This window comes from Achroia grisella, unplaced genomic scaffold, assembly GCF_030625045.1.
Source record: "Achroia grisella isolate CSIRO2021 unplaced genomic scaffold, CSIRO_AGI_Agris_v1 utg204, whole genome shotgun sequence".
NCBI lineage: Eukaryota > Metazoa > Arthropoda > Insecta > Lepidoptera > Pyralidae > Achroia > Achroia grisella.
Genome location: NW_026712703.1, coordinates 70658 through 141700, shown reverse-complemented (window position 1 = coordinate 141700; position 71043 = coordinate 70658). Strand labels below are relative to the sequence as shown.

General features: G+C 30.4%; 1 protein-coding gene across 1 annotated transcript; it reads left to right on the top strand.

Annotated features, from left to right (window-relative positions):
• Positions 1-11824: 11824 nt before the first annotated feature.
• Positions 11825-60508, top strand: LOC131842048 (uncharacterized). The gene is made up of 5 exons (XM_059190482.1): positions 11825-11862; positions 12004-12135; positions 35874-36018; positions 51667-51768; positions 60440-60508. Exons 2-5 carry the CDS (start codon positions 12115-12117, stop codon positions 60487-60489), a joined length of 318 nt encoding a protein of 105 aa, XP_059046465.1. The 5' UTR covers positions 11825-11862; positions 12004-12114; the 3' UTR covers positions 60490-60508.
• The last annotated feature ends 10535 nt before the right edge of the window (positions 60509-71043 follow it).

Below are 71043 nucleotides of genomic sequence, written 5' to 3'. Positions count from 1 at the left end.
TTTCATTATTGGACATTAGAAGGTCGGAAATTGATCCAGCTGTTTCCGATTAAAGCTCGGAAGTGGCAAGGTCTGTCTGTCTGTACCGTCATCCTTCCTTCCGCAATGATTATTATTCTAATAATATGCAGTTTCAATTAAATCGTTTAATCGTATGTATCGATCGTTTCCATACTGGCACGTATAGTATGCTACATCTATGCCAGACAATCATCATCATTAACATTACAGCAAAGCTACTTATTCATCTTTACTAGTGAAAATATGCTCTACCTAAATACTTCATGCATTGAACGAATGAAATTGACTTGATTGGAATGTTAGTAACTAACTTTAAACAGTTACATCGACCTCCACGCGTTCCTACCTGACAACTATTCATTCTTGTGAATACCCCACGACGTGACACCGAGTTACCTTATTTCATTTTAGTCATTCTATTTTTCTTTTTTTTTCTTCTGTTTCACAGACAAGAATACTATTCTCTTGTTACAAAGGTAATGCTATTCTGATATTCGATTAAACAACTATTAATCTTTTCTCTCCCAAACATCGATTTACGCAGGTACAGTGTAATGTACATTTATAGTTAGCATGTACAGAGTGTCATGATCAATGTCAATATATTTGTTTCACTTTCTATTTAAAAGTTACTCATGAGGATAAAAAATTGAAAATGTATCCTCCTAACAGGTCGATCCAAATTTGCAAGCATCCGGGCCGAGTGCGTTCTTTATTACACCACAGAATGAAGTTTCCTTCCTTAGTGTATGAGGTTAATCTTATACTATTGGAACAAATTTCGTAACGATTTCATTATCCCGGATAGCTCAGAGATCACGGACAATTTCACAGGTACCATCTTAGAAACCCACAGCGTTCATAAGGATTTTAAAAATGTACTTTAATGAATATCTTGAGCATTAGGTACTAGGTAAATCTGTAAGGATAAATTCAGTGTTATTGACTTTTGTTATTAGGTAATTGACCTGATGACACCACAAGGTGAACATTTGTATGTTTTGTAACATTAAAATATGGTTAAAACTTAAGTTTTTCCTACCTAAAATAAAATACACAAGTTGCATTTAGTAGTGTGAGGAGGCGTTGTTCCGTCTCTCATTTCTATTGTTTTGATTAACTGTGAATAATTAAAAATAGGTAATAGTCGTCTATTATCTATATACAATATCGAGCAGCGTATCGTGGCCACTGAACTTGGCCCAAATAATTGGGGTTATTAAGTAATAAGTTTTTACGTAAATTCACGGTTGATTAGCAATCAAATTGGCGTTTGCAAGGCGAAGGTTATATAGTTATTACGGTTGATGATGAGTTCTTTTAAGCTAGTTTCCATCCACAATATGAGTTTCAGGCCTACTATGCTGGGTACATGGCATTACAAATTACAGTATGTATATTAAGTACTATATTTTGTGATTGAATTAAACAGATATGTGTATAGTTACATATTGAACAGATAGTGATTAAATCGGAATTTTCAAAATAAATTTATTAGGTACCTACACGTATTTATATGAGCGATTACACAATACACGATAGGTATCCCGATATCTTCTGCAAAACTGAATAGATTTAAATGATCTTATTGCAGTCGACAATATTTAATTTCTATTCTATATACTTACAGCCTTATTACAATTTTGTCATGAAAAATAAGTACCTACATAATTTTTATAACCCATACCTGATCCTATTTGCAGTGGTCACAGCTTGCAACAATGGTAATATCGGAAGTTACTTGTCTTATCTTTGGAAGTAATCAAAAGCGTTACGAAATTATTAGTATTCTGTCTGAGTCATTGCACTGTACCTACATAACCTGCACTATATGTATACATAACCTTCCGTTCTCATGGTTTTCAGCGACATTGTTTCTCCGAAACTAATGAGGTTTATTCAATACGACATAATATAAATTATTAGCAAACTTGGCGACTTAAGAACGTGAAAAAACGTGTTGGAATATACTCGTATATCTGAGTGTGTGTCTACCTGTTCATTAAGAGGCAGCATGAAGTAATTCATTATGATTGCGGATTTCTATCTATACGTGTTTATTAATGAAAAAATAAGGAAGTTGAACTCTGATTTATTACATAATTATTAATCTATGTAGGTACATTGTGAACTCGGCCTGAAGTAGGTACATACCTTAAAAATCGCAAATCAATGACACATTGGCGATTTATATTTTTTACAACATGATAATGTAACGTTAACATTAAAATTTCATCGTAAAAGTTATAAATAAATAATTTCTGTTTACAGATACGATATAAAAAACTATGGGACTCGGCTTGATCTAAAAGGCGGTCTATGACTCTAATTAATTTTCATGGAAACGGGGTCAGTCTTATTCATTATTGTACACGGCTTTGTTAGGATTCAGCAGCTAAAAATATAATAAGGAACCTTCTGTGTGGGTTTGTATTTCAGTGTATATACCTATATGTAGTAAAGAAACTATTCTCGTTAATACTGTTAGAATATTTTAATGTTGGTGTACAGTCTTATGTAATAGTGATGCACGAATGCCATGGCTTAGCCTGTGACGTCATATTATTGTTTATGTCCATAGTCGATTTGCTTTACTACACAATAGTATTTTATACGACATTTAAATGTTTTTTCAGGCAGATTCTGAATCGTCTCTGGCAGTTTCTTGTAAAACATTATGGTAATTACCATAACAAGATTTACTAACGTTATTTAGGTAATATAAAGGTAGAAGTGTTTTAACTTCATAAAGACTCTGTGATTTTTTATAGATAAGGGATTTATTTTCAATAGATATTACTATAATCCATAGCCCATTTTTTTCTAAGGATATTTAAACATAATGTTAATTATTTTTCAAATAGGCATGACAAACCGCCGTAGTTATGGTAGAATGCTCTCAGCGAATCTTATCTTAGAATGCAATGGTGCCTGAAGGTACTCCTAGATTTTTAGTGAGTAAATTGAGAGGGTCTTGGCTTATTGGTTCCCTATCTGGGCTAAAACCAAAAAATGGAGAGTTCCAATATGAGAGAAACCTAAAAACTTTTTGTCAAATTACATTTCTGACTGACTCTTCGGTGACGGAAATATTGTTAACAGACCAAAAATTTATTCAATAGATGATGGTTGACTGGTTTTATTCAAATTAATGCAAATTCGTAACACAGTGAAATATGGTTGGGTTCACTATGTTTGACAACGTGTCTGACTTTTCCATATGCGATAGTAGGCGTTACAGTATATTTATTATTTTATATATTGTTAAAACTTCCTCACTTCACATTCTCTTTGCAGGTGTCAGTAGTAGTATACTACTACTGACACCTTGAATACTTATCCACGTGTAAAAAAAGGTATTACAAGAAATTTGAAAAAGTATTACATTAGTATTAATAATAGTGTTTATGAAATTGAGGATTGGTATTTGTAAAGGTTTCTTGGTTCATTGAACCATGGATCACAATTAGGTCATTACCAACTCAAGTTCATTGTTCCGCGTTCGTGCGCTAGGTTTTTCATAGACAGAAATACATGTCTATAGTAAATGTTACATTTAAATTTACACACGAATATTGAATTGAAAGTAGCGATTATGGATTCAATCCTAGCAGTATAACTATCCCCGGCATCGCACGGGTGTACATGTCTTATAAAAAAAACATCCTCTTGAATCACTCTATCTATTTCTAAAAAGTGCACTAAAATTCGTTGCGTAGTTCAAAAGACCTAAAAGATCAGACAGCCGAAGTGTTTTCATTTTATACTACGAGTATGTAAGGATCTAATCAACAGTTACAGGTTTTTAACACTATATTGATATCTGTTTATCGTTTCATAATTTTAAATATTTATTTTTGTAGACGTGCCATTTAGTTTTGTTTTTAAAATATCGGCAGAATTTATGTGTTTTTCTAAACCACATCTATCCTACCATAAAACTAAACGCTAAATTTCATCATTTCATTTCTGTAATATGCATAATAAGTAATAAGATTTGATCTTATTGAAATCCTATTAAGGCAGTATTAACATATAAAAACTTGCAAAGAAGGATTTTACGTCCCATTCACTGACATTGTCCAATATCCAGCCTCCGGGCGTTTACCTTCGATGCTGGACCATACGGAAGTATCAGCCGGTACGATTTTTTTTAATTTCATCTGGAGCAAGGGCAGTTAATAAATAATGTAGGTGTAGGATTTTATTCGCAGTATTTGTTATACACACGATAAAACTAGAAAGTAATAAAAACCTAAATGTACTATTAAAGAAAAGTCAATACGCAAATTGCACTTTAAATGTTTTAGTTAAGGCGTAATATTGTAGTTTGAAATTTCTACCGTGAACTTGGTATAAATTTGTTCATGGTAGAAGTGTTTTAACTTTATAAAGATTATTCGTAATTTTTTTTATATTGTTATTGTGACAATGAAGCATGTGTTCCATCTGATAGTAAATGTCACAATGTTGGTTACCATACTCCTCCGAAACGGCTTGAGCGATTTTTATGAAATATTATATGCATATTCAGTAGGTCTGAGAATCGGCTACAATATATTTTATAACCCAAGTGATAAGGTTGTCCACCCCTAAGATTTTTTATATTTTCAGGATATTATTTTTCTATAATGTGGCATAATATATAGATCAAAATATAATATATATAATAATAGATCACTACATATTCACCCTTCTGTTGTCAACCCCTATTTTTTAATAACGATTATAATTATTATTAATATGGCGAACAACGTTTACGGAGCCAGCTAGTGTATGTCAAGATAAATGTAACTGACATAATTTTCCAATATGTCGTCAGAGTATTAGCTATCAGAACGAGCCTATGGCGGATGTAATATGATCCGTGAGCATACTTTATGCAAGCAATGTACAATCAAGGTCGATTAATATATACAGATTATAATTAAAAAAATATATAAATATATTATTAAAAAAATAGGATGCCACTTGTGTATACAAAGTTACACCTTGTTAAGTGGCGGTTTTTGTTTACTGGATGATAATGCAATGGTGCGTCCGTCTACGCTAACGGTATACACAGATGGGATATTAGTGGGGAATGCTAGAATGAGCATGAAGTCAGGCCCATGGTGGTGAATTCAGAATTAACCACTGAATATTTTTGTTATAATAACATATGTTATAATAATATAACATATGTTATAAAAATATAAATCCTCTCTGTGGTCACGGCACCTACGACGGCACCACGGCCGGTAGTCCTCCTTCATGAATGTGAGCATAATATACAAGGGGTACCACAGGGAGGTCTGCCTGATGTGGTACCAGTCCCAATTGCTAACAATAGCCTCCCCTACTTGTTGGGTTTTTACTAATAGAGTTCTATTATTACAATGGGCGTGGTTAATGTTTGGTAAATACGGTACAACGGTTTCTCATCTTCTTAGTGCCTTATAAATATATATATATACTTTATTAATATATTCTTTAAAGAGCTAAGTAACAAAATAATTATACAGTAATAAAATATATTTGGAGACTAAGGGACTCTAGAGTTATGTCTATCTTTGTTTACATACAAAGGTTGACTTGAAATAAAAGAGATCTCGTCCAGTCAACTCAAAACAGTAGCGTAGGTGGTATAATATAGAGTACATCCTTATCATCATTTAAAAATATCGCTTCATCAATAAACGGATTTGAACTTGTGCCCTATGTGTCATCGTACGACCAAACATATCACACATATTTCAAACAACGACTTTCAATATATATTGCGCGAGAATTCTTTCAAATTATTCATATTTAAACAATAAAGTATATTTAATTTTACTTACAATAATACTTACGTAAAAAAGTTATACAGAACCAAACAAATGCAATAGATATATCAATAAACTTTTATATTTATTAAACAATAATTATGTCAGATGTTAATGCGGTTACTATTTATAGCGTGTTTTTATTAGAAAGTGCTCCGTCATGTACCCATAAAGCTGGGTACTCACTGACATGTACGTACAGGCTGTATCGAATGACAGCATTATAATGACAAGAAAAAAACTTGTTAGTCGCTGCGTTTACAAAATGATTATAACAAATCCTAGTTATGTAATAATAATTGAAGAGAAAATATAAAAAACAGTAATTTTATTTTCTAATGACTGTGTTACCCGTGATTTTGTTTGGTTTTTTATAAATAAAAGATAGTCTATATCCGTAATATATCCAATTGTCATACCAAGTTTTATCCATCCAGCGTCTTAGTCGTAAACAGATACCAATTATCAGACACACCTACTTTTGAATTTATAATGTTAGTGTAGATTTTTGTTTCTATCAAATATGTAGGCGATGAGTCTGTATTTAGATATGTCGTCGATGTATGTAGATATGTCGTTAATGAAATTTTATAATTACCAATCTAGTTGCCAATTTATACAAGAAATTAAAGAATGTGAAGAATAGAACTGTGTCTTCAAGACTATATGTATATTGTTAGATGAGTGTTATGTAAGTTTGAAATGTTCCGTTGTGGATGTCATTGAATTAAATTTATGTACTGTGTCGTATGTGCAAGTGTTTTGTTTTTATAATTTGATATTAATATAATTTAATATTTATTTTTATAAAATAATATGTACGATGTGTGTGCATTATTATTTCATAGTAGGTAAATATAATGTAATTTTGAGGTGTTTTTTAGATATCGATAAAATAAAAAAAAATCATAGCAAGTGTGTACGAGGTTTTATTTCATATGGACTCGCATGTCATACACCTCAATTTGCAGGTTATATCAGCATGTATAGGGTGTTTATATGCGACTGGTGTATGAACGCTATCACGTCGTATATATGGTGCTTGAATTTCCTTACCGGATGATCAAGTAGGTATATTATGCATAGAAGATTGCCGATGCATTGAAAGGTACGCAATCCAATTAAAATAAACCAAACTATTTAGATGGTTCTGATCTTCCATCATTATTTTTACAGATTATTTTGAATTTTCTTTCATATGAAATAGAATATAAATTTGTACTTCAATATAGCTGTTTGTACTTCCAGGTGCAGGCCGCATGATCAGTATGGAAACATTAGACTACATCCTCGTGTTATATGGAGAAACCAGCAGTGGTACGACACTATGTAATTATGAAACTATGAAATCGTATCTATTTATATGTAACATCACAGACATATTCTTTATATATCAATAAGTAAAGCAATATCGATTAAAAGCTAGATTAATGCGAGCAGCTATGAAAACAACGACAGAGATAGACTTTAAAAAAAAGCAGATTCAGTTCTACATATCTACATATACATCTATTTTTTTTATGAATGATAATGGAATCCTCCAGCCCCCAGTTATGGTTTACGCTGGCCGGGCACCAGTGAGGGATGATAAAGTATCTATGAAGTCAGGTCAGTTATCTAGTTGCCGATCTTGACAAATGGCAATTACTATGGTTTCCAGGGAAATCGCAGGAGTTCAACCTGATATGGTACATTGCTAGCAATGGGGTTATTAGACCACATTACTAACAATCCCCTTCCCATTCTATACATCTATTACAGACCCAAGACAACTTGTGAGATGTGTTTCTGTAAGGAGAGATTTGACAGTGAAATGACTGGATCAAAATGTGTCTGTAAAGACTGACATCTTAGTCTTCCGGAAAACGCGTCGTATGCGTATCAAGTATCGTATGCGTTCGATATAAAAGGATTACGATGCATGGATATGTTCATGTATATAGGTCACGATTACCACTTACCATCAAGTGGGCCGTCAGCATGTTTATTTATTTAGTTATTAAAACATTTTAACAGCAGTCCTTCCACTAAGCTTAAGACTTGTATCGTAGGAATCGGAAACTTTTAGTAATTAGTTTACTATACAGAAATGTAAAGTAATTTATAAAAGACAATAAAAAGAAAGGGAAAGTATGTGTGTAGTCTCGGTATGTGATTGTGTGTGTGTATATGTGTGTTAGTATTTTGCCAATCTATTTTTTTTAGTATTTAACTGAAATATTGGGTATTAATTTACGTACATATCAAAGAAATCTGCTAGATTTCTTCATCTGTATATTGTATTCACAAGTTCCGCATGTTATATGATTATACAACTTTACTATTTGTTGATATGACCAACTCGAGTGTGTTATGTGATGAGGCAGCCATCTTTGCCTACGTGCAGTGTTCTCTACTTTAACATTAAATGTAGTACACACCTATTAGAAAACTTATTGACTGATTTCATAAGGCACGAAGACAAAACTTTATAAATAGCAATCATGAAACATAAATTCGTCCATTACTTTTTAGAAGAGTAACCAATCGATATGGACATAGATATATTTGTATCAAGAGCATGAGAAATGATGTATAGATAATTTCAAAGCGACGGTCACCTGAAGATCAATACTAGGCACTGACTTGTGATTAGATTGTAGGGTGGAGTTGAATAGATTATGCATAGGCTTTATAATGATAAAGAATATGCTTTATATATGTATTTAACATATATAAAGCATATTCCTTATCATTATATATATTCTTCTGTCCGTATGTTTATCATCTAATTTATCCTAATTCGTTGGACTGATATATTTCAATGGTTCCTGGATGACGTGAAAAACCATTGACAAAGGTAGACTGACAGTAGAAAAAAAAGTGACACTAGTAAAACCACTGACCACCACCCGGTAGGTGGCACTGCTTTTCTAGTGTCAGTTGCAGACTTTTAATTACGACGTCTGCCGCGTCCCCTATTTTATATAATTATTTAATATAAAGCAAGTGTTTTCCAGACTTACATTATAATACTCAATATATCGATAGTACCTACCTACTGTTCAAAATTTCCCCAATAAGTTCGATGACCGCAATACAAGAAAATATCCTTCCTGTCTGCAAACCGCAGTTCAAGAATTATTTCGAACTAATAAAACAATTTTTGTTCGAAATAATGCCAGCTCGACTTCCACGCGGTCATCCTGAAAACATGGTGAATTCACCAAGCGGTGACATGACTTCATTCTCGCCCTACCAATTGTGTACTTATATTATGTAATACTACTATGAAATCTTCAAAATTATATTTAATTCTAATGGTAAGTACATTTGTACTTAGTAGCTAGTGTACACAAAAATGAATAAATATCTAGCTAATTAAAACAGCAGTTTTTAGTAGTTTTTTTTAAATGGCAAAAAAGTTGGTTTACGTGATCAGTACCACGGACCTCATCTTGTGACGTCCGTGATACCAATAATGCGTTGATATATCGGAGGACTAAAATAACATGCATGGTAGGTATCCTGCGAATTCCATGGTAACCTGCGTTATCTCGACTCTTAAATTAAAATATTACAAAGTAATCTGCTTGGAGACTGAAATATGTCAGATTGAGGTTTCTACATGGATGACTTTTACAAAGTTTACCTAATTCAAAATTAAGCATATTTTTTACTACTTTAAACCTGTTGGCCCTTTACAGCTTCACCGAATAATAGGGTGCACTCCAAACTAAAGGAAGGACTTATGGAGCGACAGAAAGCCAACTCCCGTCTGACGGATACGACTATAGACTGAGGGCACCGTTAGGGTTTAGAAGCTCGTTTCGGCTCAGGTTGTCGGTCATAATAAAAATTAAGCATAAGTCATCCTGGTGATGTGCGGATGACGAACAGTGCTGACATAATTATTAGTATAAATATTTCGTCACCACATAAAATTACACAACGTAACATATTATAATGGTGTACATTAAAGTTATACCTATTTATTTAATAGAATTTTCCCTAAAGTTGCTCTTTGTGTAAATAAATAAATAAATAATATGTTTCCCACATCGTCTGAATCTTCTCAACATTTCTGACTAATGGGTTTTTGGATCGTAATTGGGTTTTGAATATTTTATTCAGACTTACGTGTCTCGGGATACCGTCACTTCAAATAATAGTGACGCATAACAAAGTTAAGGGAGCAATCGAGTGTAACAGTCAGTATGGTAAAACCTTTATGCTTACTTGATCTACATTACCCTAGCTTTTCAGAAGACTACGACGGATATTTTAATATGATATGCTTGCAACGGACTTCAATATATAGGATAATTTTGATAGTGTCTAGTCCACACTAAACTTAAGTTTTAACAGTGAAATCCATATACCTAAGTATAAGTGTTGTCGCCGTCCATAAGGTACAATGAACTTTCTAATGTTCTTTCATATGTATTTGTTTAAGTTTAATGCAGTTATACATTTAAAAAGATATACAATACAATACAAAAGATAGCCGTTAGTATATTTGGAGTAAATTTGTATCGAAAATACTGCATGGTCATAGAACTAAAAAAAAAAATAAGACTATGGTTAACTGGTAAGTCAAACATTATGTGACTATTGTCACGTTTCACTGACGGCCTCGCTGATTTAGCGGTTTAAAACACCGCCTTACTTCCGATGCTCGCAGGTTCGATTACTCGCACAGTACAAACATTTCTATTCATGAGTGTGTTTGTATTGGTCTGGGTGTTTTACAAAAAGTATTTAGGTATTTATATGAGTTTGTTTTGGAGTTATTATTGTTATTACTTTTTATTAGGCAGGGAAAATAGCCTTTTTACCCTTCTTGTTACATACATGGAATAAGATGAGTTTATTTGTATAGTAAAAGTAGAATAAATAGTATACATAATGATGGCATTTCGTGAATAAAACCTTTTTTAGACCATTTATCGTGGGTTATCTATCGTTTTCTGTGACCGGGGACCTATTTAGGGTAGCTGAGTACAGAAAGCGTTGTTTTTTTCTTTTATAATGGAGAATTTATGCACACAGATAAATAGGTCATTTAAAGTTTATAATTTAACACACGATTATACTTTTATAAATATGGACAATACTTAATTCGACTTAAGACTAAATTGACAACTTTGTGTCTTTATAATTTGTCTTTGTAATTCGTGGTAATACAAAAAGGTCGTAAGCTTAGTGTGGGAGATTTTAGAACAAAACAGTGATTTTCAGCTTCATCCTATTTCAGGGGTACATGAAAATAATAATAGAAAGATCAAATGCTGTGTTCTGTGTAATGTGGGAACTGTTTTATAACTATTATAAATCAAAACTTTAAATATAAGTCCCAGAATAATTTAATGTAATTTATAATGAATATGTTAGGATGATTAATCGAGTGAAAATAAAAGAAATAATGTGTATTATTAATGAATAAATATATCCATAGATTGCAATCGCTAATATTATTTATTTGTACTTGCCTGAAATGTTTTTTCATAAAACAATATTTATCTAATAATTATATTAATATTTTAATAAAATTATGAATGTTGTAAGTTGTAATAAAGGTAACTATTTTTTTATTAAATAAGTTATATTCTTAAAATAGAAGTTAGTCTAAGTTACTTCCTATAACATTAGTTGCTTGCAAGCGAAATTCCCATCAAAATCTGTCCATCCTTTGAGATTAGCGAAGATAAATTTTTTTTTTTTTTAAAAAGTACTCTATATATTCTTTTAGACAAATTTAGTGAAAAACGGATACTTTAAAATTACAAACACATAGCACAACTTTATTTATTTGAAAAATAAAAAAGCTAAATGTGTAGGATTTAAGAAAATGAAGAAAAATATAAATATTTGATTTTAAAAGGGTTGGACATCAAACCGAAACCACCACATGTCCCGCAAGGAATCCGTGTCGGCAGCACTTCCCGCGCTGCGCCGGAGGTCGCGGCCTGTCCTATATAACGACAACACACCGCCGACCAGCTTACAACCCGACTCACGCGCACACCGCCAACATCCACCAACTCCCCAACCAGTACGTACAAAATTATAATCGAACGGTCAAGGTCAAGAATGCGCAGTTACCACATTTTTTTCTAAATAATTATTACGTGCAGTGTTCGTATGCCGCGCGACATTGGTTGCAATTGTACCACCACCATTCATTTGGTTGCAGCTGGTGCGGCCAAGACTTCCGAGCGCGTCAGTCTGCGCGTACGCACCGATCGGGCTCAGCAGCGCCCCCTAGTGTTCAGTGACAGTGCCTGTAACGTTCGACATAAGCAACATGAATAACTACGTCAAAATCGTAAGTCCATCTGACAATATATGTATAAGTATTAATTATATAACGTCATTATCTAAGATAGTTGAAATTAAATTAAATTGACTATAGAAGATAATATTAATTAATAGAAGATATAAATATCTATAATCTAAAATTGGTATAATAAAAACTAACTATTTTCATTTGGAGAAACACTAATGACTTCCTAGAAAATAATTCTTTTTGATACGATTTTCACTATCATATCTGATTTTCTTCCCGAATATTTTTGCGTATAATAGGTACATGTTATGCAGTTGACCTTGTTGGTATATTACCAAATTTTATATATACTTTTTTATAGGTATAACACACTATAAATAATAAGTATAAACTATTTTAATTATATTATTTCATATAAAATAACAATTAAAAAGTTATGTCACAGGTACCTTCGTTAAATACGATGTAAATTATTTTTTATAAAGAAAAAGTATAAAAACTTTTATTATCTTTACATAGTATAAAATGAAGTCGCTTTCGCTATCTGATTGACGCAACGGATTTTAATGCAGTTTTTAGCACTAGATAGCGATTCAAGAGGAAGGTTTATAGTTTATATGTATAATACATGTACTCCCGTGCGAAGTCCGGGCTGATAACTAGTTTATTATGTGTATTTAAAGTTTTTAGGTATTGGGAGAGATACATAAATTCTGATCTCATAAAATTTCTTTCAAATTATGCTCACTATTTTATTACACCTTCAGTTTAATTTATACAGATAATATTTATACATGCAACCTCTAAAATGTGAGAATGTGCCAAATTATATATTACATAAACTAATACACAATTGTTTCATATATTTGTCCTCGGACATGGATCACGACACAATGTAATGTGCAATAAAATACCGTAAATGGCATTTCCCACAGAGGCCATTGATAGATTGACAAGACTTGATAACAGAGAAATAAAACATTACTATATTAAAGGTACCTAAGTATACATAATGGTATTGTCAACAGTTAATTTTTCTCATGATTTATGATAATTTTGCAGTTAATTTTCCATAATATTTATTTCAAAGCATGATTATTACCGGAGTAATAGATATAATAATACTAATACGTATTCATATATGACTATGTTGTCTTCGGACAATAGCAATACAATTTTTTTAAGAAAGAAGAAGAATTTGTAATGTAATATTACAGTAAAGTATTAAAATGATCTTTACCGGTTTATAATATTTTCTCCTATTTGTAAATTACTGTTTTTCATGCGATTCCAATTAAAAGTGATAAAGAAATTATATCGCAAATTGATAATTATCATTACTATACAGAATCCAGTAGGATTTAAAGTAACCAATATGAATAAGAAACTACACTTTACGTGGATAAAAAATAATTCGTTCATTTAAATACGTTTAAAGTAAGCGAAGCGATGTGACGGTAATACATTCACTTAGAACATAAACTTATCCATTCGATTTTGTATAACACTATAAATAAACTAAGCAGTAATTGAGAATTCCTTCAAGACATTTACACAGTTTAGCTAAAACTGTAGCAATCATATCATATCGAGGATTTGTCTACGTGAAATAATTAGTTCATCTTTAGACGTAATCGTAGCCTATTTTTACAAACACTTTATATCTCTATTTATGATATTGCTTAGTTTGAAATCCAGTTAAATTATACACTTTTATAAGTACATTTTTATATGTGTACTTTTAATGACCTAGAGTCATCGTGATGTTATAGGTTTTATTAACACTTGTCAGCCAAATGAACATGGAATCTAATGTATCCAAATAGGGTGGGTTACGACATATAATTCCATGATTTTAGTAGAATTCGTATGTTGTGATTGTTATATAACAGTTTGATAATGGAATAGCACTGTACATAAATATGGTATTAAAAAAAATTTAATTCGACAAAATTTAATTGAGAATTACGTCACGAAGAAATAGTAAGGAGTATTACGTTACAGTATAATTATCAGATTAATTCCTTGTGGCATCAGTAAAAAATATATTTTAAATAAAATTTAATTTCTATTGAACTGATGTTCAAAGTAGGTAAAAAAAAACAAAATGTACAAAGTATACAAATAAACGATTTTATAGAAATACAGGCTCTTGTAAAAAAAAAAAACGTAATAACGAATGACAAATACGTCAATAGTTCTATTACGGATTTCCTACTCCCCATTTAACTTTGTTAGTATGACACTTGCTGACAATCAAAAGCTTAGATTATTATATATTATAAATTCAAATGAGCGAACCTTGCCTATTATAAGTTAAGGAAATGTGGGGCTCACTTTACTTGCAGAATATTTTAATTAGACATAAAACAGATTTTATTAGTTGCATAGTTCGTATACGAGCAATACGAGAACAATCCAAATCCATACTTATATTATAAATGTAAAAGTATATCTTATTTATTATCCACAAAATGAATTTTAACGTAGTTTCACAATATTTGTCATATCATTGAAGATGGACATATGCTATATCTAATAATTTGACAGGGGATGAAAATTTGTGCTGAAGATATCGCGGGTAACAGCTACTTTAATATAAAATGAATTATCAAATATGATCATGAACTATAACACGAGATGACATACACGAAAAGAGGAGTAAAATTTTGAACTTGCTCGTTTTTGGAGTCGTTTAAATATCTTAAAATATTTACTTTACACAACTGCTTAATGGACTGGCGAATTAGTGGTCGCGATAGTAAATGTAGCGCATCGTGTTACGTAGTATCTAGTTCTATGAAAGTATTTTTTTAACATATTTTGGTATGCGTGCACGGTGAAAGGTTAAATTATATATAGATTAGATGACCGTTTGCATCTAAAAGAATATGGTCTACGTTCTTCCTTGGGATACAATCTACATATCTTCACGATAAATAAATATGGTTGTGTGAAATCAGATTGATCGACAGACACCCTTTTGCTTTATAGAACAGAATAGAAAATGTTTACTATTAGAATGTATTTTAAACAGGAAATATAGAATTATCAATCATAGAAAACAGATTTATAAAATAAATAATTTGTTATTTGTGTAACTTAATAGTTTAATTTATAAATTATCAAATTTGATTTCTGTTTTGTTTAGTAAATAAATAATTGATGGATATAATTATTAATAGATATTCAATTAATTATTCAAACAACTCATTAAGCATAGAGATTGATTGAAATGTCTTAGTCGACCTTGGTTGTTAAAAATGTCTTAGCTATAATTATGACTTTTTTACTTAATGTACATTCTCTATGTAGGTCTATTATTAGATTAACTAACTTATATTTTTAACTAACCGTTACCCGCGACTTGGTGTTTAGAGTAACTTAGGCTAAGATAATAATAAATCAGGTCAGATCACACACCGCTATCTAGTCCCATGCTAACAAGAGCTTGTGTTATGGGTATTAGACGACTGCTATTTTTTTTAAAATATAAACAAGAAATTTACGATATAAATAGAAATAAAAAAACATCTTTTGACAGTTACACGTACGGTATACATATAAACTAAGTAAGTTTATATAAATTATGAATATTTAATTTGCGAACTAAAAATTATAATTCATTCCGCCATTTACGAAGATTTGCATTAATTCGATCCTACTTGAAAAGTAGAACATTAAGATTGACAGGATTATAATAGCCTTAAATTATTTGTGCGTTACAAAGAAAATGCATATATTTGACCAAATTACTTGTAAAGTTGTGAAATATGTTGATTAGTGCAATTATCGTGTTCGTTTCCATTCATCACTGTTCGGCCCGATCGACTACTTGACGGACCGAGAAATATTAGAACCAGTTAGATCATAATTATTGTCTAACGTGTTGCATAGAACGCAACATTCAATACACTTAATAAAGTAGATTTATTACCATGCCAGTTTAAAGTAATTTACATTTTAACTGTTAAAATTTGATTATTTTATAATTAAATGTCATTTATCCTATTAGCTTTGTTACTTTATCTTAGTTTATATACACTCACACCCTGGTTATATAAATAGTAAATTTGGAACACTTTCAGTTATAGTACAATTAATACGCTCGCCTAATTTTAAATTAAACTAACTTTTTATTTAGAATTAAATTTTAACTATCCAGGGAAGGAAAATATAGATAACAATCAAAATAATTGAGAAATTGTTGTAAAGCCTCTCTACCTCGTTGGATTTTACATTTACTGATCAGGATCTAAATCTGACCTCGTCAAGCGATTGGCAAGTAACCCGTCATTGACAATCTTACACTACCATGGTGCCTTGAAACCTTCCCTTCGACACAGACACTGCTGTTAACTATAGGAACTCGAAGTGAATCCATAAGAAAATAAATGGAAAAGCTAAGGACTAAAAATCCGTGTGAACTAAATATATATAGTAGAATTCCATACTCTGAACGGTAATGATCATGATTTAACTTACTTTTGCTTCATAATCGACTGATTGCGGAAAGGAAGGGATTTTATTTCGACGGTATTTTTCAAGTGCAACGTGTCGATTGAAAATGCATGAAATGTAATTTGAATTGACAACATTGATATTAATCATTTACCATTGAACGTCGCAAGGTCACTTTAGAATTCTGTAATTTAAGTAACTTCCATATTTTATCAATAGTTGAGTTAGAGTTAAGGGTACCGGAGTCGTTTTAAAGTATTTTATGATGTCCGTCATAATGTCCATTTGTACAGGCGATGGCTACCAGTTTGTTTGGCATTCCAATTTAAAAAAAATGTGTTTAATGTAATAGTATCAATCTCAATGGTATTAAGAGAGATTTAGTTTCGGAATAGTTTTAATATTAATTTCATATGAACAAAGAAATTTCAACAAAGTATTTAAGTCGCTTGGCCTAAATTAACAAGTAACTTTAATACAAACAGAGACAAATTGAGTATTCCTTTTATTATATTGTGGATAAAAAAAGAAAATTGCTTTGCAACTCACGCGTTTGTTGTAAAGACAAAATTACGTGTGACCGACGATTATTATAATCTGTACGAAATGGCTATAAATAAAAAAAATAAATCTTCGGCTGGCGTCTCATTACATCATTGGCTTCTCGTGTACGCTTCCTCGTTAAGTAATGTCGGCGCATTCAGATAATTAATTGGATTATCCGATGAGAGTTTACATGTAACTTGCTATGTAGGTTATGTGATCGTGTACTTACCGTAAACTGTTAGATATTACGGCCAAGGGTGTTCTCTAATATAACGTAATCATTTAAGCCTAAAAGGAGAGAATACATAGTTTACTTAAGAGTCTGTTTATCATGTGAATAAGCGGATCATAATTTTCAAGAAGTCTGTCTAAACCTTAAAGAACCAAGTTTTAATTATAATAAGTCCAATATTGCAAGAAAAGTTCTTATATTATTATAATAACGGGAAACTGTAATTGGTACTACATTTTTTAAGCCAAATTTTAAACAACACACATTTAGATTTATGGAATAAAATATTTGTGATGTTGTATTTCTACTTTGTAATAAATCCATTGGTAAAAAGAGGTTAAAGTAGATAATTCCATGTGCTAATATCTATATATTCATATGACTGGATAGTTTGTATATTTCGCTACCTATGAGCCAATTATAGTGTTATTTATTTAGTAATTGAAGTATTTATAAAATAATAAATGGAGCAGTGGAAAAATGAAGCAATGTCTATTTAGATCGCTGATTTTACTGTGTTGTTTTAGAAATGGGTCTCTACCTATACAATGGGGTGTATGTAATGATATGTGTATTTTTTATATCTTAGTTTATTATTATAGCTTAGTTTAGATAAGACAAAATATACAAAGAAGTTCATGTTATTACTGTGTGTTGCATTAAGACACACGAAACACACACAAGTAATTAGTGTCATTTACAATTAAAGTAATCCTGCAGTTGGCCATATCACGACAAGATTAATTCCAGTTAACATTACCAGTAATTCCTTCCACCGTAAAGAAAATTATTAGAGCACGAAATCTATAATTATACCTACTCCCTACATTTTGTAGTTATTATACAATAATGTAATATTTAACTTTAATTATTTTAATTTGTATTGTTCAAATATATGTTAAGTGTACATAAATGTATTTCATTACCTTACATTATTAATAAAAAAATACAGAAAAAAAATTTGCAGATACAAAAAAGAGATTCAAAATGAGATTAATTTAATTACATTTATCATTGCAATACAATCAATCGCGAAATAATGAACACGACTGTTAAGTAGAATTGTTTTTTAATATACTTTTATAATGATATAATTTCAAAATGTCTGGCATTGAAAATGGTTCCGTAATGCATAAACGTGGAATTGCAAGTTTTGTGATACTCGAGTATAGTAATTGGTACACGTTTTGATGAACATCTGTGGTCGTGACCGAGATATGTAAAAAGCGGCCTTCGCGACCTCACGTGCGATGGGTGAACGACCTATTTTGTTAACTTCAGAGTCCATTTGTTTTTTTTTCAACACTTACTTTTTACATATATCTGTTTAATTATTTGTGGAATTTTCAAGACATTAACGTCACGTTTTTCATCTTACAATATTGTAAAAACTTTGTACTGACAAAGGTACTCAATTACCCACGTCCTTTTGTATATCCTTGTAATAACTTTACAGTTCTGGCAGATAAGAATAAAAAAAGGTTTATTACAAAAAAAATCTAAAATGTTGGACTATAGATTATATAAAAAGTCGTACTGACTAATGATTTTATTGTCCTTCGTAAGAATAGCACGCGACAATTTGTTCTGATGACGAATGGAAAAAAAACTACGGCCAAAATAATAGGCCTCTAATGATAAGGCGGACTCAAATCTGTGTGGTAATTTCTAAACATTATGTCATACTGAAAGCGAAATTGCTAAATGTTCCATATCATATTTCAAGTACTCAAAATGCATTACCGTCTCATTTATGTTTTAGTGACAGTGCCATTTGAAGACAATAACGATTGTGTAATGGTTTGAATAAGTAATACTTTATCATTGATGATATATCTATTATTTTGTTAATGTTAGTTTATATTTGTAATTAAATTAATATTTAAATATGTTGGATATAAAAAAAAAAATTAGGTGGAACGGTAATCAGTCATTTAATAAAATGTAGAGTATACATTTACTTTGTATCATATAAGATAAGAGATGCAATGAATATTCAAGAAATTTTTATTAATATTAATCTTTTATCATTCTGCAAATTCACTTTCATACACATAACTTTCATACATATTAACAAAAAAAATCTTTTTGTTTACTATTTTACGATATTTATGTTTTTTATTCACGTTACAAGAAGTATTATGTACCTCGAAAAGGCAGAGTTATCAATATATACATGTCTAAGTAATTATAATGTAATGTTTTCAAATACTATTACAAGAGTCCTACCTAATGTCGACCTTCACTTGGTCACTAGTTAATTGTGAATAGCCGAATTTCCCATTGTAAGATGACTACGCTTCCTTTTCGTGATATTCTTATCGACGGCCTCCGTATACGAGTCAAGGCAGGTTTAAATGTGCACTTGTTTTAATGTCTATCGAGGCCTTGTCATTGTGCGTATTTACATAATTGGTGACCTCACTCGGATCCCACATTCTACGTAATCGACAATGCCCGATGTTTTGGAATTGCGAATTGTTATCTACTGATACATTAGATACACCAAGTTAATAGTGCATACTTTAATATTATCTAAACGAATGTGTCTCAATTAGTGCATGGAATTTTTAAGTCGAGATTGTATTTTTGAGACGATTATTATAATGATCATCATAATAATCTTGTACATAAAATTACTTTAAACTTCCGCTTAAAAGTATCTGAGCTTATAGATTCCAAACATAAGCGTATTTTTTTTCTGTATGGATCATAATTAATATCGTTTATAAAGAAAAGAAATTGCACACGTGTAATCAATTGATAAACGTAAATGTCTGTGTGTGTGTTATTTTAGACATTTTACAGTGACATTTTAGAAGTATTTCTTCCTTCTGATGCACTGGTTATGAAGAGAACCACAGCTCAAAGTATATCTAATATATTACAACATGACTATCTTAAAAATAAGTAAGAGGTATTCTTCAGAGTTGTTAACGTAATGCTTTAGCAAGCGTTTATAAATTAGGTTATGATAACATCTTACCATCAGGCGGACCGCAAAACCATAAACAAATATTAAAAACCAAAATTAGTCTCATGTTAGTGTACGCGGATTCAGAGACGCGAATAAATTAAAAAAAACAACAAACCAATGAATGGGCGTCGCACGCGCCACTCAGCGGGAAGTCGGCGGTAACGTAAGTGTGGCGTAAGGTTGCGCGGGCGCATGTCGCACATTCCGCACTCTCATATGACCGGTATGGTTAACGTGACCATTTATTATTTATGACGTTAAGACACTTATTTCTGATGAGACAGTTGTGTACTCGAACAGAAACAAGAGCATAAGAATGTACTTAATGAGCTTTTTGTACGTAATTTGATAGGCATACAAGTTGACAGGGTATCGATAACCGCAACTGTTTCCTGCATATATGAACACCAACAAGGACGTCACCATATGATGCGTGTAGTTGTCCTAATGCGGTGTCATTCTGATGGACTCCTAGTTCCATTGCTATATATCAACCTCCTATCGAATTATAGTATATACTGATACAGTTGAGATAGTGATACACAATCAGACGACAAAGTGTTTCTAGTAAATTTTAAAATAATGAATTTTCTTGAATATGTTCTCAGGTGCTTATTATATTTTTTATACTGACATTTAACAGATACGAAGAAAATAGGTAGGAATAATAAATGATTGCTGGTAAACTACATATAAACGTGTGACATTTTGTTCTGGCTGGGGATGACGGGACTGTCCCGGCCGAATAGGAAATTATGGTTACATTAAATATAGTCGGACGCAGTCTCACCCACACATTGACGCGACCGGTCAGCCCAGACAGCTCGCCAACTTCCGCTTTCCGTCAGACTCACTACCGTCATTAAATTTATGGTTTTTTTTACATATTATGTATATTTCATATTTGCGAATTGCGTGTATGTTGTATATTATGTATATACATGACATGCGAAGCTAATGGATGTAATCCTAATATAACATAATTTTAGTCTAATTATGTATATTATTACAATTTTTCTAAAGACATACTGACTTAGTTTAAAATCCTTGCTATTGCTGTTGTACGATTTGTATATGTAATAGAGATGTTTTATAGTTTAAAGCTAACTGCCAACCATCACTAGTAGGTATATTCCTAGGACTATTGAATTTGTGGGCGAATGATTTGTTGTCGTGGCAGATTTTCAGCATTTCAGATATTATTTCAAAGAATATAAGTTCAATGGCAAATACTGGCAGCGGCTGTCATTGGAAAAAGACCTTGATATACAGACGGACTCACTATAAATCGACAGAAGTTTACTAAGGTTAAATCATTTGGCGGTATTACCTAAAAAATACAAACAAACGTAACTTTATGTTAATAACGCCAAATTAAGTATGTTAATTTGTCTAATCATAATATGTAGTAGTTATTAACCGTTTACTACAAACAAAAACAAAAAATACCATTACTACTTTTGTATAGAAAGGGGTAGTCAGAGAAATTGTCTACAGAAGTATATATACGAGTATACCAAGCGAAAAGTCAAATATTACATTATATTTGACTTTTCGCTGGGTATACTCGTATTTTGAACCTATTGTGATAGGACGCGATCTCACCGTCGTCTCTAGGATTTTTGGTATTGTTAGTCAGAAATATAAATTAAAAAACAAAGTTTTCTCTTACTGTTACTGCCATATTTGACCTCCCGACCTTTTAGATGTAGTATTAGGTCGTGGTAGTAAACCATTGGGCCTCGACACTGTTACCGTTTGCTATCTACATGTTATATAGCCGTTACGTACTTTATACCACCAAATACATAATTAATACTTTCGACTGTAAATTAAATTACTAATGGATTTCGCAAAAATGTATTCAGGTTATAAGTTAGCCAAGAACTACGCGGCACGTGATTCTTACAAATAGTGCGACATTGTTATTCAAATTACTATGTATATTGCACTCGAAACTAGATAATTAAACGTGGTGTATTTAGGTATTGGGATATTTGATATTAGTACTTATTGAATAGAGTAAACAATACAAAATATTAGTAGTTTTAATCTACATAGTACCTCTCTGTCTCATAAGAAAGGGATGGAGATATTTTACATATTACTTTTTATTTATCTTACAATATTTTGTTCAATATAGTAACTTATATGAACTACGATGCTATAACTATTTATGCGTAATGTTTTTTAATACCGCCTAGGATTTTATTATAGAAAAATATTATTATTACTAGTTCATAGACAGACGTATAGACTTAATTGTCGTAGTAAAGATTGTCTAAAATATTGTTCGTCTATGAACTACCTTATTTTAAAACCTGTAAAAACCAGTTTCACTTAACATAATTAAAAAAGGCAGAGTAAGCCGAAAAGTCTGTATTTTAAGACCATTTAATTTAACTGATATTTTATAGTGATATTTTAGGAGTAAAATGATACTGATATTCTTTAGAAATATGAATTTCTTAGGAGTAAAATGACACGGGAATTAGCGTGTACATTTTTTATTATTACAGATATTGTAGTACTGTCCAACTATGTCACACAGAGGCCAGTGTAGCATTGATTAAAATGGAAAATTAAACGTTACAACTAGGTTATGACAGTTAAATATGGCTTGTTGCAAATATCAACATGCATAATATCTCATAATACTACAAATTGAATGTTGAGTAAAAACAAAAACCTCTATTATATCTTGCAGGGGCGTGTATATTAAAAGCTAGGTTAGACTATTTAGTTGCAACTTTTTTTTGTTACGTACTGTTAACAATACATTATTTCAATATTACGAAAAAGCTGTTACGTTCCACTTTTCGGTAATTAATTACAGCAATAGCAATTTATTGTCTATCCGTCAAGTGTAAAATACTTTGCATTGACTACAAAAGAAAAAGAAATTCTAAATTCTGAATTAGATATTCAGAATTTGTAACCAGAAACTACAAAATTTGTGTTTTTATTAATAAACCCATTCGTTTTTCTAAAGAAGAAGAAAGGATAGGAATGTTGTAGCTCTTTTAAATAAATTTTGCACAATATTACATTTTATGTGAATAGCATGAATTAAGAAAATTTAAGAATACTTTTTACACTGTAAAAAGTATTATTTTCTGGGTAAACCCGGATTTTGTCCCGCTTATTCATCGGAAACTACATGCAAGTTTAACTTACAATAAATTTCTATAAAACTTTGTCTTCAGTGCATTAAAATTAAATATATATTTAGTATAAATGTATTGTTAATAGTAATAATTGATAATAGTCAATGAATATTTTTTTTTAATACAGAATAATATTAGTCCTTTTTATATAAGACAGTAAACGTTGACGTAAAAACATAGGTATACTGTGTTTCTTATAAAACTCTACTCTTTAGAGTTATCACACATTGAAAATACAAAGATAATATTACAAACCGACTTTGTAAAATGAACTATAAACATAAAACAAAATCAGGTATATTCGTGTATTAAAATTACTTATACATTGCTTGTAAGTGAGTCATTCAACTGTTAATTGTATACTAACAAAATGAATCATTTACTATGCAAATTGGTAAGTCAAAAAGGATTCCGACAAATCCGGTTACGGACTAAGAGGAAATTGCTGACCAGTACCTAACAAGATCCTTTTAATCAAGAGAAAGTACTTACCGAACTAGAATCTATGATTTTAAAATATGTTTGTTACTATTTTTACCACCTGACATATAGAAACAAATACATATAGACAAATACATATATAGACATATAAAAAAAAAAATATATTGGATGAAGATAGAATATATTGGAAGAAGTAATAAACACTATAAATTGCAAAAATAATTAATGTTCAGTTATATTACAGATAACATAATATTACATATTTAGTTATGTTAAATGAAGATATATTAAAGAAAAAAAATAACACACTTCAATATTATATTCCATAAGAGTGTTAATTTAATTAAATTCGAAATATTGAACATATACGTTATAGTTATTATTATGATCGTTATTTTAGTTGTTTTAGCCATCATCACTCAATACGAGTGATGATGGCTAAAACAACAGTCTGTATAACTAATAGATTAATTCATATGATGTCAAATAGAAAATTGAAATGTACGCTATTGTGCACACTGAGATATTATTACGTATGTATCGCAATAAGGTAACACCATATTGCGACTACACTGAATTTTTGTTACGTACTTGTGTATATGTACATGTGTAACTCTAGTGTCAAATGATTATTTTATCTATGTATCTTATACCTCTTCAATGATAAATGATTTTTGATTTTGAGTACTATTAATTTTATACATTACACTTTTTATTACGCAATTATATATATTGGAAAGCGTGTGAAGTTCTAAGAAAAATTTCAACAGTCAGATATTTCTTCTATCAATCTTTCATATACGATTGATCTGTGTGATATCATTATAATCACATTCTTTTCCTATTTCTAAACTTCTATTCATATAAAGGAGCTTTATATAAATCTGGGTTTCATATGGAGCTTCGTGATCTCATCTCTAAATGTTTATTTATATTTGAAGTTTTTCTACTTTTTATAAGTTGTGCTAGTCCTATTACAAATAGACAGTAAGTTCGTCATTGCCCAGTGCTTTACTACTCTGAATTTTACCCAAAAGATCGTGAGTTGAAATTTGTACATGGAAAAAATACTATCAATTTATATTTCTGGCTGACTCTAAGGTGAACGTCGTCATCAAATCAAAAAATGATCTTAAAGACCGCGGTAGAGTCATTTCCTTACTGGGGTAGTAATCCAGTATAACATTCTTGTTACAAATAGACTGGAGGCAAGTGATAAATTATTAAAAGTAGATATTGTACGCATTTATGCCTTTGAAATCATTAAATTTTGGTAAAAAATCGTAAGAGCACATTTCGCGGTCATTCTGTGACCTTCTAGTTGCAATTTCGATACGTTTCAATTGATATCGATCCTTACAATTGTATGTAAGTAATCGATTATAACAACTAAATTACTATTCAGATCTTGTAACGACTCTAAATATATAGGTGTGGTTGTTAACGTCGACGTCAGTTGCGTGGCTACTACGAGACCAGTAATAATGGGTTTTGACGTAACCTTCGGTATGTAGGTGACAATGCATTTATGCAGCAATAGCTACATTATGTATAATCAAGGTTTTTCTAAACCTCTTCTCTTCATTAATTTTAAGTATATTTAAAACGAACTTACATAATTTTACATTAATTCCATAGTGATTTATAAATACATTATTAAATAGACTTAAGTGGACTTTCATGCGCGTTCTTCATGATTTAAATATTTTTAACTATTTTATGGATTTGTTCTATATAATTATAATGATAAATATGTTCACGGATCACTTGATGGTAGTGTAAATGGTAAGTGGTAACCGCCCCCCATATAATAAAAAGTAAAAAACACATTGTAAAAATTCATCTGGGTTTTACCTATTTTAATCATCAAGCAGCTTGGTATTTAAATTGTGTTTGGGTATATATATATATATATATATAATGAGGATAAGGCCGTGAAATTACAGGATCAGAGGCATTATATTTCAGTCGGAAATACCAACATGATAACGTGACGTCCGTAGTGCTGTTCATGTACAATATATAGGAGATTGCCAGCAGGTGGGTCGTCAGCTTGTTTGCAATTCCTATTGCATAAAAAATACTAATATTTTGTACTTCGCACTACCAGCTAGTATAGGAAGACTAACTAAGATAATGCGGATATTAACAAGTATTTATTATACCATATAAGATCGTGTGAACAGGAATGTTGTTGTGGATTTTAATTAACTTCACATTTCTCAGTAAGTGGTACATTTAAGTTTTCACGAAGTTTAAATTTAGAGCGGCTCATCGAAGTTAGTTCTGACCTGAGAGCTGGTTTGTCTAGAAGGTATGAAGGCTATCTTTACTTAAAAAGGCAATTCTGCTGCTAATGTGCTATGTCGCGTTGGATTACAATGATACATTTAAAAAAAAATATATAGGAATTATGGGAAAAAATATTTAAGATTTCTTATCTGTTTTTGGAACGTAATTTCAATGAAACTTAATTAGTGTTTAACATAAGAAAATAGGATTACGACTGTGGTAATGTAGATATTCCAAAGGCTCATTATATGATGCAAAGAAAAATTTAAATTCCAGATCAAGGAAACGCGGATATATCTGTGTTTTCCTTTATAACTTCCGTTTTTCGGATTCACTACATAATTTTATTGAGTAAACATGTAGGTAATAACCTTGAATTGACGATCTGCACGTAGGATCGCGTGAAGTTATATGCAAACACTTTTGCACCTTGTCAGAATAACAATTTGTTGGTAATATGCAAAAATGTTTGAAGTTGCTAATTACATTATTATGATAAGTACTAAAGTACATAAATACCAATGAATACAGATATACATATTGTATCTATATATATATTATATTGTGTCTGTACAAACCAATATTTATCAGATTGTACATTACACGCACCCAATAATTTAATATGAAAACCGGTCAATTGTGAATCACAGTTGAAATAGTTCCGTATTCAAAATAAACCGTAATTAGTCAATTGTTGTAAATAGCAGTCGGTCCAGAATAGTCAGTTAGGTTTAGATTCGATTTATAATCGTATGATAAGTCAATTTTGCATAATAAACTGATATAATGATTATGAAAATCGGTCTAGTATAAGTTGCGAATATATCATATATGTAACATAGTTATATATGCACTTGAGAACGTCTATATTTGAAGTTAATTGATAAAGTAAAATGATTACATGTTCTCCAGTTTTCATCTTTCAAAAGTGCTTTTTATAAAATATAACACAATATCCTTTTTTTAGTTACCCATAAATAGTTGTATTATTCCACATTAAATTCCCGCAACTGTTTGCGTCGTTTTGCAAAATTACATAGTGATCATGTATCTCACAGTTTCACAATGTTTGAGATATCCATTTATCTATAGATAATGCGTCTATTACGTATTCGTTTGTTACACAGTTGTTGTAATATTAATGTTTTAGCTGTACAAGTAGGGCAATATGGTATTATTAATGATATTACTAGAAATATTTCATCGCTGTTAAAATGTATATTATATTAGGACGGTATTATAGACAACTAGTTATAGTTTATGGTTCTATTATTATTTAAGTATATAATGATACCAAGGACACTTTGTATAAAGTCATCTGCATGGAAGTCTCTATCTCGTCTTTTTATGCCACCTGTTACCTTGTTTTATAAGCTATTTTTCAATTTATATATCAGTGAAATTACATGGTAACTGAGCCATCTTAATCCTCCTTGGCAACAACGACTATCACACGATGACGTGAGTTCAGGAACAGTTCATATTCTTGACAGCTTCGGTGGTCTAGCAGTTTAGCACCCCATTTTACTTCCAATGGTTGCGGGTTCGATTTCTCGCACGGTGCAAACCTTTGTATTCATGAGTATGATTGTTTGTATCGGTGTGGGTGTTTCCTATGTATATTATGGATTAATTTACTAAAAAAATATCTAAGTATTTATATCAGTTATCTAGTATCCATAACACAAACTCTGCCTACCGTGGAACTAGATGGAGCTTTAATTGTCCAGGGTTATTTATTTATTTATTCAACTGTTGCCTATATTGGTATATAGGCAACAGTTGCACTGACCGTCACCTTGTTTTAAAGTTTTTTATAAGATAATGTGCTTGAGGTATTACCGTATATTTTGTAATACATTTTGTAGTACTTGTCCTTAGCTAGACATGGATATTTAACATTAGAGTTAGTTGTGGATACAAGATCTTAGTACAATAGCCTTTGGCCAGCGGTTTCGTCATAGTGTCGCAACCGCAACTGTGGTCATACTCAATTCGGTTTCACAGCACGCATGCGCCTGTTTGCATCCCTTGCATATGCATATTATGATAATGTATAGGGCCTTGCATATAATAAATAGGAATTTCTAAAGCTATTCTTCCTTCTGAAAATAAGGAATACTACAGTCTATATAGTAAAAAGTACACTGGCTGCGCCTGTAATTTCATCGTCGTTTCTTGAATAGTGGGTATTATTTCATGTAATCTAACATATTTATTTGAGAGCTGATTGGAATGAAACGATCACTGAATGTCACGGGAAGTTTACTACAATACATCTCTGAAAATCGCAACCAAATCGGTTAAGATTTAATAGGGTTTTAAAGGTATGCTAATTTCTTAAACGAATGTTTAATATCATAAAACATTGTCAACTTTATTGTTGTAATTAAATTACCTTCTGTTGGTTGTAGGATCGATCCCTAAACAATATAAAAAAATTGTTACCACATATATTTTAACTCCGTAGTAATAAGTACCTGTATGTAGGTATTTAAATAGACTTTACCCGTTTGATTAGATTGGCCTACAGATACATTTTCCAATTTTTAATCTTCTAATAGCTTGATTATTACATACGTACATATTATATGTATTAAATCCACGCATACTTCTGACTGTTATCGTAATTGACCTTCTCAGGACGGACCGGAGACTGAGCAAACATTCAAGTGAAGATCAATTAGGAAAACAGAAACCTTGTTAGAAACACGCATAATGCGTGATTTCATCTTGAATTATTCAATGTACTATGTGAGTTTATACGTACTATAGTGCACTGAATAAGCAATAGAAATGTACAGTTTAGAAACAATTTCAAGATTACTAGGTTGGATTGCTCAATGAGTAGGTAGATACGCAGGAATTGTAATATAGTAGCTAGGTATGAATGCGAGATTATACCAGGGATGCCAACCGTTCATCGTGCAAATACAAAATTCATAGCCTCGTATTTTGTATAAAATTTTTAACTAAGAAAATAGGTCAATATACCATAATCAATGAATTTAAATACCAAGGGTTTTAAGGAGAAATCCTGGTACAAAACCGCCCACCTTTAGGAGTACGGATAGATACTGTGGGATTCTTTATTCCTCTATATTCCTCCTTAAAAAGACAACAACGACAAACTACACTAAAACCAGGAGCAATATCGGAGCAGTTTTGGGGACTGCCGTGGATTGCTCACTAGTTCGCCTTGTGTGATTATTCATATTATTTAATATTATTTTACTCCGAGCACTATTGCTTCAATATTGTCCCTGATTTTAGCAAACAAATTTTACCTACAAATTTTATATTGTTAAGTCAAACAATATAAAATTTGTAGGCAGAATATAATATACATATATGTAGCATATTAAAATAAACTTTTAATATCATGATTCTCTCTATCTCTTATCAGCTTTATTGTGAATGCCTTGCCAAACGTCGATATAAGGTTATATACAGTGCGGAAATCAAGTTTCAACCGTATATTAAACGTTGGGCCATAGTGGAGGGCGGTCCGTGGTTATAAAACCGGTGTGTAAGCCCACAGCATTCATACCTGCCGTTAAAGTTATTTATGAAATTATATATTTTGGAGTTAAATTAAATGATATCCGGGAAGTATTCATGAATGAAATATTCAGACCAAGGGCTAGAATATACAGAAATATTTCTATGACGATGCCAAAAATTATTAGTCAGACCTAATCTCTCCGTGCGCTATAAATGCTAAGATTGCTTCCTTGTACAGCCTCACTACACTAAGAAGTAGTAGCACAATAGTTATTTGTATGTTTTATTGTTATAATTAATTACTATTCAAATTTAATAATTATACATTTCTTTATATTGTATAATACTTATGTTTTTTTATTCATTATTTGTATTATTTTAAAATTTGTGACTATTTGGTCTAAAGATTCGAGCCTAGCCAAGCTATATTATACCACAGATAATGTCACTATGTTAGAATTGACACAAAATATGTTGCGCAAGTAACTGTGTTTTTGGATTTAACTGACTATGGAAATAAACATTGAATATCTGATTCTCTCGTATTTTTTGTTAAAGCATAAAAATAGACACTATTAATTTTAATTTTCTTCCTTCTCAAATATAATCGAAGTATCAGTTTAGTATAGGATCAAATGGTATAAAACATATAATAATTTAAAATTTAATAATCGAAATATTTTGAACCAACTCTATATTTATTGCGCCAATTCGTTTCGACTGTCGTAAATAACAAATATTGTTGTCAAACGATGTGACTTTGTAATTTTATTGTTCTAAGAACAAAATAATAATGTTTTATAGTTTAAATTGGATCTTAACTATCTAGAACTACATTGTTTTATTGCATCACGGTTTTCTTGTATTCCTAAATCATATCCATCTCTTGCTGACATGAATGCCTTTATATTGCTTTACTAGAGCCAATGGCGTTTCATAATACTGGCCACCAATATAAACATATGGCCACTTATATTTAAAAGGAAAATAACTAATTGAAAATTAGAACTGCTATAAGAACAACGATCTATTATTACAATTTGTAAGTAAAAAAAATATTAATAATCCTGGCCAATAAACATATTAGGACGAGTTTGAAATTACTTACACTGTATTTTGCAGTATGTCCTTTGAAGAATGTCCTCCTTTCTTCCTAGTCGAAATTATATTTGTCCTACATCCAATAAAATTTTTCGGTTTTCTGTGAAAGATCTACTTATTTTTTTTTCTTTTCTTTGTACGGATTCGTAATCCAAGTGACTTCCATATTCTTACGTCATGTTTGATTTTACAAGTACCTATTACTTAAAACTGAAGTGCCATTATATTGGAAAGTGTGATTGTTTGATTTTTAAACGATAACTTATTTACAGATTTATTACATTAGGTACCTATTTATATTTTACTGTTGTGTTTACGTCATATGTTTTTAAATTGTTATTTTTAATATATATGACCTAGATATGACTTGTCAAATTGACCTGTGAACATTAAACCAGTGAAGTTAGAAAATTGAAACTTTTAATATAGGTGACAAAATACGTGAGATATTGCTATAAGTACTTGTATAGTAGAGCAATTTGATCTTTTCTAATACCATTTTCTAAAAATATTATTTAGTAGGAACTATATTAATAAAGTCATACATTTACGCACTTAATCACTCAATTTCAAGTTAATTTAATGAGCATTTTAATTGCCTAAATAATTCCATTACATCACAACATTATATTAACAAGTCGGTACGATACTATAATCACGTGTTTCCTAGTTTAATAACCCGATTAATATTGTTTATTAAACATAAGTGTGTCATTCGCAATTCACATATACAGACATATAAATTCTAGGTTGAAAATTGTTAGAATATTCATAGTGCAGTTGCAACGAATCCCAATATGGTAATAGGTGCATTGCGTAGCTCGCCGGCACAGACGGGCGTCTGGACAATTCCGGTGGACCAGTTTCGTAAGACTGCATAGAAAAGTGTAAGCTATTGAAAGTTACAACGATTTATACGTTAGTAAACAATAACGGTTTTCGTTTTTATTATCAATTTTGTAACAATAAAAGTGTTATAATTTATGTCCTTAAATGTTCAAGGTGATATGCACAATAGTTGCTAAATAATTTTTGTGATATTAAAATGTTTGTTTGATTTATGTAGTTTTAGATTTGTAATATTTTTATTTACTTTTGGGTTTCTATAGATAATTATTGTACATAGTTTATTTACTTTGTTTCACACTAGTTTCTGACAACAAATTTTCTTTTAACTCTAGGTGTTTAAAAAAATACATGTCCAGTTTTCTTGAATAGTTACATAGAATAGAATGATCGTTTTATTAAATGATTAATTGTTGTAATAATACAGTAAAATGATTAAAAATAATTGAAAAGCGCTAATATGTTTTCAAAAAATCTAAAAGGAAAACTATATTCTATTCCAAGGATAAAAATATATTCCTGAAATAGAACATAACGAAGAAAACTTTTTAGAATACCTTATAATTTTTAATGTACATAAAATATAAAAACATTACATACAGTCGCTAGTCTGTAATGACATAAATTGTGACATCAGGCATACGTAGAGTTCGCCATATGTACACGCCTTCGGCAGGAGGCCTTACCTGAGGTCACATATCAAGTTCAGGTGCTTATTCGTTCTAAACCAGTTGGACTGGTGAATATGACATGTGCATGTGCTTTACCTTACGTAATGATTAAAGTTGTGTTTCATGCGTTTCCTTTGTCACTTCCTATTGAAGGAATGTCGCTATTCCTATTGTATTTTTTTTTTATTACTTGTCATGGATATAAAGGTTATTTTTTAGGATGTCTGCCTGTATTTGTGGGTACATCTCTTTGTAATACTAAATCTCAATACTATGCAATTATATATTTTTGAGAGAGCTCTTGATGTATTAAAACATTCATTGGAATAAAAAAAAGATTAGAGATATTTGTATTTCGTTGTTCAATTGTATTTTTCATATATTTATGATATGACATACCTTTTCTAACAATGAAATTAATATGGTATTATTTTAATAGATATAACCATAATTTTTGAAATACTGAGCCTCTGTATAGAATCAGTATTGCTAAGTGAACGACAATTATAAAGTTTATTTTATTTTTATTTTAGTAATAACGGAAGAAATATGGCTCATTCTTGGGTATTGAATAAAATAAAATTTTTCACCACTAATTTTTATTATCTCGAATCAAGACTTAGTGTTATAATTTGTGGTTTCTTCCATGCACATGTTATAATTTCGTCAATGCTTAAGTAATATAGAGCATGTGTATTGGGCATAACGATTTGAAAGTACGCAAGGCCGTTGAAGACCAAACGCTGTTGTGGTTTATAATCACAATAGATTGATTGGTTATACGATCAAATAAATGATAGGTTACGTGTTACTTAATTGTATCAGTCAATTTGAAGTCAATAAATTAAGTATTATTAAAATTTCTTCACAACATTTAAAGTATATCGTATTGATAGATATTATAAGTTGGCAATTACATTCTTTTTTGTTTTTCGGTTGCACGATTATATTTACTGAAAGTCTATTGTAATTGTTTCAAATATTTCTAGCAATAATATGATCGATAATGGGCCTATATGTAGGTATGATTAGTATATAATTACATTGTTTTAATTATATATTATTAATACTACGAAACTTAATGGAGTTACCTTCGGCCTTCTCTTCTTAGCTTAATTACAAATCCATATCATAACCACTCGACCAACCAACTTTGCATTATTTTATCGAGGCTAGAATTTGTACAAAATCGTTGTGTGAGCCTTATGGCTATTACTATTTCTGCCTGTAGCTGTTTTGCAAGACATCTTTGTAATAAAGGGGTTAGATAGATAGATCGGTACGAAATTTTATTTTATTTGTATTTTTTATATTAAAATTTGAGCACGTTTGATCGCATAAGCTCAAATAGTGCCTATTCACTCTTGACTTGAAAGACCCAATGTACTAATTTGTTTGTTACTAATTAATAATAATATCACAGAACATGGAGACATAGATTTGTATAATAATCATATATAATATATAATTCATATTGTATATATATAAAAATTGTATTATTTGTATGTAAATAGTTCGAACTGAATAACAAGTTTGTAAGTAATAAAATTAACAGAAAACACATTACAACTTATCTTTATTTTCATTAAAATCTTTATTTAATACGTATTAAACTAAGTAGTCTAAACATTTACTATTGTTTCGTTCAATTATAGAGATTGTCTTTCTTGTCTTTTAACTTACTGGTTAAGAAATCCATTGAAAGGTTAATACTCCTTCAGTTATATTGTTTCCGCTTAGGTCAATGTCAAGTTCATTAACATTAATTTTTGTATGGACAAGTTATAATTGATCAAGGTTAGTAAAGCTACATACAAAGTTTGGGTCATAATTATATATAGAAATAGAAATAGAAATAGAAATAATCTTTATTCAAATAAACTCATTACAAGCACTTTTGAATAGTCATATTTTGATTCTACCACTCATTCGGAATGCAGATTCATCACAAGAAGAATGAGCAAGAAACTTGTGTGTTGCTCTTTTTAATAGATGTTTTTTTTTATATATAAATAATTACAGTATAACAAGTAAGAGGCATGCGATAATCAACATAGAAGTCGCTACGCACTCATTATTAATGTAATCAGATAATATTGTCAGTGCTATGGATTTAAAGTTTTTCTATAAAAACATTATTATCGTTAACGAATTCTTCAATTTTATAGTAAGCTTTTTTGCAAAGGAACTGTTTTATTTGACATTTAAATCTTTTTTCTGGCAGATTTATAACATACTCTGGTATTTTATTGTAAAACCTTACGCAATTGCCATAAAACGAATTACTAACTTTAGCCAAACGACATTTAGGTAAAATCAGTTTGTTATTGTTACGTAAGCTTTTATTAGTGCAATCACTAACTCTTTTGAATCTGTCTATATTCCTTCTGGCATAGATGATATTTTCATAAATGTATTGAGAAGCAACGGTGAGGATATTTGATTCCTTAAAACACTCTCGCAATGACTCCCTGGAACCCATACCATAAATGGAGCGAATGGCCCTCTTTTGTAAAGTAAATATTGTATTTATATCAGCTGCTTTGCCCCATAACAAAATACCATACGACATAATGCTATGGAAATAGCTAAAATAGACAAGTTTAGCCGTTGCCACGTCTGTTAATTGTCTAATTCTTCTTACCGCATAAGCGGCAGAACTAAGTCGACTCGCCAATTTAGTAATATGAGCACCCCATTGCAACTTGGAATCTAATATACCTAGAAATACAGTATCGTCAATAAACTTAATAGATTTATTGTCCAATACGATTTTTGAATCTACCGGCCTTACATTGGGGAGATAATTTGATACATTTAGTTTTATTTGCATTTAGTAGCATATTATTTGCCGTAAACCATTTTAAAACATAAGAGAGAGAACCGTACTATATCATCAATATGTCGATTGACTTTGAATACTAATGAAGTATCATCAGCAAACAGAACTATGTCAGCTATCTTTTCTACCATATAAGGAAGATCGTTTATGTAAACTAAAAATAAGAAAGGACCCAGAATAGAGCCCTGAGGAACACCCATTTTAATACTAGTTCCCTCAGACTTTACACCATTTATTTCAACAACTTGCATTCTATTATTTAGATAGGATTTCATCATGCATAGTGCTTCATATCTAATACCGTAATGTTCTAATTTGAGTAAGAGTGTTTCATGATCAACGCAATATACATATATACATACATGTACATCTTTTCTATTTTCAATTTTGTGTGTAAATGATTGATTATTGAATCCACTTTTCTATTGTTATTTAGTGAGTCTATTTTTTATAATTTGACATGTATTTGTTTTTACCTGACTAGGGAGAAACAAGTGCGGATTATGATCTTGGTATCTTGATTAGGATATTGGTGATGTATGATTGTTATTATGTTCATAAGTTCCCTCGTAACTGCCAAACTACTTATCAGAATTTTGATACGTTGGAAGCGATTTGGTTACCTGCTGCTAAAGTTATTTGATACTTGATATTTATTGTAATTATTATAATTCAGAGTATTTTATGTTTGTTACAGGCGATGGTGTTGTGCGCGTGTTTAGTATTAAGCTCGGCACAGTATGGCTTCGAGGACTACTCAGCCGATTACCTCACTAGTTTCGGGTCTCCAAACTTCAACAGCCTATCAGCCGCAGGAGCGAGAGACCCTAGAGCTAACACGGGTAAATATAAAACCTTATTATATATAACAAAGACTTAATAATTTATTTAAAACAAATATGGACAATCGTGGGAATATGCGGAATAAAATAATTATAATATATGACGATATAGAATCAATTTTTAAGAGCATTGAATACTAGAAATGTCATATATTTCAAAAACATTCGAATAGGAATCTTTAATTTGTATATAGAGTATATTCATTTTTAAATACTATGAAAATATACACGTCGTTTCAATGCTTACTACCAAAATATATGAAATAAATATATAGAAATCACGAGCCAAATATAATATAATAGATAAATAACATATTAGTTTAATTTGGTTATGGTTTCATACATTTTAAACAATAAATTCTCACATAGCAGGTTTTCTTAATATATTGGTCAATTATACAAGAAAATGCAATATGCAATTGAAAATTATGATCTAAACACATATTTTAACGCTCCTCATAAATATACAAAGTGGCAATTATACGTGTAATAAATTCTTATACGAGGTAACAACTCGTCTATTTATATTTCTAAATCTTTTGAAAGTTGACGCGCACATCGTGTAGTGTAAAATCATTTCCGTAAGATTGTACTTACAACAAGTGCAATGGCAAACCATTGTCATTTATTCTATATTTAACGACAACATATCGCCACAACTGTTACACCAGATGGGATGGACAGAGGAATTGTAGATGTCGACGTTAATGCAATACTTAATGCGACCATATTTCGCTGGGTATACGCGTATTTGATTGGAACGTGGCATAGGACGAGCCTATCGCCGAAATCATTTCAAAATTAATTCTGTAATGATTGTACTTATTATTGTAGGGATATTTTAATTTTATTTAGTACGAGCTCTATCCTAAGATAAAAAATATTACAATAAGTTATTACATTGCTTCTTTATATTATTAGTATAGGTTAGTTTTAGACGAGACGGTATAGTTGTACAATATTATAGTTGTACAATAGTAGTACAATATTTACATTTAATATTATATCTTAAGTTTCATTTAACATATAGATGAAAAGGAATGATGAAATTCCTATATACAATTTAGTTACAACTAAGAAAATGGTTGGATAAACAATTACCTAAAAACTTAATTACACGCTATTTAAATTGGCTAGAATTTCCATTTCAATTGCAATCGATGAGTCTAGGTCTATACCTAGATAGCGATTGGTAGAAAACTGGCTAGTTCTGTCGAACTATTAGTAGATAGATATCTTGGAAAAATTTCTAAAGAAAATTATGGTCTTATTAAGTAGTCGTATATAAATTTAAACTTGTACTACTACTATACTTACTTTTTAAATAAATAAACCAACAAGAGAAGAATTCATATGTTTTCATTTAATATTTTCAATATTATTTCATATTAAATACCTACAAAAATACTGTCTACAAGTATAGTATATAAAAAAATGTCGAAATCAGAACCTTCTCATTTAGGCAGTGTGTTGAAAATAAGTGGTCAAAATTGTGGTTAATTTGGGGATTTTACCGGATATAATTCGTTTCCTTACGAGTCAACCTCTAAAAAAGGATACTAATGTACCTATATTCGTTGAAGTTTTTTATCTGAACGAATAATATTATATATAATTTTAATAAAGAAATAAATGAAGCAAAAAAGATAATAATTAATTTACAAATTACTTGAAAACGCCACGATTGCAACAGTAATGTTACTTTTCAATTTTCATGTTGGTTTAAGCCGATGAGCCAGAGAGTAACGAAATTAAACTTGCATTAATTAATTACTTATTTGATTGATTTCTAAATTCACCATCCATTTCTATAAATAAGAAGTAAAATGATTAATTAGAAACTATACAAATGAATTTAGAAATGTTATTTACTCTTTAATTATATGATTATTCAGCTTGTATGTTTTTATACCTATATTTATATATAAGAGGAAAACCCGTTTACTTATTGAGTCCCTCATGAGTCATCAGGAAGCCTCAAAATCAAGTACGTTGACTTATAAAGAAGAAATCACCACTTCCTTGAGAAATAACGGATTTCGCAAGGTTCAAATTTATCTTACTGGCCGCTATATTTTGAGATAGTAGTAGCTCTCCCGAATACGAACTATCTTCATGTCAATTTTCGTTCAAATCCGTTCATCCGTTTGGTCGCAAAAGAGTAACGAACAGGCAAATAGACGTACTTTTGAATGTAATATGTAACTATACTTTCTTAGACAGCATATTTACTCTAATTATTTCAATCTACACAAACTTGACTGAACAAAAATGAGATAACGTGTAACGCGTTGAATGATTTATACTTCGGGAAACAAAATTCTGACGCGACGATATTACCTAATGTCGATTCTTTAGGTATTATGTATTTTGTGGTTTAGGAGTCATTCACATGATCCTTGACTTTGGGTTACCCCGTCATAGCCGCAAACATTCTAAAATACAAAAAAAAATTAGACCAAATATAAATTTGGAATTTTGCTGCTTGGAGATGGTGTTGCGGTTTGAACGACATATCCTTTTTCTTATCCTTCATCTAATTCAATCTTAATAATTAGTTGCATGTCAACGTAGTTATTGGGTATGGAAGTACACTGTATTAGTTTTTAGGAACTTAGCAACGGTTACTGTGGTATATTTAATAATATTAAATAAAAATAGAAAGGAAATAATCTTCGTTCAAATAAATTTATTGTTCAAATAAATTTATTACACTCATTCGGAACGCAGATTCGTCACAAGAAGAATAAGCGAAAACTTGCGCGTTGCTCTTTTAATTAAATGTTGTTTTAAGTAAATATACATTAACAAGGATTCGGCATATGACAATCAAAATAGAAACCGCTACGTACTCAATCTTTATTCAATCAGATAACATTGTCAGTGCTGTGAATTTTATATTACATTTTTTCTAAAAAAATATTATATTTACTATTATTTGTAATAAACTATATATTACCCGCGATTTCGAGTACATAATATTTCATCCCCTATTTCACCCTTTCTAGGTTATATTTTGAAACTAAGAAACAGTCTATCTCCGTCATTGTGATAGAATCTGCCCTCGTGTCAAATTTTACTAAAATACACCAAATCATTTTAACTGTTTACAAACAGACAGAATCTTAGAATAAAAAACGTGTTAATATCGTAATTTTCCTACACAAGATATTTTACTACAATTATTAAACGATTATACAGGTCTTACAAGCTGTAGTTATTTGCTTCCGCGATATTGAATTTTAAATATAGACTAACATAATTGGTGGCTCCATTTGTCAATCAGTGTCATGCAACGTGAGATCATTGGTTATATTAATCCGATATAGATAGGAGAAATTAAAATAGTCTACTCCAGTATAGCGATAAAGCTCTGATTAATAAAAATGTACATATAAAATATTTGTCATATATGGGTTTGCTCTAAAGGTCGAAATAAAATGAATGCATTTCGTTTTAGCCGTCATTTTTAATTGTGGTTATTATATTTTGGATAATCAATACAGCGCCTCTAGTCCCATAGTTAACAGAACTTGTGATATGGACACTAGACAACTGATATAAATACTTAGACATTTTTTGTAAATATATATAAAACACCCAGTCTGATACAAACAACCATACTCAGGAATGTTTGCATAGTGCGAGGAATCGTACCCGCGCCTATCGGAAGGAAAACGGTGCGGTGTGCTAAACCACTAGGCTGTAACCACATACACATTGCTACATTATTTGTTTTTAGCCCTATCAGTCATCGTAGGTGGCTTATCTAAACAAATAAATATTCAATCACATAGCGGTAACTTAAAATATTTCACAATACAGTCGAAAAAGGTTTGGCGGTGACCATGGTTAGTGTTAGACCGTATAGATTCGTATCTTGACGTTTACGCGCACTTTATGGAACTTTACAATTACGTAAACTCTGTCAGTTATGGAGCTCAAATGTCATTGTTACAAACGTAATTTGGTAGTTTCCTAATGCGAGATAATTTCTACTGGGTGCGGTAGTGTTCAGTAGGGATTGACGTGGGAGGGAATCAACGTTAGTACATGTCCGTTTGTACTTAGTGATGCCAGATTGAAGCTTTTCCCCAAATGTGGGAGGATTTTTAGGCAATAGGGGAATGAATGTGTAGAATTGTGTAGAAAAATATTAAGTAGTGAGTTTTGCAGGGTTTACTACGTTTATTGTAATATTATGTTATCTGAGCGTTTATCTATATCTTATATAACAAGAACATAAGCCTGGCTAAAATTAAAAAGAACAATAGAACAACAGACCTAAAAAATATTGTCAAGATTATAAATTCTTAATTTATTTTAATTTTTGGAGGATTTTACACCATAACACACATTTGGGAGGCATTTTGGACAAAATATCAAATAGTCATATGGCAACTCTGTTTGTACATTACGTTAGTTCCATTCGTATAATTAATTCGCAAGATATTTCGTTAAGCAGCTGTCTTAGATGAACAGACAAATTAAGTTTTTGCAACTGTAGTGCGAGAATGATTGATGTAGCACTAATTTGTAGCAATAATTTGCTTTTGTATAGTGCGTAGGGATGTGAATAAAAATCGAAAACGGAAAATTAGTTTAACGTTTAATCCTATTTTTCACTGATAGTTTCACCTACGTATTCCAAAAAGAGAACGACAAAGTCTATAAAAAATAAGACCATCAAAACAAAAAAACCAAAAATTAGTGTTCACTGAAAATTATACATGATAGAAAAATTTGCTATTATTAGAAAATCGATGTCTCTAGGTAATCGATTTATTTATGCTAATAATAATATAATCGATTTTTCTAAAGAACACATCCCTAATGGTCTGATGTGCGGAAAAGTAAATGGATTGTTTATAGTATGACCTTATGATTATGTATTAATGCATTTAATGGCCCAAGGGCTAGGCCCTTTTTCTTGCGACATCAGTATTTAAATGATTTTAATAGGTAAGGTTTATGTTTTATTTTGTTACATTATTGCGCTATAACAACTATGTCGGTGACGTTAATTTACGTTTATGTTGTGTGCAATAATTTTAATCATGACATATGTATACTTTTATTTATGACTCGTGGTGTCCGCGACTAAGTTCGCGTGTTGGTACATTGGGAGACACACGAGATCCATTAACAACAATCAAACGACAAATATAAATAATGTATTCATAATGTCATTATTAAATTAATTAACGATAGTAAATGGAGTAATTAATATGAATAATAATAAATATTAATATATCTCTTTTGGTGGGTATTTTTGAAGAGTTCTTTAGCCTATATTTTGACTTACATTTACCTACACATTCTGTGAAAGTTTTAACGTAATTCGTCCAGCTATTTTTGTCTAAAAAATGAATATATGCACTGTAAAACAAATAAAAATACAGTTTTTGCCCTGTCACGATTTAATTGTGATAGGTTCAACGCAGGGATCTAGACGCTACCGTGATACAGTACAATATGTATCATGCATAGGATACAATATTTTGTATTCTGTCTATTAAATCTCCAATATAAAACAATATCATTACACATATCATAATAATAGAAATTGTACTAAGAACTTGATTAGTAATTCATTAATTAATATTAGGCAACCAAAAGCAAGTAACTTTATGCTAGCTGAGTGATATTAGACAAGTTAACTTGGTTTACTAAGATTTAATATTCTATAAATTAATTAATATGCAACGAAAGTGAACTGATGAGTAAAGGCGGGATCAATTGCTATCATTTATTGTCTAACCACAAGTAAATTTACTTAAGGCTTCGTGTTTAAATATAGATAATGAGATGGGTTTGAGTATTGTTGAAACTCGAATATTTAGGGACAGTTGATTTTTGGTAATGCGGACTCGTTGGGTGGGTTGGTTTCAGTAATGTACCATGTCAGGTCAACCTCCACGTGGTTCTTCTTGGATACTATTATGCTTAATTCCCCTTGATGAGCCGACTGCCTACTTTCATTCTCATATCATTGTCGTTTACTGCGTGGAGCACTGTTAGCAAAGGCGGGTGCACCATATCACGTAACCCCATATCTGAATAAGAGTAATCTTCTTAAAATGAAGTCACGAATGCAGTTGCATTTTGCTGTTTTACTTTTTGGCGTTATAAAGTCGAAATCTCCTGATTATCTGTATGAGAAACTATCGTGGGCTAGTGGTTATAATAGATATCATACAAGGGCTTCGCCATTTCTTCTTGTAACGCCAATTCATAAAACTACTCTTTGCCGGGGATCATTTAAAATAGCGGCCTCAAAAACATGGAATGTTCTCCCACCACCTATGCGTGAAGTGAAAACAAAATATACTTTCCGAAAGCATTTTAAAGAACATTTGCTACAAGTTCAAAAAAATAATTGATAATAACGATAAAGGATTCACTAAAGGCGCGTGGGTGGCGACATTTTCCTTGGCTGAAACTATTTGCTGGTACCAGAGAGCGAGTGTTATGGATATTTTTATTTTAATACTGCGATACCGTTATTAGAATACAAAATGCCATCACTGTGGGTATATATATATATTTTTTAATTTTATTTCTTTGTAATTGTTTATTTTTTCTTTTATCCATTACGTATATAATGTTTTAGGATTATTATTTAAGATTATTAATATATAATTTTACTTTTTATTATTTATATACTTTTCTATTGATATTATTATTTTTATTTTAATTGCATAGTATCTGATTTATTAAGTTAATATACGTATTTTTTAATTGTAATATTTGCGCGTCCGTACTGGGGGCCCAACTTCAGCGCTGGAAAATATTTCCAGCATTATGCTTTGTGGCCCACATTGACTCCGTTTTTTTAATGTGTAAATTATTCTTGTATTTCTTATGTTATTACTGTAAAAACGAGTTAATAAAAAAAATTCTATTCTATTCTATTCTATTCTATATCATTATAATCCATAAACTTATTCATGTAATTATTTTTGGAACGAAAGTGTTTGTCAGAACTATTATATAGTGGTTCAAAAATTTGTTATAATAGTTTGTAATGGATATTGTCAAAATGTATATTATTGATATACATTTTGACAATATCCATTACATACCATTATAACAAATTTTTCACGAATCACGAATCACGAAACTGTGAATTATATGTTTGTAATTATAATTTGTATATATTGACTTTATCGTTGGACCCAAGTTTAAATATCTATTTAAGGTGCTAAAACGAAATTAGAGAAAACTTTGCCCAACATAACAAAGATGAATATTATATTAGTTACTTCATAAAAAATTGTAAGATATTAAGCAATAATTAATTTGCTGTTAATTATTATCCATGTAAAATAAAGACGGTAAATGTTCAAAGGATGCAGAAATTTTGATATTATCTAAATAACATTTACATAGATTCCGATTTACATAATTAAGTACGTACAAAATTAAGTACTTAAATGTAAGTATGCAAATACAAGAGCGAGGTGTTGCAAACGATACAATTATATGAAACTGGACACAGCAAATAAATACTTTAGAAGTATGTATTTATTCCTGTAGATAAGAATAATTAACTTTAATTATTTCTATAACGGTGTCGTGTCGCTCGGTAAATTGATATGCCAATCCATAATATTATTAATAAGTTATCTATAATGAAGTAATTATGTTATTAAAACTATGAGATATATGTATAGTATGTAATCGATTTGTTACTTTGTCTATGTAACTACATATATTATTTTTCTATATTAAGGTTTAGCACAGCGCTTTACTTCCTATGGTCGTGGGTTCGATTCCTCGTACGGTGCAAACATTATCCAGGGTTTTTTATGTATTACACATATTTCGAGATTTTGTTCTTGATATTGTAAAAAAGCTATTTATTCTACCCACAAAGTGCCTTATTACATTTATTTTGTAAAATATAGTACTTCATGTATAAAATATCTGTATTGTCGTTACAATTATTTAAAATAGACAAAGACTTGTATCATGTCAACATTGTTGCCCAATTTTGCTTTTATTTTAATCAATTATGAATTAGAGACTATATGAAATGCGATTCAAAATTTCCATTAACTGATTAAATATCAAATAGCAGGGCACTTTAATATTTATTTTGGAGCCGGTTGATGTTTGTCAGCCATAATTAATTCTGATTGAGGGACATTGCAACTGTGGCGAACACTTGTGCAACCTACTCGTAAGTTTTTGCTCTGCCGAGCATGATTCTGTCATTAAGCGACCCTTCTAACGTTTTGACATTGTTTGTTGGCTGCATCTGATGATTCTCTGTACTTATTTTAGGATGTTCGTCCACTGATTTACCATGATTATACATGTTATCTCTTTTATAGCACTAAATATATATTTTTTCAACATTATATTGACGATAGTAAATAACTATTTACTCTATCTCTAAAGATCATATTCGTAAAGAAAATACATGTTAAAAACATGTATTCGTTCGATTTAGACAAGTCTTATTATATTTTCACTTATTTTTTTTATACATTTTGTTAAAAAAAGATACTGTTATACAGATTAAATTACGTTGAAATTGATATTGTATTGGTTAATGTAAAAAAAAATATTATAAATTAGGTCAATTAAATAACATTTGTCCTAATGCAGTACGATTATGTCCTACGCATATACTCATATAGGTATGTGGAATTTTTTGATGGTATTTTGTATAACGAATGATTAAGGAGACTGATAGTTATTCTTTTACATAAAACATGTATTATTCAGATAAGATTCTTATTTATTATTTCATTTAATGAATCATAAAATACACATACTTTCTTTAATTAGTTGATTGACCTGTATAATTTTAAATATAAGTACTAGATCGTTGATATACATAAAAAAAGCAATATAAACTATTCTCAACCAGGTAATCGAAATGAAGCTTGCAATTACCATTCATGTTCTGGCCTACCATTCATTCATGGCTGTAAAACATAGCTATAAAATGTACACGCGTATGCTATATAATATTATTGTAGTGTACAACAGCTTTATTAACTCGTGTGGTCTTTCACGATTGTGTGGCTGTTAGCAATTCTGAACTATACCACGATAAAAATAACGACATTCATTATAATTGATAATTAATATTAATATAAGATTGATACCGTCGTTTTGAGAATTCACGCCGTACAATCAGGGGTTGTTTCAATATAAGAGACATACATGGTTAGAATTTTATATATGGGTAGGTATCGTTTCCAGTGATTGTGCATTGATATTTAATATATTATATACAGTTACTATCACAATAATAACTAGCTGTGCCTGCGGTTTTACCCGCGTTAAATTTCAATATAAAATATAGCCTATGAGTTATTCTGCTGCATAAGCTATATTACTGTAAAGTTTCATCAAAATCCGTTCAGTAGCTTTTGCGTGAAAGACTGATACACATCAATACTTACAAATTTTCGCGTTTATAATATTATTAAGATTAAGATAGTATATACCGCGATAGACTTTGTGCAAAGTAATGCGCCCACTCATTAATTTGCCTCTATACTATTATTCTCCTATCTATGGTTTCACTTACGAGTACTTCATCTATCAAGCAGCTTATTTTGTATTTCGATTGAATGGTGCGATTAGGACGTAAATTACAGGATTTAGAGGTATAACAACTTAATCCTCAGAAATGACAACGCAGTGTCATATGATAACTTGGTGTCCGTGGCGATTTTTATATTTATAGGCGACAGTTAACTTTATTCACGTGGGCAGCCTGTTTGAATGCTATTTCAGTTACTATACAAAAAGGTAGAATTGTTATTTTCTGCAATAATGGAGTTTGTAATAGTTATATGTGTAAGAGTATAGCTTGACAATTAAGGTTGTATGCTATGTACTAATTATAATTTTATATATTTCATATGCATTACAAAATTAATAAGCTGTAAAGTTATATTCGCTAAAGATTTTTTGCCTCCACGTTTTTTTATATTCTCAATACGGAAATTTAATCACGGTAGTGAAGATATAGTTCTACACCTATTTATAATTAAGTATTATACTGTTGCTATAGGTATATATGTGTTTAATTTATGCAATTGTATCAATCTGCATGTCACTATATTATGTGATAATTAATATCCATAAATTAGATTTCGTCAGTGAAAGGAATGTTTGCAAACACCATACTATTGACAAAGTTGTAAAATAAATCATCGTGACATCAGCAGATAATAAAAAATACTAAACTAACAATGATTGAGTAATAGAGTTATTTATAGAAATACTAGCTGTTATTCGCAACTTCGTCTGCTTTTTTTGAGATAACATATATTCTTAGACGTAATAGGAATAGTTTATATTCACCTCATGCCGTATAATCGATGAGAGGTACCAAACAGATAGACTCACAGTCGAATTTATAATATCACTATGAATAAATTGCAGTCTTGTATGTGTTTGAATTATGAAAGTGAACTAACGACGACAGAGCTTTGTGTAAAGGCAAGAATACTTCAATTTTCTCTGTCCATCACATAAGAAATTTATCGTGAAGTTAGATACACGTTCGGTGCCCGCAGCTGCGCTCTCTTTGACCCATTTCCTTATAATTCCATTTCTGTTGCCCGAAATATATTTCTCAGGACATGTTTACAACCCCTGTAGATACAAAATTGCAGATGTTTAAATCAAGTAGATATTACGATTTTTTGTATGTTACTGGAATTACAAACCAGTTGATAGTTTTAGCCATCTGATGGAAATTGGCAAGCGTTACCTACATTATAAATAAGATAAAATTAGGTACACGTACATGAACAGCACCACATATATTCGAAAACGAATTTATGTTTTATGAACTGGAACACAGATGTGATAGAGATTACTTCTAAGTCTTTTTCGGTTAGATTATATTGTAAATAATGAGTCACACATTTAGTTAGTAATTAGTATACTTAATTACGCTTCCGGACATATAAAAATTGAATTAAAAATAATGAGAACGTACAATTTTGAGTCTACACTAATAAAACAAAGATATATCAAATCAATTTCATAACAGTACTGATAGTATCTGCAAATTTGTATGAACGTATTTAATTGTTTCTTGTGGAAGTAGTATTACTAACGCCTTGTGAATTAAATGGTTGCAGTTGCCGTGTCCGCTCTGGTTCGCAATCTCGATGTCAAAACATTATCACACGATCTCTGTGTCTATAATAGCAGACGAGACTTGCTAAATAATCTTAAACAAAAGTAAAGAAGAATATGCCTACAGAAGAATTGCATTCATTTGCAGTTTTTAGTGATTCAGTTCCATAATACAATTGTAGTTCAGTATTTATTGATTCAGTTGCATAATCCATATGGAATTTCATATGTATTATGAAACTGAATTAATTACTTATCTGGAAATATCTATTTCTATGTAGGTTTATTCTATGATGAACATCATTCATGAAAATAAAAATTACATTTGAACCCACAAAAGTAGATTTTGTACTCATCTATGAAACATCAAAAACTTTAACTGCAAAATTGGAAATATTGCGTTTGAATGAAAAAAATGCACGTGATACGAAATTCCCAAAAACATTGGCACATAACCTAATAGTTAGGGCTTAGAGTAACATAATAGTTAGGGCTCCTATCTCCCTCATGTAACTGACCAATGTAGTTTATTTGTGAAAAAGAACTTTTTTCATTGGGATAAAATAAACTTATATTATTACATATTATTTCAATATAAATACCAATTGTAATACATAGAAATGGCTGACCTTATTTCAAATATAATTATGTAAGTTGAACTCAGTTATAACATAAATAAATTAGTGTTTTAGTAGTAATTTCATTTTATATTATTTATTTATTATCTCGAGAGAACGCTGTCATTTCAGCTGTTTCGTAATTTGTCTTTATTTTATATATATCGCAAATTGGAATCATATAACGCTAATGTACCATTTACCATTTTTCTCAATTGTCAAAGTATTGAACTTGTGTACGCCTTTTCCTATTTGGCAACATGGTGATCATTAAAAGTATATCATAAAACAAAAGAGGTTTCGACAACAAGGTGGTTTTATAAATAACCTTGGATAAATAACTATAAGTAGGTATATAGTGTTTGACGACGACATATTTAAAGTATGAAACAGATATATCTAATATAAATCATGACGGTGGTCTGTTCGCATACAGTATTTACTTACATAATTAATGGACTTTGTAATATTATAATTGTTTTAGTATCATTATTTTTATTAATTACGGCACCTCATAAAACTATTATAGCGTACATATTAAGTTACTATAAAATGTTAATGAGGTTTAAATACGATTTATGTTATTATTTGCCTCTTTATGATTAAAAAATAGTTTGTCATTTATTAGGTCCATATTGACTGATGTTTGCTAATTAATAATGAATAGTATGGTTTTTTAAATATATTAGTAGTAGAATGTGCTAAGAATTTAGTAGGTATACTTATAAACACGAATTTGTTAATGCTACGGAAATATCGCGTTAAGGGATTTTCGGTTCATTTGTCGCTTGGATAGTTGGGTTTTTTTGTTGGTTTGCAGATTACTTTATACAAAGCCAGTTACGATATGATTGAACTTCCAGTAGTATATTGAGAACTGTGTTAATAACTGAATTAAAAGCAATATATCCTTTACCTTGCTGAAATTACACTTAATGCAGGAAAACATACTAATTATTATCAAAATGATTTGAGAACGCTATACCTACATTATAATTAGCCTTTATTTTCAATCACTTTTTTAATAAAATAAGCGAAAGTATAATAAAACAAGCTATTAAATATTACTAAATTACTTTAGTCGTATTTTATTGTATCCTTGACTGTTGAAATTACTACTAAACGTTTATTTCCCGTAATAAAGAGAGAATGCTGCACTGCATAATTCTTCAGAGTTTCTTTGTGTGAATCATTTTGGTTTTAATACTAGTGCTATTTACTATACAACAGATACAGAAATTGATTCTGTCTGTCCATACGGTGGCTGTCCGGAATTTCCCGTATTTCAGAAAACAATTCAACAAATATTAGTGGTACAGATTATGTACAAAGTAAAACAACAACTTATGGATTTTATTTATTATTGTAAGATTGCGTTTAAGAATTAGACGTGAATAGAAGGCTATACAACATAAGCGGTTTATGATAAAGGTCCTGGGATCAGAGAACAGTCGCTAGACTATTAAACAGATGGTCAAATAATGCAGGAACTAGAAGACCAGTTAAAGGATTCTTACAAAAATGAGGTCATTTGCTATGTTTAATTGTACAAAAAAGTCATAATATACTTCTGTGCTCAGCTCGTTCTCCGTGGAAATTTACAGAACAGGCTTATGTTTAGGTCAATGATATTTTTAAACGTTCTAAACATTAACATACCTACAGCTAATTTGTAATTTACTAACAATTATTATCAAGGTGGTTGTGAAAGTATTAAAACGTATTTGTTTTTGGGTATACATTGCAACATACTGCATTATATGAATATTAAAATGCTCGTGGTGTAATTTGCATTGTATTGTGCCTGTCATCAGATTTAATTATATATTAGATATATATGGAGGACATACAGATTTATATAATGCAATCAGACTATTGACATAATTTTATTTTATTATTCCTTCACTTTCAGTTATATATATAATAATACTAGCTGTGTACGCGAATACTTTTCCTTCCGTCCACGTGGATGACGAATGACGTTACATGACAAACTTTCATACCCCATTTTATTTCACCTCGTTTAAATTTTTTTACAAAAAACTTAAATTTCATATTTATTCATATTTAATCAACTCCTTAAAAATAAGTTTCAAGATTTTAGCTTTAAAACTGACGATTCTTCCATACAATCTTTCTTCTCTTTCAACCCGTTATTATATTATATTATTTTCTTCGTATTAAAAAGTAGTTGCCCATATCCTTTTTCAAGGTTTATAGTGTCCTTTTATTGAAACATAGACAAGAGGAAATATATTATTAGTTCATTAAATTAGAATGTTGGTACACCACAAGTTGTTGAACGGCACAATCACAAAAATTCGCTTCAAATATAAATACTGGACTGTGCTTATAGGAAGTTTTAAAGTCTTATAAAATAACGGGATTAACTATTCAGTAGCACATAAAATAGACATTTAACAATAGATATGGATTATTATTGATATCCTATTGTAGTACAGCCATTGAAGCATCTCGCTGAATTATATCACAATTATTAACAAAATTTGATTATGTGGATGTCATGCTTGATCCGGTTTTGATTTCCGATACTTTACGTAATAGGTACATAACATAAATGAGATTACCGTAAGTGAAAACGTAAATAAATTACTGCATGATTAAACAAGATTCGCTTTATTATGTTGTTAAAATAATATTGAGAGCATCGATGTTCGTTTACTTTGTAATAAACCACTTAACAACGGCCTCGACTATTTTATAATTATTGTATTTTTTAATGGATTATAATGGAATTATGCATCTGCCTGAGCTAACGGTATATATTGGTTGATGATAAGATTAGTATGAAGTCTGGTCAATTAGGCCATTGTGGGTAAAGCAGGGAAGAAAGAAAAGCGTGTGTAGTATCAACCTGATATGGTACAGTAATAGCAATGGAGGAACTAGTCCCCATTACTAACAATAATAGCCTAATTAATCTATTATTTAATATTTTAACAGATTAGACGCAATTAGATTTATAAGACTGTAAAGATCTTGAATTTGAGTCTGTTTGGTAGTAAGTACACGGTGTGTCAATTTAAATTGGCGAGTTTAATTCTGATACTATGTTTAGCATCTAACTATCTAGAATACAGTAGGCGGCAGTAAACAAATTTTGTTGGAATAAATATCATTATTAGTCCTTTTTATTATTTTTACTTTGTTACGAGAGCATTAGGAAACATACATTTAGTTTAAAATAATTTAGAAATTAAAAATAATGTTACTTATATTGTAAATACGAAAGTTTGTAAAGACGAGTTGATATTTATTACTCAACCAATATATAAATGGCTAAACTCAATTTACTTATATTTGGTACAGAGATAAATTATATGATATATATAGCGGATAGTTCACGAAATAGATATGACTAGTAATAACTATGTATATAAGATGACATCTAGTTTCAAAGAGAGTAATGTTAGTATGTATACCTACAAAACATATTTAAGTCATAATTAAAAATACCTTGTTCAGTAAGTGATGACATATTAAGTAAATACTTTCAAACATTCTGAAATGTCAAATAGCCGTTAATATATTAATAATCAATCAATTATTATCGTGATACACACCTAAGTACTTGTTTCCATATTAATATTAGAAATGCGAAAGTGTCTGGCCATTTGTTTGTTATCAATTCCCTACTAAACGGCTCGATGGACTTTAATTAAATTTGTAAAAAGTATCGAGAGCACACGAAGAATACGAAATATCTCGTTTATTCGGTATTTACAAAATGATAATCATACACACATACATACCACCCTCTACACATACTATTTTGTTGATTAGTCTAAATTTCTCTAATTCTAGTTTAAGTTCTGAATTGTCTGATTACCCATGAGCCGAGTATGATGGCGGAATACTTATACAATTATACTTTATACAATTTATTTTTCAGGACCTGTAGTGTTCCCGCCCTCGCCGCCCGGAGACCCATCTCAGACAAGTGGCGTTGTTGTAGGTGCTTCAGGATATGGCTTTGTACCACCCGGTTCCCAAGGTAAACCATATGGACGATGAATAACCTAGTCAAGTAACTTAGTACTAATTAACTGTAATATTTCAATTGACCTGCAGTAGGTACAATAGTATGCATCAACCTTGTGTGACTTCAAATTAAAAAGAAATACGCTTTTGTTATTCTGTATAACTTGGTTTCGCTTCGTATCTAATCTTCTTCTAGTTAATTCTACATTAAGAAAGATTTTATTTCTTAATTCTCTCATTTCTTCTATATTAAAACGTTGAATTTTATTGATTCCACACAAGAGTTTGCATAGTTTAAAATAATTTATTTTTTATTTCCAACAATAGCTTTAAGTGCATGGATAGTATTTGCATGATCACCCAATCCTAGTAATACATCCTTATCCCGGATAAGGTTAATATACACATCTACATATCTACGGTATATTAATGTTATATAGATAAGGGTTAGTAAAACTAATTTTGTATTGTATAAATGGTATAAGCTTTTTTTATGGATAAGGCTGTAAATAGATCCATTGTAATTATTTATTTAAATAAAAATGGTGAATTATCATATGTTTTATTGGTCCCTTTAGTTATAATTTGCACAATATTATGCATGTGTGCACATGAACGCCTGATGATGAATTCGTGTATTATTTGTAGGTAATGGATATTGATGTTAATATATGTACAGTGAACTTATATTATATTTAATATACGATGTATATATATTAGAAATAATGTTAATATGTATTATTTTATACATTAACATTATTTCTATTTAATTTATTATTATATTATTAAATAAATATTTGCTTTATTTATAAACTTGCCATATATTTATGAATTTTGTACATAGCTTAAACTAGCTCATAAAATGTGTATGTACATTATTTTATTTTTCTTAAATGGTTATATATTATGTATGTAATTTTTTCTTAAATTCGTCTGATACATCCTTAAAAGATCAATAATAAAATAAGTATAAAATGATGACAACAATTTTTTCTTAACAAGACTACTACAGTTATTGTTGGAACAGCCAAAACTATTTACGCTATAAAATCTGAGTATTAGAAATGTAAACTAAATAATTTCTGGTATGATAAACAAGCTGATGGACCACGTGATTGGTAGTAACCGTCGCCTACTTATATGAATAGCAGTAATAACAACACGATGTTATGTGACGCCCATGATATTTAGGCGATTTAATTCCAGAGGATTAAGATGCCATACCTCTTATTTTGTATTTACACTAACTTATACCCTTCAGTCTAAACACAGGTTATAAAGAAAACTGCTTGGCGACTAAAATAGACCTGCGGGTGTGTGGGTACGCAGACGACTTTTTATAAAGTCTATCTCGATGAAAGAAGACTAATGAAGTTTTTATTACGTTATATTATTTTGATATGACCTGACAAGATTTAAAAGCATTAAAACTTATTCCATCAACCCAGTTAGGTGAAGCTTTTCGATTTTAATTTTTGTAAATAGAATATGACTTTATATGTATTTATAAAAATATGATTCACAAAAAAGAAATAAAAATAAATAATTAATAAATAAATAATAAAAATATTAAAGGAGCCATCTGCTACAACTATATAGATAGGCAGAGAAATCATGTACTAAGGGCTTTTATTCTTAGATATTAGGACATCTACATCTATTGCTTCGAATCGAGTAACTTCTACCTTAGTATCTTTATCGAGTACTCAATATCGGTTAATGTCTGTACATATATATACATGCAGATATGTGTAAAATACTTCTTGCTTGGTGTCAAAGAATGGAGGTAAAAGGCAATAGGTGTAAAGTTTTAAACAAAACTCTTTTTCTATGATGTCTCAGAATAGATAAGAAATAAAGATCAAGGAATATATTTGATATAATTTATCAAACTAAGGTTTTTTATAAAATGAAACTTTCACCTTCAAAAATGAATTGAAGTATTTAAAAAAATATCGTTTTTGTTCCATTTATGGGTAATGGTAGAATAATAGATAATAACGATCAAGAAATAAATATAAAATGACCTTGAAAACCTTGTTTAGATAATGGCAAATAAACCTCATCTCTATATTATAATTATTACAAACCATATCCTAAAACGAATACGGAAGACATCGAACCGCTCCTTAGCAACTGTTAATACGTCATTACATAGCAATATGTTAATTATTCGTTTCATTCTCTATAATTATAAATGCTAAAATCGTGCAGCAACCACTCACAAAATCCACTAGCCCGAATCGTGATTGATATAACAATTGCCTACAAAAGAAAATTATTTATTATCTAAATGAGATAGGGGGAAACGAGAGCTCAATTTGGCGGTATGAAGGTCAAATCATTCACTACTTGTATGTTTTAGATATATATTTAAAGTATTTTAGATAGTACGACAAATAATAATCAGAGGTTGTCAAATGCCGATATAAATAAGCATGAGGGGTACTGTGATCTTATGACACGGCCTTCATGTAAAAGCAAGGAAAGCAACGGTTGGCACTTACTTAGGTGATTGGACATCTTACTTGTCATTTAAGTTACATAAAAAATTAATACCACGTAATTTAAAGGTAATTGGAAATACAATACAAAGGTTTATTACTATTTTTTGTATCATATTTGAAATATTTACTACATTTGAAGTAAATGTTTAAAAAAATTAATTGCAATAAATAAATGAGCTACAACTATCTCATTATCAAGGGATAAAAAATAAAATAAACAATAATTCCAAAAATTTGCTCATAAATGTGGATATTAAGTAACTTTACTAACATGTAAAACTTTAAAAATATAAATGATATAGGTGAAGCATAATATATTAATAGATACAAAATTGCATTTTAGTTATACGTTATATATAAGTATAAAGTTAATATTGGGTATGGACAATACTGAGACGCGGATAATTAAGGACATATAAATATATCGACATCCAAGTATGTTCCTGAAGAAGAAATAATTGATTTATGCTATCTGTTATGATATTAGGGAATGGCCATTAGGGCTAGGATAAATCCTCATAAAACCAATATACAATATAGTAAAAGATTTTGGTTAGGATATTAATAGATTAAAAAGTAATTGATTTTACGCCCGTTGTTCCAATGATTTATTCGAACTTGAAAGTCGATTAATATATTTTTTTTATAATAACAATCCATATGTTTACAATAGATATTTTATTTTACATCTCTAATAGTAATCAATCAGCACCCGTGTAACGGAAATGCTATAAATGATTGTGCGACATGCTTTAATAAATAATTCTAGGTCTAATCTTTAGATTATTATATTTGATCGGCCTTTTGTAACAATGTCTTGGATGTCTTGTAGCTGTCTATATTTTTATCAGATCTGTTTGAGTTTCATTAATATTTTCAAAGTTATCTTTGATTGTAAGTTACAAACTAATTTGACGGAATATTTACTGCGTTATGATTAGGACATCATATCATTTAAAAAACTACATATTAATATGTTAATTTTGTTATTTACAGTTTAATAAAATATATTTAGTATTTTTGATAAAACTGTTATTAATTTATAATGTATATGTGGGAAAACGTGTTTCTCTCTGTCTGTTTATCTTTTTACTAGTAAACGACTGAATGAATCATAATAAAATGTAAGATAGATTTTACTAGGAATCCTCCTAGTAAAATATATATTTTTATAAAATATACTATATATCCGGATGGATATAGAGTATATTATATAATAACTAAAGTTTTTGATTATACAATAGTTATTAGAAATGCGAAAATATGTTTGTTTTTTACCTTAACGCGATTAATCGACTAGAGTCCTAATATGACGTAAAAACAGATAGTATAATATGAGGACAGATACCGGTTACCTACATTTAAGTACCTTTTATTTAAAAAAAATATAATGTGTAACAGCTAGTAATATTTTTTACTAATATTATAAACGACTCTTGCTCACAAAAACTACTAAACGGAATTTGATATAAATTTTCAGTAAAATAGCTTATACATCAGAATAACACATAGGCTATAATTTAAAAAGAAGTTACGTAAATTGAGCGAAATATAATGGTAAACGAGGTTGGGCGGGTCAGCTAGTATATAGTATACAAAAATTTAAATATTTCAATCATTTATCAATGAGCTTTTTAATTACTTTCAGGGAAATTCCTTGATAACTTCATTTAGGCACATTTTTGGGGAACATGTTAACCCGACCTGGAAAATATTCAATTTTCGTTCTCTCTTAATCTCTTGGGCCCTTCGGAACACGGTCAAACGCATTTTAATTATGAAATTGACATATCGCAAGGCCAGCATTACAGGACCGTATTCAGTATGGTATATGGAAAATATATCATATATCATTTTGTAATTTAAAATAAGATTAAATATATTCGGAAGGTACTTCGTTTATCAAGCGATTATTATGTCTTCATTCCGGTGTATCTACAAAACAATTAATTAAATTAAGAAAATAATATGCAGATATAGTTAGCTGAGTTTTAACGCGAATGATAACATAGCTTTATCTAATAAATCAGTTCACTTTTAAGTGAAAATAGATAGATGTATAGATATAACATATATTTTATATTATATTATAACAGCTATAAATATATAAAAACAATGAAAATAATATAAAAAAACCAGACATAAAACAATTCTATAAATATGAATTTAATTTAGGTCAGTCGCTAACAATTTACCTCTCTCGACATATCGAATAGTTTTGCCATAGTGGGGTGGTGGTGACGCGACAAACTATATCAATAATGATTTATACGGATATTGTGCGGGGATTCTGTTAGATAACAGACCCTGGATACGTCCCTATCCTGGGTCTGGACGGGTTCAATGTGCAGCGGTGCGGGCATTTTATGATTTAATAAAAGAGTTTATACTTATGAAATTAATTGCAACTCCACACCCGCCGGTACCATTTCTAGTCCGGCTTTTGTGATGTTTATTCAATGCATATTTATATGTTTGCTCGCTCAAAAACGAAGGGCTCTCTGTCATGTGTATTTGTTAAATTAATTCACATTACAAAACGGGGTCCATTTTCCATCCTTTAAATGTAGGTATAAATGTAAAACATTTTTAGTTTGGTATGATGCTACTTTCAACTATTAAATTTAAATAATAGGTAATATTTCTTGGTATTTAAAATTAGATTGAATACTAGTTGTTCGCCGCGTGTGTGTGTATGTGTTTGTTTTAATAAAAGATAGTGTATATCCATTTTGTGATACAACCTAGCTTCATGTTAAATTTAACAGAGATTCATTAAGCCGTTTAATCCTGAAAAGGCAAATTAACAGATAGACAGATCTAACTAACGAAATATATAACGAGTAGGATGCTTTAGATAGGTTTATCTGTAAAATTATCCTGTTTCTTAACTAGAATATATTTAATTATAAGTCATCTTCCCTCTGCGTGAAAGATTACTCCTTTCATATTTTGTTGCTGCATTATTAGTGAATAAATAGAAATTGTCCGTCAAATCAAACTAGCTAGTCTAGCTAGGTTGGCTAGTTTGATATGATGATGTTGAAGATGGTTGATGGACATATGCTATTGAGCTCAATAGCATATGTACTCTAATACATCATTATGTTAAATTTTATTAAAATCTGTTCAGCCGTCTTACTGTAAAATGATAGCAAACAGATAGATAGACTTTCGCAATTATAATATTATCTTATTTGGATTATTTGGCAGATATCAAAAAATTCTGCAATAAACCTAATTAAGTCTAAAGGCTTCTAATCTAAGGCCTTCTGCTAACAAAGTCAAGTTAAATGAATAGGAAAATTAATTATTAAAAAATTTGCTTTAAACAGATATATTCTCTATAATCAATATATAACTGGAACTTTTAGACCTGATAATATAAATTCACATGCAAATTAAAAAAACACTAACAAGATTAAAACTGGATCTATATAATTTTGTGCAAGCCAAGGAACGAGACGTAGGTAGTTAATGAATAAGACCGTATCTACCGCAGACAGTTGTATATCTATGTACAGACTGACGTGCTTTTATCTAAGGTTCCTACCTCGTGGGGAGAGAGTACTGACATATAATTAAATAGAATATGTGGACTCTGGAACAATTCATTGCTGAACTATGTCCGAGACAGAACAAACAATTCTTTATAAGAGAAAATACATGTCTTGGCTGTCACAGCAAAAAAGCTTATGAAACTGTCTTAAGTTGGAAACTCCGGGGAAACTTTTCGAGACATATCCGTTTTTCCACCCTCTGTTAAAACAATTGTTTCGTTTTGTATAGTACCTATATTGATCTAAAATACAAATAATTTTATAGTTATTTATTTGTTTTTGAGTACTGGATGAACATATATTTAAAAACTCGTGCGGGACACGAGTTCTTAAATATATTTGTTCTCGGCACCGTACTGCTGGACATTATTACCACTGAGTTTGTTGTTCCCTAATTATTTAAATGGATTCAGGGACAATGAATTAATAATGAAAAAAAAATTTAAAGGCGTTGTTTCGAAGAAGTTGTCGTCGGCTGTCGTTTTTGGTTTTATTCGTTACAAATATACAAAAACAAATGTTTTCTCTTTATTATATTAGTATATAGGGGGAATTTGGAGTACTAAACATAGTTCTTTCTGTGTAATTTTTAAAAGAGTAGCGTAGAGTGCGCAAAAGTAGTATGAAATCTCTCAAGACTTTTATGGAGTGTACTAGAGATGTACTCCGTAAAAGATCGCATAAAAGATCAGTAATCAATATAGAATGGTCACCAATATATTATCATCATTGATTACTGGTCATTAAACGTCATAACCAACTCTTCAGTACGCATGTTTGAAACATCGTTGTCTACGCATCTGTATATTATTATAAGACTAAATATACCCTTGATGTTTGTCTATGAGTACGCGATAATCTCACAAACTACTAAACGAATTTTCATACGATTTTTATCTATCAATAGAGTAATTCCTGCGGAAGGTTCACGTGTAATTGGTTAAAGTTTTCAGTAAATTTATATAAATTACGGTTCGCTAGTTTTATATAAAGGAGTCTTCGGTATAAGTTTTGGTTGAAAGTTCATATAATATATCTTGATTGTCGCAATTAATAAGTAGTTTAAATAATAATGAACAAGGCTTTTCGTTTGGTTTGTTGACGTTTTGCACATCTGTAAATTCTGTAATACTTGCTCAGTGATGTTATTTCGTAGTAAAGCAGTGACTATGCTGTTAAGCGAAAGCGTTGGTTTAATGAAACCTAAAATGAGGCTATAAGTGTTCGGAAGATATTCGATAAAAGTAACCAATTTGGTTACTTTTAATCAAGGATTAAACAAACAAGGATTTATTTAAAATATTACTATTTTACCGATAAAATGCATTATTTCATTTGTAATTTGCAATAACAATCAGTCAGGCAATGTCAAGTTGGTTACCGCCGAGATATTGCTTTTTATTTATTATTTTGCATGTGAAATTACTGGAATGTCGTATAATTCGATTATAAAACTGAAGGTCTAATATAATGAAATATGTAGATATATATTTTATAAAGTCTATTTACGAATGATTTCATTGAGTAAAGTATAATTGATTTGTTGTAATTTTTTAACAACTTGCTGTCACGACTGTTATCCCAAAAGATGTTAGGATTGGAGTACTGGGGCTACTTAACCAGTAGGTCACTACGCACTCTTTTTTGAAATAACTCTTTATTATCATATCTTACTGCGCGACGCTTATGAAAACTCCAGGTACTGTGTCCATAGCTTTCGTAGGAAGTGACGCGTCTCGCCACTGCGGCGCCGTGCCATGCCGGAACTCGGCTGAAGGGTTGCGCCGTCACAAATCAAGTTATGAGAAACGCCACAAAAGGAAACTTTGTGCATTTCCGAACCGACGAGCGTGAAATCCGACGCGCATGGTGTACGAACAATTTGTTACTTTAAAATAGTGACAGTAAATCCTATTGTCGCTCAGCTAACTTTGAATGCTCTCTGATACAACTAAACTTGACTGGTTATTATCCTAATTCATATTGAAAATGTTTATAATATTACATTGTTAAAAATCATGCTTTCATTTTCCGCGCAACTTAATATTTGTTTTATTTTGCATCCCCGTAATTAAAATTTATAATTATATTTTATGAGTCATAGCATGATAACCGCATCAAAATTAGTATAATATAATTAATATGATTAAGAGTCTACTATACCGGACATGGTACTGAAAACTATTCTACTGAGCGGAGAAAGAAAAAACAATTTGATGCTTTTCTTGTGAATTATTATGATTTCCCATACATATAGATTAACTCACAAATAGATAATATATATAGATATTATATTTTCCGCTTTATTTCTTATATTTGTATCTACTATATACTCGTATATTTAAATTATAGTTATATTTGTAAACAAATTACAAATATACAGTTTTGAATGCGCTATGTTATTATAAAAAATTAACCTCATGGGAATATTATTCCTTATTTATAAGTTGCTTACTAACATAATATGGATTTCGCGATTCACGTTTAAATGAATAAATAAAAAATATATATTTGATGTTTCATGAATGAAACATCAAGTTGATTTCTGGACGATAATCCACTATTTAAAGTATATCTATTTTCATACTTTTAAATGTATTATGTATTATTTTTTCAGGTCGTGCGCTGCCCAGATATTTGTACCAAGGCTTCTTCCTCAGAAGATAAAAAACAACTAGACAATGCGTTACAATTAAATTATAAAAATGTACAAATAATTTAACGAACATAACCATTGTGAATATTCAGATTCATATCATGTCATTTTAAATAATTTATATTTTTGTATAAAAAATATATATATTTCTACGTGCAATAATGTAAAGTTAGTATATTCACAACACCTACATTGTAAATTTTAAAACTGTGATAAAGTAGGTACAGTCAAGTTGAAAAAATAATGTATAATATATGCCGCTCTGTTTTCGAACTTGTCTGTCAATAGATTGTATGTAATCAAATAATTTATGTATGTTGTGTACAATGATGGAATGGGAATGTATGTAGTAAATATAATATTAAATAAAATACATAATTTAATGATTTATAATTTCCAGATTGCTAAACCTGAGTAAGCTAAGTTTATCGTTCATTCATAGAATTGAAAGAGACGAGATGTTCCAGTTTTAGGCTAAATTACTGCTTGAGATAATAAAAATGTTAAAATCTGGCCTATTTTCTATCGGATTATTGTACCATTATATCTAAAATATTAATAACACTAATATTATAAATAACATAAATGTGAAACTGTGTTTCTATCTATCTGTCAGGCAAAGACGTTGGCAACAGCTAGATTAGCTTGAATGTCTAACGTGCTACAAGAACTTACTATTTTAATATATTACAGATAGTGTATATATGTAGGTACAATTTATCTGCTTCCTTTATTGTAGCATTGTTTCGTAGACATGTATCTATAATATTGTAAAAATATTTGATATTCCATTCTTCTCATTTTGCTCCATCAAAAGGTTATTCGAAAGTAGTAAAGGTAAATGAGATTTGCGTATACAGATGTAGTGCAGCTACTTTCATCATGTTACATGCGCCATTTCGTCGCCTAAACGAAATTCTCTCTGTCCAAGTGGGAATAGTACGATAGAAACATATGGACGTTACATAAAACATCATTATTATTAGTATATAAAAAAAGTATTGTTGGAATATATAAATATACTAGGTGTGCCCGCGGTTTTACCCGCGTTTAATTTATAGCCTATATGTTATTCTGATGTCTAAGCTAAGCTATCATTTTTAAATTTCATAAAAATTAATTCAGTAGTTTTTGCGTGAAAGAGTAACAAACATCCATCAATAATCACAAACTTTCGCATTTATTATATTAATAATAAGATATATATTACTTTATTTGATATAATTATAAATTTCAATAGGACATGTCCAATATTATATTTTTGTATAAGTCCTGTACTTATTACCAACTTTTTACCCTATCTACAGTTTTACTCCATTTTGGAGTTTGTTCTATTGCTTTATTGATATAGCTAAGAATATTTTTTGCAATAATTGGCATGTCACATACACGATGTATATGGTATGTAGTCAGAGGTACAGAGCAACGCAACACTTGACTTGCCCACAATTTGCTGCATATATCTGAACTAAACGTAGCAGCGAGCACACAGCTATCTCTTCTACTTTTGTTGGTTTGTTATCGGTGTTATCATCACAAGTAACAGTAATGTACATGTTTACATAAACAATTTTTTTTATGTCGGTCGACGATACTCGCCATTTAGATGCTGTATTGTAGTTTGGGACCATCGATAAATTACTTCATAGAAGTAATCGAGTAATTACTTCATAGTTTTAATAGTTATATTGGATTTTGGAATGTGACGTTTCAAATATAAAACACTACACAAACACAATGTGTGACAAGGAGGTATGTAGTTTATCTTTCTCCTTGTCACACAATGTCACATTTATCGACTAACTCCTCCCCCCTCACTACCTTACCGTGTGACGCAATTTATGGCCTTATACTATAAAAATATTTTCGTATCCTGTATAAGCTCAGCGGAGGGATATTTATTTTTAAATTTGATTCTGTTTCACATGTAGCCTATATTCGCCTGCTTTATATTCGTAATATAGCCATTATGTTCAATAGTGACTGAGTCCCTGCATCGCCATCCTATAAACACCTCATTTTATTTCAAAGAAAATATTATGTATCTTAACGAAAAATTTCCTTTGATATTCAAACTCGGAATGTGTAAACATAGTTTGAAGAAAAAACTCTTAAAGAATTTCTAGTGTATTTTATTTAAATTTTACAACATCGTATGTATCAGTTTCATAAGCTAAAAAGAACGAATGAGACAAATAAAATAAATTCTTATGTCATACTTAGTTTATGCTGGCTCGTTCATGAGCATTTAATTCCAAAACAAAAATTCATAATAACTTATTTTTCGTAAATATATTTCTTATATTTACTACAATGTAAGCAGTGATTAACAATGTGTAGAAAACTCACATCTTATCGCGTTAAATGAAAGGCTTTTTTTTTCGGACTACTCTAATGCTGTTGGCCGCAGCTGGCCTTTACAGCTTCACCGGACGTTAGGGGGCGAGTGCAGATGGCACTCCAAACCCGCGGAAGGACTTATGGAGCGGCTGAAGGCCAACTCCTGCCTGACGGATTCGACTTTAGTCTGAGGGCATCACTAGGGGTTCGAACCTCGGCTCAGGCCGTCGTAATATCGATCCCCGTTTGAATTGGACGGGGAATCGATCGGAGCGGTAAATGAAAGGCGTGAGGATACATACCGAAGAAGTTTTTTTAAATACAATTTAATTATAGACTTCTTCGCCCTTAAACAATATATTAATAAACCCCATAAAATCCATTGGCTGATTTTTATATACATACAATAATTAAAAATAATCTTTTTGTGGTATGTATTCATATAGTACATAGAGTATAGTCGCCCGATAAAAATGTAAAAAATTGTGTTGTGCCATTTAATGCACAAAGTACCTTGTAAATTCTAGTACAGTAGTATGTATTATCTCATGACAATAAAGTTTATATTGAAGGTGTATACTACTGTATACCTTACTCTAAGTTATATAATTTAACGTTTAATCAACAAAGAGGGACATACGGGAATTAAAACACAAAACTTATAATTAATTACATTAATAATTACATGGTAAATTCAGAATATATAATAAAAAAAAAAAAACATAAAAGTTAAATGCTAAGACTGTCCCGTATCGTATCGTATCTGGCTTAAAGGTTCACATAACGCGCGCAGCATTTCCACGTTGAATTGTTAGGGAAATCCTTTGCGCCAGAATTAAAATACATGATTAAATTTTGTGTTATGCGCAAAAACCAAATAGTATTTTTTCTAAAAATAAAGTTGTAATTCATAAATTAATGAATATTCGTATGTAGATTATATTAGTAGATTTTAATGGATCAAGAAATAAAACAGTTTTTAGTTTAGTTCAGATTCCTCTTTTTTAAAAGTTTGGTTTGCCTATATTGTTTACTACAGACTTTATATTTTTACGTTACAAATTGAAACAGGGTTAGATAAAATGTAAAAATCTTCGGTGCCATAATAATCAGGTAAAGTACTTCGTACTTAGTCTTCGTTTTGTAACCCTATGAAAGTAATGCAAGTATTTATTTAGTTGTTTTACATACTATAGTAACTATATGTACATAAGAAATTTATTTTTAATTAAATTTTTTTATGTATAGATCAAATAAAAAAACAACACTCGAAACAGATAGGCGAACTTGTTTCTAAATCCCAGTAATATCTGTTATCTTTATCTGAATCTCTGTGTCCGAAACTGTATCTCTGTATCTTTTTGTGTGTTAATGTTTCAAGTAAAGAAAGCTAGAGGAATCCCAATAAAATTTTCATATAATTTATGTTACAATTGGGTTAAAATTAATTCATTTATCAATCAGATAACAATATACATGCGTACAAAGTTAAGGGAACTATTTGTAGATTAATGTTCTAAAATATAAATGTTTGGTAGGTATTAGGAAAACAATTTGTTGGTTAATTGAGCATTAATTCATTACCACAAAATGTACCTAAGGCTATATATTATACTTACACATATATACAACACATATATTGTTACGACTATATTTTCAGACAAAATATTCAGACATTGCCAACAATTGCAGTTGTGGTGAATCTTGACATGCTCACATTGAGTTGAGATCATTTAAATCCGAAGTGATAAAACACTAGTCTACTGCCTACTGCTTCTTAGGTTAAGTTGGTTTGTTCCTGGTGATTTCTCATCGCCGTAGAATTAGTCTGAACTTTAAATCCACACACAAAGATAGTATACTGTGGCAGCCTTTGTGAAAAGTTATCGGTTTTGGTTATATCAGGCGTCAAGTTTGCTTTGTAATCTGTATCATGAAATTACAGGATAAGAAGTATTACATCCTGGTCCTCAGGAATGCCAACATTAAGTGATATAACGGGCGATACATTGTTATGTAATCTTCGTAATGCTGTTAATGCATCTTACCATCAGGTGGGCCGAAATCTATATATCATATATATACTAGTCTGTAAGTCATCAACAAGTATTAGAGAACTAATTGATGTTATGATAACTAACCTGAACCTGGTATTCTAGGGTATCATTATTCGTCACCTGCAAATATGTGTATACATTAATACTAAAAATATCCCAGGACAATATACACTGAGCCATCTAGTCCCAAGCTAAACAGAGTTTGTATTATGCTTGTACAAGACAACTGATAGAAATACTTAAATACATGTTTTTTGTAAATAACTATGCATAGAAAATACCCTGACCGATACAAACAATTCATGAATGAAAATCTTTGTACCGTACAAAAAATCGGACCATTGACCATGAGAAGTAAAGCGTGGTTGTCTTACCTCAGAAGAGTTTCTATTACAATGTACATACATAACATTCTGCCTATAATTAACTTATTCATGTACATGGTATGCTGTAACTGAAAGTTTTCTAAAATTATAATTGCGTACATTATTAATTTATAATGTATTGGCAAATTAATGAATAAATAATATATATAAATATATATCTTCGCCTGCGTAGAATGATCCTGTCCAAATAAATTAAAAACCCAAAAAGTTTCTTTCATACCTTATTTTATTTTACTTCCTTAGTAATTAATATATATATAAGTAGTACTTAATATTTATACAAACTTTGAATCTCAAATTTATTTACATTTTTAACAACAGCTTAAAAAATAGGTTTTAAGCTGCAAACTTTAAAATATATTTTCATATAATCTTTTATCTCCGCTTTCAACCCCCTATAACCTTTAAAGATGACAATACCTCCATACAATCTTTCATCTCCTTAAACCTTGCAATATTTCGACATTAATTGCAATTGAAATTTAAAATAGTTTTAAATTTCAATTTAAAATAACCGACACGATTTGAATCAGTCCTTCATTCAGCTAAGAGCATATTATTAAAAGTTATATTTTCGTTGTTGATATTTTCGTACGTTTGTAATATAATCATTGTTCAATTAATATTCTAAAAGTTTTCACTTGTACTAATTGTTGTATTCAACTTATAAATAAAAATATATTATAAAATTTCGTTAAAATTGGTTTAACATACCTCCAGTCGGAAGAATACTTCCTGTAAAAAATAGAATATATTTAATTAACATAATTTAGAAATCTATACATATAAAATAAATAAAAATGGAGCGTCTATTTGTAATATTATTGAAATAACCGTTTTTTACTACATGCATATGAATATAAATACGGTATCTACTCCATAATAACATTTTTTACAATTTCTGTCTGTCTGTCTGTTTGTTTCGGTTGCATCTCTGAAATGGCTGGACCGATTTTGACGGGACTTTTATTGGCAGGTAGCTGATGTAATAAGGAGAACTTAGGCTACCTATATTTTAGAAAAAAAAGTTAAATTCCACGCATACAAAGTCGCTTGTAGAGCCATAAAAAAGTAAAATGCTTTCAGATAATTCTTTACATGACTTGAAGATACTTCTCTAGTTAACGTATGTAAGTTGTATGTATGATATGTATGTATAATAATACTTTTACAATTTGCTTTTGGTAAAATACCTTATCTAAACTGATTCCATGTTAGTGTGTTACCGTGCGAGGAATCGAACCCGAGACCATTAGAAGTAAAGCGGTGTGCTAAACATCTAGACCACCGAGGTAACCATTAGCAGGCGGTTTTGTAGTTTGAATAATGAGATTAGTGAAATTAAAATGGATAAAAGCACTCACTCGTACATGTGCAAATTAGTGGAGCAGGTAGTGATGCCTGTCGTACTGCATGTGTTTATAGGCGGTGATCACTACTTACCATCATCTGATGGTAAATAGGTCGTCAGCGTCATTGCCATTCGTTATATTTAATAAGAAATAACAATGAAATTAGAGCTTTTCACATACTGATTAGTGAAAAACTCTAATTTCTTACTTACTGGTAGCTACGGAATTAACAAATACGCATAAATATAAATTATTACATTTTACTTCAAATCGAAAAATAACTTCTTAAAATAAAAGAAAAGGCATACATAATCTAGGTATACATACATTTAGTGTAAACTGTTTTAACTATTTATGGCACTCAATGGTTCGGTTCCATTGCATCATGTACCTTTTTTTTTTTCAACGCATGAAAAGTGAAATTAAAAGAACACCGATTTGATAACATAAAATAGGTCAATGTATAATGAAAAGCAATTAAAAATATTGTAAAATACGAGGGTGTTTCTTTATTTTTTTTATTAATACCACATGTTTCCAAAAAAATGTGTATGAGATTTTCCTTCTAACAAAATGTGCAAGATTTAATTTTCGTTGTTTAGTTGTTTTCTTTATTCACCATAGATGTGAAAAATGGATACTTCGAAAATCCGAGTCATATTTTAACTAGAATTCTAATATCTAATGCCACAGCATTAGATACGTATCGTTACAATCTCCTAATACCATGAAGTGAATTCTAATATAAATAAATAGACTCACCATTAAAAATTCCTTTAAGTAGTGCTATATTAAAATAAAACAATAAAATATAATATCAATTTTATTATTACAAACAATAAATATAGCTATACATATAGCTATATATACTAGTTTTTTGTATAGCTATTGAAATGGCAAACATTCTTCATTATATTCGTACATCGTTAACGATATTGCTATGTTTTCTCCATCTCTCATGCTCGGACACCGGGTTAATGTGTTTAACCATCATGTCTCCGTACTTTATAATTTCACCGCTATATTTGATCTTTAAATTGGTAAGTTGCTTGGTGGCAGAAATTGATGAGACAAAGGTACACACGTAGACAAATAACAGTAGGATATATCTCCTTACAACTTTGCTTCTGCTTCACATTTTGGGCATCTCTACATATATACAAGTGTGTTTTCCTATAGCGCCTACAAATTATATTGGTATATCTCTACCAATATAATCTGTAGGCGTTGTATGAAATCATCATTGTACTTGCTTCATCAATATAACTAGTCTGGCCGTAAATACTGTCGTATGAAAACTTTTCTTTTTCTCAACTTTTTAATTATTTTAAAATTAGAACATAATATTTATTTATTATATTTTTTTCAGGATGAAATTAGGATTGCAGTTAACGCCTTGCACAAAGTGGGTATGGAGCCATCGGTCATATTCCAGACACTTCAAAAGCTTGTTATCAGCCATAAGTTCATATATCGTACTATCAACAGATACACTGCATCTATAGAAAACGAGAAAATATCGGAGCGGCCGTATGCTATTAGAACTACAAAGGCTGTTAATGCTATTAAAGCCAGAATTTGTTGAAAAACATTATCGCGAGAAATGAAGAGTCCCGCTAGAATTCTGTCGCGTATTATAAAACAAGACTTCAAGCTCGGTGCTTATCGTTGATGACAGGACATGCCGTAAATCAAATTTTACAATTAACTAGTGTGAATCGATGAAAAACGTTTTCTGTCGCGATACGCGATAGCCAAAAGGCAAAGAAATATCCTCTTTACCGATGAAAAAAATTTCACGAATGAAGAACACTACAATAACTAAAATGATAAAGGGTACGCTCGCAGTTCTATAAAAGCTGCTCAAGTGGTCTGAAAGGTACAACGTGGTCATCATCCTTGGTCAGTGATGGTTTGTTGGGGCGTCTTATCAAGGAGTCACAAAACTACATGTTTGTGAAAAAGTAATGAAAACTTCGGCCAAAGTGTATCAAGATACAGTCTTGGATCATGCTGTGAAACCTCTCAGCAATACACTTTATAAAAATATGCCGTGGACTTTTCAGCAGGACTCTGCACCTGGTGACAAATCACCCAAGCCTGGCTTGAAACCAACGTTCCGGACTTTATAAGAGCTGAAGACTAGCCCTCATCTAGCCCAGATCTAAACCCTTTGGACTTCAAATTATGATCAGATTTAGAGGACATAGCCTGTTGAAAAAACACGGCGACATTGAGTCTCTTAAAAATTTTGGAGCAAGCAGTGGAGAAATTTTCCTTGGAAATAGTACGTAAATCCATAGATTCGTGGCCAAAAGCCACAGGTGGCCATTTCGAATAGAATATTTTTTTTGCTGAGACGTTGAATATCTTGGCATGAATTTTAATAATATTACATTACTTCATTAAAAAATGCATTTTCTTTTATAACAGAACTTACGGCTGGACTAGGTATACTATTGATGGCCTCAGTGGTGTAGAGGTTCTCTATACACCTTCTTTCTTTCGATGGCCACAGGCTCGATTCCTTCTACGATGCAAACATTTGTATTCATAAGTATGATTTTGTATTGGGCTGCGCTTTTTCTATGTATATGTGTATTGCGTAAGCATTGAATAAAAAATATATTTATGTTCACAAGTTCTGCTTAGTTTGGAACTAGATGGCGCTGTGTGAATTAACTATTAATATATACAAAGAAAAATTGCACCCTAGTGTAACTGAGCTTAGGCTAGAGTCGCTTAGGCTAACTCAACCAAATTTTCTACATCATACGCTACTGGAAAATGATAAATACCATCCCTATAGATTTAACAAAAATCCATGATAATCCTCCTGCTCTCCTATCTGCTCCCAGTAGGATTCTTTTTTTTTTTAAATGTATAAACAAAGTATTGGCATTTGCTATTTTGTATATGTAAAGAAATATAATATAGGATTTATATATTTAAGAATACCTACCAGTTACTTGAAACAAAGAAAATAATAAAGTTAATGCTAAAAAAAAGATGTATGTTTCGTTATTTTAAAAACCAATCTCAAAAAATATACTTTACGTTTTTTACGATATTTAATATCGCAAATATTTTATAAAATAAGTATAACAAGAATGAATAAAATTTAAATTACAAAAAAATATCATCCATAGATGCTATGAAAAAACATCGTGTTAGGACTTGTCACCGTCGTTGCTTCCCAACTATATAGGATTATGCACATGAAACTAACCGTATGGTTGCTCTAAAGAAAGAACTATAAAAACAGTGTAAAATTCCTCCACTAGACTCCGGTGCAGATTTCATATACTTAATCGGGCAGACCCTTCCTTGTGAATTTGGCATGATAGCTGGTTCGATTGCCCATCGGACCTGCCCTTATGCTCATCCTATCGATCATTATTTTCTCCTAATATACCATCAGCGTAAACTGTTAATGCAGGCCTGAGTACTATTTCGCTATTAAATATTTAAAAAATACTATATAAAGTACCACTATGTATTTACTAACCTGAGAAAATGCACTTAAAAGATCTGTAAAAATAAAAAAATAAAATATTTTCCGATTTACCATACACATAGGGATATTTCTATTACTATATATAAAAAGAAAAGTTGCACCCTCGTGTAACTAAGCATAGTCTAGACCTAAGTTTCTACATCATACGCTGACGGAAAATGATAAATAACCATTGCCTACAGAGTTAACAATCCATCGATCCATGGTAATTAGTATTATCCAAATGGAATTCCACTTTGTGAGGACTTACACATCTGTTTCCGGTAACATATCTTTTTTTATTTAGAAATTAATAGCTATAAAATATTGTATATTTTAATAGCTATTAATTTCTAGAGCAAAGTATTGGCAGTTATTATATTTTATATGTAAAATTTACATACCAAATTTTGGAAACAAAGAAAATACAAAGATACATGTTTCGGTATATTGCTAAACTAACCCCAACAAATAACACACAGTTTAAATTTCAAAAGATAACTTCCTTAAATGCTCATAAAAAATCTTGTCACCTTCATCACTCCCTAACTATAGGGATTAAGGACAAGGAAGAACTATAAAAACAGGGTAAAATTCCTCCATTTCCTTCTGAATTCGCCATGATTGCAGGTACGATAGCCCATCAGACCTGCCATTATGCTCATCTTATCGATCATAATTCTCTACTAATATTCCTTCAGCGTAAACTGTTAACGCAGGCGAGAGTACCATTCCACTTTTAACTATTAAAAAAATACTGTTGAAAATAGTACTATGTATTTACTAACTTGGAAAAGGCAATCCAAAAATACCTATAAAAATAAAGAAAAAAAACATTTAACCAAAAATTATTGTATACAATATTGCCACTATAATTTATTCACATCTGATATTCGAGCCATGCATATAACAACCTTTCGGAATATAGTATCAT

What these genes read in the sequence shown, in the direction of transcription:
- LOC131842048 (XM_059190482.1), top strand. Translation starts at nt 12,115, where the DNA reads ATGAATAACTACGTCAAAATC. An exon ending in TGAATAACTACGTCAAAATC is followed by an intron (nt 12,136 to 35,873) that starts GTAAGTCCATCT and finishes TGTTTGTTACAG; the next exon opens with GCGATGGTGTTGTGCGCGTG. An exon ending in AGACCCTAGAGCTAACACGG is followed by an intron (nt 36,019 to 51,666) that starts GTAAATATAAAA and finishes TTTATTTTTCAG; the next exon opens with GACCTGTAGTGTTCCCGCCC.